General features: G+C 47.0%; 1 pseudogene; it reads right to left on the bottom strand.

Annotated features, from left to right (window-relative positions):
- Positions 1-23,176: 23,176 nt before the first annotated feature.
- LOC144790962 (endogenous retrovirus group PABLB member 1 Env polyprotein-like) lies at positions 23,177-31,491 on the bottom strand (annotated as a pseudogene).
- Between the last annotated feature and the right edge of the window lie 40,598 nt (positions 31,492-72,089).

Consider the following 72,089-nt stretch of genomic DNA (forward strand, 5'->3'; position numbering starts at 1 on the left):
ACACAACGAAAACGGACAGAAGGTATCGTTCTGAGGTGCTCTAACTGCATCCCTGAGGCCTGGCCTCTTATACACAAGTTTATCTCTTTATTACATGTAACACATTCTCGTTGATACTTTGATGTACGGAAAGACATCCTCAGAATCCCCCCTTCCCAGCCCGTTCCCATGCAAGGCTACAGTGGAAGTCCCCGCCCCGTTCACAACAGGTGATGATCATCGTGCAGCTGGGTATTCCGCCGATTCACGGAGTGTGCGGGTTTCGATCGGATCTCGTGGGATGGGGGGGGGCTTTGATCATCTCGGGGGTCCTTTGAGGAGGGAAGCTTCCTATTGTATGGGGAGGGGCAAGAGATTGGTATCGGCAGAGCTAGGTGTCGGCCTGGGAACGGGGAAGACAAACGGGCACACGGGGAAAAGGGGTTTGCATCAAAAGGGCCGGAGGTCATGACGGGGAAGCAGGGAGGTGTCGCGCTGGGAACAGGATGAGGGCCTGGGGCAGAGCAGCGTCGAAGAGGGGTTTATGACTCAAGGCAGGTGCAAGCAGGGGGGTTGCCAGCGAAGTTAGGAGAGAGAGAGACGCGCTGGCTCTCGGCGAGAGCAGGGAAGCCATGGTGTCCAAAATGGCGGCTGTTTTACGCGCACAAAAGGTTTAAGGAGAGCAAGAGGGCGCCGATAATGTTGACGGTTTTCAGCCTAACTTTTAACATCAATGCTTCATTTAACCTACAAATACTATTATTATTAGCACTTGCATTCCAGCAAATAACTTGCAATTGGAAAGACTCTACACAATTATCTCCTATAGCATGGTGGTACTCAGTTTGCCATAATTACCAATTGGATACTGCATATATGCACTCCTTATACCTTGTTTTAAAGCTAAAGGAACTTTGGACATCTATTACTCAATTTGTTCACTATTCTGCCATTGCGGCCTTCGCCCCTCCACCTCACACCCAGGACGTTCTGCAACCTCCTTGACTTCTTCCTAATCAGTTTTTTTAGAGAAAGAGAGGTGGTATAGTTGATAGGTTTCAAGGCACTAATGGGCAGTCCACTGATTGTTATTTGTGTAACTGGCACTAATTACTGACGGTGCTTTAAGGTAGAGGAGAACCACCTGCCTCCCTAAACCTCTGATTGGAAAACCAACAGAACACAGCACATTTCAGGTACCTTAGCACACGTAAAATTCAATACAATCTTATTCAGACAGAAGTAAAATACAAAACAAGTGATGGATCTTATTCCACCTCTGGTGTTTAGATGATCTAGGGAGTTTAAGGTTTCGGTCTTGCACTCTGGGATACAGAATTCCATCTATGTATGACTCACATGTGCTCTTCAGTACAGAAAGAATCACATATATTGCTAATGCTTAGACACATAACAGACATACTTCTCACGTGCACATGTTGGAGTTTCACTTTTGCAATTCAGTCAACCTGTAATATTGCACTATATGTACTTTCAATATGTCCAAATGACAATGCGAATTTTTAACTAATTAATTTGTTTATGAATGAACTGAAGGACAACACTGGGTGTTCTTTTGCCGCTGGGGCGCACATTTGTTAAAAATGACTTACATTTGTGTGCATTTCCAAAGAAATAGTTTATATCCTGACAATGTATCATATATGTTTTAACCTAGCCGTGAACAAGTCGCATGTTCTAATGTGTACAAGAAGCGACGAAACACGTGTTGGCTTGGCTTGGAAAACATGGATGTCTGATTAAACAAGAAGAAAAGAAAGAATAAGATCCATCACTTGTTTTGTATTTTACTTCTGTCTGAATAAGATTGTATTGAATTTTACGTGTGCTAAGGTAACTGAAATCTTCTTCCTAATCATATGGTATTATCTTTTTTTCTCTACTATTTATCCATTATTATTTATTCTGGTATGTAGATTTGGGAAATAACCGGACTGTAAATTGCATGCATTGTATGTCTCTTTCCTTGCTTTTTGTTCCTTTTGTTGCTTTTTCCTATTCTAATGTTTTGTTATTTCAAGCTCAATAAACTCCCTTTCAAACCTAAATGGATGGAATACATCTTAAACCAGCTTCCCACCCTTCTCTTAATGCTCCTAACTCACTGTAGGACTTTTCACTTTACTTAACACACATTAGGGCAGATTTACAAGTTTTTTCACGCAGCGCACTGCAGCAGCCACAAATGTTGTGCTGCGCTACATGAGAGATAGGAGAGCACCATATTTACTAAAATAAGGCACTCTCCTCCCCTCTCACTAGCGCCAGCCCTGAAATCAGCTGCTGTGCTCCACAGAGACACGTTTGCACCATTGTGCAAGAGTGTCTCCTGAGTTTAGCATAGGTTCTGTACTGGTAGGAACCCTCCCAGTACAAAATTCTATGCACAGACTCACTATAACAATTTTCCCTCTTTGTATATGCGCTGTATTGTGCAGCTCACATGCAACGTTGGAAAGGAAAGGAGAAATGAAAGCATTTCTCCTTCCTCGCGCCTACTTGAAAAGGGTGCAGTTTCCTCATGCTAAACCCAATCTACTTTATTTAGTAAATTGGGTTTAGCATGGGAAATCTTGCGTGGTTGCATGAGAACACCCAGGCACCACCCTTGGTATGCACCCATGGCACAAAGTAATGCAAAGCATCTCTATGCTCTGCTTAGCATTACTTTTCCATTATTTCCAGCGCTAAACAAGTTTAGCGCTGGAAATTAATTTGGAAAAAAAAGATTTTGCGCCAATTTGCAGTAAATCTCCTCCTTAGTATCCTTTCCTGGCCATCCCTAAGGATCTGTAGCATCCCTACAATCTGTGTAAATGTAATAAAAGTGCTTTGGAAGAGCTCTATTCAGGTACCGTGAGCTCAATTAAACACAACCTTATGTTGCAAGAATGGGATCTCTGTTCCATTAGCCACCACAATCAATAGTTGTAGTAATTTTGTTAAGGGCATGTTTTACTTTTGTGTGGTTGTTAGTGTAATAAAACATGAAGCACCCCTGATGCTCCAGGAAAAGGACTCCAACTGTAGTGTAAGAGACCGTCCTTGGCCTTCCAGACCGCCCTAAGGCAGAGGTAAACCGACTGCAGGAAGGGGGGCCATGGCCCCCCTTGGCTCCATCCAACCAGGAAGGCAGTTAACAGAGAAATGTGAGAGCAGGAAACCAACCAAGGAGGAATTTAGAGAAGGAATTGGAGAACAGAAATCCACACAAAGCTAAAGCAAATAAGTAAAAACATCTGAAACAAATGTTGTAAAAATGAAAAGTACCAGGTAATGGATGGAACAAAAAGTCCTTGCAGGGATATTTATTTAGACTCTATTAAATGGGAGGAAAGAAAGATACAGAGGACAGAAAGGGTGCTTCTAGGGTACTAACTTAGGATGGGTTACATGAGAGACACATTATAACAGACTGACACTCTGCAAGGGGCCACGTTAAAGTGACCTCATGAGCATCACTAACATTGAGGAGCATATCTACAAGGGGTTGTGCCACCAGAACAGTGCTTTGGGTGGCGTTCTGGTGGCGATATGCCTTTCTCAATAGTTACAAAGTGGCGCTAAGTCACTTTGAGTGGCTTAACTCCGCCTTTTCAATATGGTGCCTTTACACACTTCACTTAGCATGAAAGGGGCGTGCAGTGGGTGTTGCTGTGGGCGTTCCACCCCAGCACTCATTGCTTTTTGATGCTTCACCAGATTTATACGGATCTCTAAATCTGAGGCAGCCCCTAAAACTAACGCCAAGCAAGAGCAGGTGTTAGAATGTTGAAACAAGGAGAAATTCTAATAATTCTCCTCGTTTTTGCATTCTGCAGCATACTTAGAAAGAGCAAAACGCCATTAATGATTGTTTATGTGCCGGAAGGTGTCCCTTCCTGCACATAAACAATCATAAAATAATGACGATTTGCCGAATGCAGCACACATAGACGTAGCAAATAGCCATTATTGATTGTTCCCCTTCCTGCATGAATCACTGACAGAATATCGAGAGACGGAAAATCCACCTACAGACATATTGATGCAAAAATATCGAAGTCAAGAATATCGACATCCTATCTACATTATGGTAAGTACAGAAATATAAAAAAATGACATCAATGTCAAAAATATCATTGTTAAAAATATCGTTATTTTAAAAGTTACACAAAAAAATGTAAATAATACACCTAATTAAAATAAACATAGTTAAAAATATTTTAACATTTTTAACAATTATAACATATATAAAGTAAAATAAATTAAACATACATATAATATATAATATATGCTTACTTAATCATAATGTGTAATCATTATTTTAATAGCTTATAAATTGTTAAGAAATATCTTATACATTACAAATACATCTCTACACATAAAACAATAATATGAATACAAATGTAATCAATATATATAACAAAATTAAAAAACTACATTTTTTTTCAAATTAATTTATACTACATCAACAAAAAAAATACAAAAATATTAGAAAGCAGAGGGAATAAAATTACTATTCCAACTCCAAATAGTGCAACAGTAGCAAAAATGTTGGATAGCGTGGGGGTAAAAATTAGTATTCCCACTCCAGTGAGTGCAACAGTAGGTACAGTGTTGGATAGAGATGGGGTAAATAGTACTATTCCCACTCCAGTGAGTGCAACAGTAAAGAAAGTGTTGGATAGCGTAGAGGTTAAATTTACAATTCCCACTCCAGTGAGTTCAACAGTAGGGAAAGTGTTGGCTAGCGTAGATGTAAAAAAGAATATTCCCACTCCAGTGAGTGCAACAGTTTGGAAAGCGTTGGATAGCGTAGGGGTAAAAAATAGTATTCCCACTCCAGAGAGTGCAACAGTAGGGAAAACGTTGGATAGCGTAGAGGTAAAAATTACTATTCTCACTCCAGAGAGTGCAAAAGTAGGGAAAGCGTATGATAGCGTAGGGGTAAAAATTACTATTCCCCCTCAAGTGAGCGCAACAGTAGGGAAAGTGTTGGATAGCGTATAGGTTAAAATTACAATTCCCACTCAAAGTGTTGGCTAGAGCAGATGTAAAAAATACTATTCCCACTCCAGTGAGTGCAACAGTAGGGAAAGCGTTAGATAGCATAGGGGTAAAAATTACAATTCTCCCTCGAGTGAGCGCAACAGTAGGGAAAGCGTTGGATAGAGTAGAGGTTAAAATTATTATTCCCACTCCAGTGAGTGCAACATCAGGAAAAGAGTTGGATAGCGTAGGGGTAAAAATTAGTATTCCCACTCCAGTGAGTGCAAGTTAGAGAAAGTGTTGGACAGCGGAGGGGTAAAAATTACTATTCCCACTCCTGTGAGTGCAACAGTAGTGAAAAAGTTGGATAGCGGAGGGGAATAAAATACTATTCCCACTCCAGTGAGTGCAACAGTAGAGAAAGGGTTGGATAGCGTAGGGGTTAAAATTACTATTCCAACTCCAGTGAGTGTAACAGTGTGGAAAATGTAGGATAGCATGGGGGTTAAATTAAATACTTACTTAAATACATATAAAAATATTATTAAATATTTAACAAAAATATTAATAAGAAATGCAAATAAAATTAAATAAATATTTACTTAAATAACATTAAATTACTTCCCACCCTATCCCCCTATAAACACACAACCCGCTACACATGAAAAATAAAACAATTAATTAAATTAACAATTAATCAATTAAAAAACATTTATCACCAATTAATTAAATACAACAAATTAATAATCAGTACAAAGTAATAAAAACTAAAATGTATTTAATTATAATAAATTACTTCCCACCCTATTCCCCTATAAACCCACAACCTGCTACACATAAAAAAAACACAATTAATGTAATTATCAATTAACAACATAATAAAAATAATTACCAATAAATAAATAATTAAAAATAATTTAATAATCAATACCAATTAATAAAAATTAAAATGTACTTAATGATAATAAATTACTTCCCACCCTATTTCCCCATAAACCCACAACCTGCTAACATAAAAAAATAACACATTTATTTTAATGATCAATTAATCAATTAATAAAAATTAATTGCTAATTAATATTTAATTAAAAATAAATTATTTAACAATAGCAATAAATAAATACAAATAATACATTCATTCTAGCTAATATAATTATAAATTAATCAATTAATAAAAATTACCAATTAATTATATTTAACAATAAATTAATAATCAATCAAAATAAATAAAAAATATAAATTAATTAATTATAATTAAATTACTTCCCACCCTATTCCCCTATAAACCCACAACCCACTCTAATATTCAAATGCAAAATTTACTATTAAAAAATTACTAATTTCTAAACTTTTAACACAGATATATTTAAAAATAACAAAAAAAGTAGAAAAATGTTTAACACATACATATAAAATACATACTAAAATACATAACACTGATATAAATATTGATATTATTAACAACGATATTTTTGCTAACGATATTACTAACTTCAATATTACTTACTTTGATGTAAATAAAAATGATATTACTTACCTTTAGGTCGATATTCTGGTCACCGATATTCTTGACTTTGATATTCTGTCCCTACGATATTTAAAACTCGATATTAGTGTAGGTCGATAATAAAAAAATCGATATTATGAGTGCATACCTTCCTGCACATAAACAATCATTCCCTGCAACATAGGCACCCTTGCACTATGGTGAAAGGGTGTCTGTGTTGGCGCTAGACAGCTATTTTTAGAACCAGCACTAGGAAATACACAGGCGTGCACCGTATTGTTGTAAATATGGTACATCCCTGCATTTTAGTTGCAAAATTTGGCGTAGCTCCGCGCTAAGATATTTCCTTGTGCATATGACCACAGTGGTTTGACAATGTACTGTGTGCCTAACAAAGACATAATCAATAGAAGACATAGCATTGGAGTCTCCCTGCACCATCCTAGAACCAGTGCTGTACTATTCCTGCACTTTAACTGCCCTCTGCCATCACTTTTGCATCTTTATTTTATTCATTTGAAAATGGCTTTCAAACGTCTGGTGCCACCTCAGAGCGCCTCGTGGCACAGAGAAGCCGCTGCGGTGCTGAAGAAGTTCTTCAGAAAAAAAATGCAGGTCTCTCGGCTCCCGAAGCAATGGAACTCTGCAGCAGGAGCCAGGATGGGTCTGTGGGTTCAGCATTTCACATATGATACATTTGGCAGGTGATGGTTCTCCGAAGCTGCCTCCAGGTGGCAGCACTGAAAACTGAACTGACCCTCAGCAACTGCCTGCAGCTGTGCTTTCCAAGTGAAACCAAACTCTATGGCAATCCCAGTGCATTCTGGTCAATGTGGTCTATCTTTGCAAAGCTGCAGTTCTTCTAATAGAGCAAAGCTTGAAAAGGGTTAATGTCCTCAAAGTATTTAATTTTCCTTCAGCCCAGACGCGTCTTTCCTTCTTCGTGAGCTCTTAGGTGGAGCACGGCAGGTACTGAGCGCCATACCCCTTTGCAGCATATCATTCAAAGAGCAGAGCCTCCATCACTGCTGAACAATCAACATGCTGGTGGAGGGGTCACTCCCCTCTGGTGTGCCCATTAGCTCCAAGAGCCATTTTATCAAACTGGCTTCACAAAAGTACTGAAGCGCTCATATTAAGCACCAGAAGCAGAGGTGTGGCAGAAGGAACTCTCAAATGATGACACAACACACAATGGTAATTAACTAACCACAAGGGCAACCCTAGAACAAGAACCAGGGATAACAAACAATATTATCCAAACAAGGGGCCTCATTTATGAAGCCTTGCGTCACTTTTACGCCACCGGTGCGTCACTTTTTGTGACGCACCAGTGGCGTAAAAAATGCGCCTTGTTGCGCCATATTTACAAAGTGACGCATCTAGGTAGATGCGTCACTTTGTAAACCCCTGCGCCACATTATACCTGCGCCAGGTATAATTTATGCAAGGGGGGCGTATTGACGCAAGGAAGGGTCGTAGAAGTGACGCAGTGAAATCTATGTCATTTCACTACGTCACTTTTAGGACGCCGTTGCGTCAAAATCTTGCACCTGCCTCGCAGCAGGCGTAAGACTGACGCAGGCTCTTTCACATGGGGCATGCCCCATGTGAAAGGACGCATTGCTGGAGTTGCGTCACTTTTGTGACACACTCCAGCAATGCGTCACTTTTGCGCTTACACATACGTCAGAAATACTGACGTATCTGTAACTCCTTGCGACATGATGCGTCATACATTAAATATGACGCATCAGGAATGTCGCAAGGAGTGCGCACTGAGAAATGACGCATCGCTGCTTTCACGCAGCGATGCGTCATTTCTCATAAATGAGGCCCAAGGTTCTTGAGCTATATTATCATACTTAACTAAAAAAAGGAACAAACCCACCAAAGAAGGGTGAAGGGAAAAAACCCTCTGAGCGCTTCAGTACCTTGTTTACAACACACAATGGGGCAGATTTACAATAACGGTCACATGCGCAGGTTATTTTGTGTGAAGGAAAAATAGCCTTGCACCTCCACGGATGCGCCGCATTTACAATGTGGCGCACCATGGCGCACGTGTAGTGAGATGCGTGACGCATCTTTTATCAGAAATGCAGCGCATTGCTGGAGTCGTGTCGTAAGCACAAAGCAACTCCAGCAATGGTCAGGAATCTCTTCATGCTGCGTCACTCCTTACGCCTGCTATAAGCAGGCCAAGTTTTTGACGCAGTGGCGTCGTAAAAGTGACTCATGGAAATCTTGTAGATTTCACTGCATCACTTTTACAGGGCTTCCTTGCGACGGAACGCCCACCCTGCATACATTATACCTGACGCAGGAATATTGTAGCGCAGGGGTTTACAACGTGGCGTATCTCACCAGATGCGTCACGTTGTAAATCTGTTGCATAGTAGCGCATTGTTTACGACGCTGTTGCATCACACAAGTGACGCAATGGTGTCGTAAAGATTCCGCAAGGGGTTTGTAAATCTGCCCCAATATTTCTCAGCTGTTGATCACTGACTCGTGTGCCTCCAGTGCACGGGGCGGTTGCAGTTCACAATGTCTCTGCTGTCATTGCTAATACCTTTGGTCATTGTTACTTACATCCAGCGCCAAAGACATTGTGGCACATGTGCGGACTTACATGCTCACGTGCCTAGGCCCAGCCCCAGACTCCCCTCGGTTGGTGCTCTGACCAGTCAGGGCCCTTTCAGACCCGGCACCCCACCTCTCCTGCTCTCTCTACTCCTCTGTCCTCTTTCTCTCCAGGGCCTCTGCCCTCTCGATTTCTCCCTCTGTGACTTATCTCCTCCTTCGGGTCACTCTCACCCTCCTCGGTCCTGCTTTTTGTTCTTTTTCTGCCCCATTCGTAGCCTCCTCTGCCTTTTTAACTCTTTTTTAGGTTTCGCCTAAGTGAAAGCTGCGCACTGCGCAGCTTTTCACGCAGGCGAAAACCTAATGAGAATACTATGTGGCTTGGGAATCCGCCCTCTGTTCCATTGGCTAACAGAGATCTGTCCGTCATGGCCGGACCAGATTCGTGGGCGTTCCCGCAATTTTTTCCCTCTCCACCCTTTTCTGATCGTCATCGCGGCGGTGGGTGTGTGCTATTTTTTTTTTCCGTGTCGGCCTGTTTTGTTCTTTTTAGAAGTGTCTGTTGCTGGAGTTGGCTGCAAGATTTAAGTTCTCACTGGCCTCTGCTTCCTCCCCGGGGGCTCGCGCCCCACAGATTGAAGACCTCTGGTCTATCTTGATGACCTTTTGTAACTTACCTGGTTCTTTTGTAAAGCGCTCTGTCACCTTTGGGTAAACTGAATCAAATAAATAAATAAACAAATGGCAGCCGGAGGCAGAGCACACGGTGCGAGATGTGGCGCCGGGACACCCTTGCTGTGAGCAGGAGCATCCGCACCTCCAGCTGGTCACTGGTTTAACCAAGGCTGGCGCTGGAGACCGAGGTCCGGTGGGCGGGCGAGGGGCTGAGCTGAGGCCGCCCCGAGGAGTAGGTTATTTTCAGTTTATCGCTTCCATGCGGGCTGCATACGGGATCAGGTGACTCCTCGGTCTACGCAGCGCTCAGCCCCCGCGGGCACACGGGTTGGGAGGAAACAATAGGCAACGCGGGCACCCGGGGAGACTTCTGCCCTGTTGTCCTCAGTTGCCCTGGACGCGGGGAGACTTCTTCCCCGTTGTCCTCAGTTGCTTTGGGCTCGGCTGGGCGGGGAGGCACGGAGTGACCATGCGGGGCGGGGACGCCCGCGGAGGGAGGGGGCACGCATGCCTAGTCGTGCTACCGGTGCCCGGGCCCACTGCGCTGCCACCGGGAGGCAGTCCAGCCCAGACTGAGCACCGACCTGTGATCCGGAAGCTTTTCCTGCATCCTCTCTGTCGAGGTCGGAGCCGCAGAGGAGGAGGGTCCGGCGATGCTGCCCGGGGTGAGTACCGCGCCCACACATGCCAGGACCCTCTGCCCCGTGGACCGATGTGCGTGAGCGGGTCCCCGGCGCTGTCTGCTGCGCTGTATTTCATTGTATTGCAGCGTTTATAGAGCGCTCACTTATGTGGTGCACTTAAGCCACCAACATGTGTAGCACGCTATGCTAGGAAGTGTGTGTGGTTAGAAGGGTTAGGTGGGTGAGCTAACAAATTTACAGGGAGAGTAAAGTAACTAATATTTTTGAAGACTTTTAAAACCGAGCGAGTGTGTGCGTTTTTGTCTATGTGTATGGAAAAATGACTGGTGAAATACAACGGACGCGTCACCATAACCGACTGAAACCACCGGTACCCAACTATATAACGGAAAAGACATTTATTAGGCGTGTGTAACACCCCTCCTGAAGCTACACCCATGCCGAGCCCTAAAAATATTTATGCAAATAACGCAACAAACATCATGTAAAATATGATAAAGTCGCTTACAAGTAAAAAAAAAAGTGTATTTCATTTGTCAAAAGCAATACCAAAAGCTCAAACTTCAACAAAGGCGAAACCATTGCATTGTAAATGCTTGTTCACACTTTTGTGTGCTTTTTTCTCCCCTGTTTCTAGCCGCCTTGTGTCTCTTTTTATTCTGTAATTTTTTTGCCTCTTTGTGCCTTTTCTCCCCCGCTTCCAGGCTCTCTTGTGCCTCTTTTTTACTCCTTCGTCACACTTTTAGTGATTTTGTTTTGCCTTTTTCCCCTGCCCCGTTTTTAGCCTCCTGCCAGTCTCCTTCTACTCCTCTCCTGCTCTTTTTTGCCACTTCTGCTTTGTGCTTCGAACAGATGACAGCTTCATGCATCAGTGCCACAAACCAACTCCAGCAACCTCATCACAGGCTTTATCGTTCTCCTCACAATCTACTCCATGGAGTTTGTGCTACTCTACGGCCTCAACTTCCACCCTGAGGACACAACAGACACCTGCTCCACAGCCTCACAGCCCTCCTGGAACACAGAGGTTTGAAGCAAAAATGAGTGATCATGACTTTGAAACACAACTCCCCAGGACGATGGGAAGATTAAAGTGATGTAACTTACAATTAAAATCCTGGGATATCATGTTATTATCCATTGATTTTAGACTTATTAAAAGTTTGGGCTTTGGTCAAGGCTTTATACTTTTCTTCAGCTTTTTGTTGTCCAAATAGCAGGCTGGTCTGTGTTAGTAATTTGGAAACTTCAGGCCTATTAGCAAGAAATAGAGATATTTATCGCTAAACGTGGTTAGCAACTTTTTTTTATTGCTGCCTATCGCTGGATATTTTAGCGGAGTAAACATGCTATCAGCAACGTTTTTCTCCATTGTGCTAAAATATCCAGCGATAGCGGCGAAATGCTGATAATCCACCCCCCCATGACTATACAGGTAAGTCAACTTTTTAGCAGGCGTTAGTTTACAGCGATAATCCCACTTAGCGCAATTTTGTTTATTGCTTCGCCTGCCTCGCTAATAGGCGATAGCTGTGTTAGCGACTGTTTTCAGTCGCTAAAAGTTTGGGTACGCCCACTTTGCATGTCATTAGCGATAAATATCGCAGACATGCAAAGCGGGGCCCAAACCTGTAGCTATCGCCTAAAAGCTGTTGCTAACTGCTGTTAGCGACAGCTTGCTAATAGGGCGATAAAAATATCGCCGCTTTAGCGGGGAAAAAGTCCTGTTAAAGTGGAGATATTGCCCTTGCTAATATGCCCCTTCTTGTTTTACGGTGGTATCGATTTTATTTTCCGGCATTTTACACTATTTACCTCATGCAGCAAAACCTTCTGGTCTTCAGCTTTTGTAATAGAAGCCCAAACATTTAGAGATGTTCAAAAGACAAATACCCATGTGATAGCCGTAGCAAAATTCTTAAGCTGGATGTGGGTCATTCCAGCCAAGAAGTTGAGGACACATTAATCTTTCCAGGCATTCTGTATGTGGTTTTTGTCACTACGGTTTAATACTGTAGATTTAGTATGTGTTTACGCCTTGGCAACTTTTAACTGAGAAGAGACCCTTTTGCCGTTTCTCGTTGAAAATATGGGATTCATATAATTGTAAACAGGATAGGAAGTTCATGTTTGTTATACTGTCCCCGTTTTTTTAATGAATTTTATATATTCATATTATATTTTTTAAATGTTTTATTACCTTGTATTTTCACATTGTGATTCTTGTGTAACATTGTTTTTAAAATGTTATGTTTATATCTCTGTGGTTTTCAAAAGGAAAAATCCAGTCTATATGGCTGTGGTGGTATCAGAAAATCATTGAAACAAGTTTCTCCAAGCCATTTTAAGCTGTAGATACTTTTAGGGGTCGATTCCGATTTGGGAAAAACCGCTCTGAATAGCCGTTCGGAACGTTTTTCCCGTACGAATCGTACCCTGCAACGTCCCCCGTACGTACGACGAAGTACGATTCGTACCAGGAGCCGTACTCCGTACGAGTCGTACAAGACACCGTACGACTCTAATCTCCGTACGATTCTCCCTCGGAACCCGCTGTACGCGACATCTGTATGGTTCGCGGCTGGCTTTTACGACCCAGCAAGTACGATACGTGTCGGGTACGCACTGTACAACCCTTTTCCTACGGGAGCTGAAAACTGCCGTAAAAGCAGAGTTCGGGCCGAATCAGGTACGGAACGGCCCACCCGGGTACAGTGCGTACCCCCTATGATCGCAGGGGTACGCACAGTACCCCTGCGATCATGGGGTGTACGAGCCGAACCCCCATTGTACGATCGGTGTTCGAGCCGTACCCCCATTGTACGATCGGTGTACGAGCCGTACCCCCATTGTACGATCGGTGTACGAGCCGTACCCCATGTACGATGGGTGTACGAGCCGTACCCCCATAGTACGATGGGTGTACGAGCCGTACCCCATGTACGATGGGGGTACGGCTCGTACACCCATCATACAATGGGGGTACGGCTCGTACACCCCATGATCGCAGGGGTACGGTGCGTACCCCTGCGATCATGGGGGGTACGGACCGTACGGTGTGTATGTGTTTGTGTGCTTTTCAGTACGACTCGCCCTTACCTGACTTGGACCGTAAGAATTGCGTCCTCATACCCCGGTCCGGATCGTACTCGTCAAGTCGTACGGCATGTGTACGAGTCGTATGGTATGTGTACGAGTCGTACGGTTCACGGTTTCAGCCTTGCAATACGTACGAATCGCGACGATTTGGACGGATTCACGGAATACGGATCGTACTTCGCGACTCGGACGGACGGGTACGATTCGTACGGAGAGGGCTCCGGATACAAATCGTACGGACGTTTTTTTTCCCGAATCGGAATCGACCCCTTTGTCTTTCATGATTTTGATAATCGAAATTAAGACTTTCTTCTTGACTAGACTTGACAATAGCCAAATAAATCAGTTGATGGATGACATTTGGAGGCAGGAAAAAGCTAGATTTTAAAAAATAAACGGGGAGAAATTATTCTCCCTTTTGGCTTGCAATCAAGTGAAGACAACTTTAGGCAGAAGAATGGTAAAATAAAGCCATTTTTAGGTCTCGCGCCTAGCGTTGCAGTGCGCAGCACTGTCCGCGCATCGAGACTTCATGTAGGGGCTTCTGAAAGCTGACCACACACTTGTGAGTGTGGTTTTGTTAACGTTGCAGACTAATGGGCGTTGTGTGCGTCTGTCTAACAAAGACAGCACACAATTGGGCAAATGCGAGCGCATGTCCCGCATTTGCCACGCCCATGGCCTATTGGTGTCTGTTACCCGCACGGCCGTCATCTGTTTTGCATTATCGTGCCCAGACTTGTGCGCCATAAAGCAAAACAGATGACCTTCTCCCTCTAGCGGCTTGTTTATGACGTTGTTTCCCGCGTCATCAGGGCACGTGTGCAGACGACGGTTGCAATCCTGCACGCACTTTGAAAGGGCTCAGTTTGCGATGATTGCTCAATACTCGCCGTGATCGACAGCAATGTCCACGTTCTTAGAGGAGAAGCGAGTAGATATAGATAAAGCATGGTGACTGTCCTGTGTGTATGAAGACAAACCCGTGGACTTTTCTTTACAACGCGTAATGAGTTAAGACTAAGAAGTAACCAGCCAGTGAAATAAAAGTGATCGCTTGTGAGCGGAAAACAATGAGTCAGGTTTTGATTGCGTTGACTTTACCAAATTCAACCGGAAACACTCAAAGAGACTGGCGAAGGTGTAGCTGAAAGAGGACTGACTTTTGAGTCCTGGTTCAACTTCTTGCAACACACACTCTATCTCAGTGGCCAGTACCCCTGCTCTGAGTTCATAGTTTACAGAATGTGTGGCCACTCACCTCATGAAACGGTTGATTCTGCACTCGACAAGCCTTCGAGTGTGCATTGGCATTCAGCATCTTAAGTGAAAGTCATTTAAAGCGGAAAAGAACAGAAGAACATAATATGTTGTATACATTTTTTTTAAAACACCTATATAATGTAATACTTTGTATGCGATGTCTTCAGTTGACCACAGCGTGAGATTTCCCAACGGTCACAAGGTATTGATATCCTGTTTCCTGAAAACATTACACAAGGTTTCAGGTACTAAAGCTACAAGAGGGGCCATTAACCAGCTACACATTTTAGAAATGACACTGTGCAGCTGTTCGTAGCATCGGGCATGCTCCAGCTTCTAGTGCTTAACATGTACCGTAAGCATCAGCCATGTCTGTTTCAACACATACATTGCATCTAATGCTCTCACAGTAACATTATCAACGTTTCTTAGTATAGAATTATCCAGCGTGCACCAACTCATTACTGTCACTTAAGACAGTGATGCATTGAGTTAGTGCTCTCATTTTAAGGTAACAGCACTACCTTGCCCTGGTAGGGACTACGCCAGGGGCAGTACTCCGGGTAGCATAGCTTCACTCAGGTGATGTGTGTGGGGAATGATTATTTTTGCCGTCATTTCTTTCGAACATTAATGAAAACACGAGTGGTCAAATTGGTTTACCTGCCCCTTCCCTTTCCATGAGACGTTCAGACATATTTTTAAGGTGATGCCCTGTTTTGAAGTTCTTACTCTTTCTTTCCAATTTGTGTTTTTTTAACACTGATTTGATTCACTGTTTGATGTATTTTAGACTTGTGGCTTCTTCCTTGTCATTTGTCAGGTAACTCTTGCCTCGGTTGTCTGATTTGGGTACTGTTTTTGTAGCATATTTGTACACATGTTTGAAGTGCCTTTGAATGCATGGAGGGTTGTGCACTACCCTCCATGTAACGTTCCTTTATCCTGCATAGATGTGTGGAGACTTGTGCAGGCATCAGAAGGACACTGCTCTAGATGTAACACGCCTTTATCCTGCAAAAAATGTGTGGAGGTTTGTGGAGACACCAGCAGGGTAGTGCCCTCCATGAAACGCTGCTTTATCCTGCATTCGTGTGCGGCGACTTGTGTAAACGTCAGCAGGACAGAGCTCCGTGCTTATTGTTGTGGTTGCCACAAGGCTTGCAATCTAATATTCTTATCTGAGTGTCTGTGTGTTTGTTTCCAGCTGATATGTACAGAATTTTATTTATTTATTTATTTTTTACATTTGTATGGCGCGCAGCTACCCAACAAGGGTTTCCCGGCGCCGATGACAGGACAGAAGCGAATTAGGTTGCGTGGGATTTGTGGCTAATGGATTATTTCTGGAAAAGCCAGGTCTTTAAATGTTTCCTGAAAGAGACATAACTGGTTTCTTTGCGAAATCGTTATGTCATTCACACAGCCACACAGCTAGATTACAAAGCGTTTCACCAGCTTCCTTCGCAACCTGCGAGTGTCGTCAGGTAGACCCGGACCCGGAATACGGATCACTGCCCAGGTAACCACCGACCTGTCCATTTTCAGAGAGCGCAACGGAGAGCACTCCGGTGCAAGTTGGGTTAGTTCCTTGGGGTGTACTCCCGGACTCGCTGCTGCAGCTATAACAATCTGGCGTATTTTCAGTAGACTTTATCAGTAAGGTGTTAATTCTAACTTAATAATCTTAGTTTTGGCACTTGAAGCATTTTGTAAGAGGCCCTTACCCCACATGATGGGGTCTCTTCGCTTTTCGGAGACCGACCCTTGCAATGGGCTCTCACCTAAGGACACCTCCACACTGCACCTCCAGTGATATTTCTATCTGAACATTGAACAATTCAGTACCTTGACTGTTCAGTCATTTGTGTGCTTTGCTTCTCTCTTCCTTATGCTCTACCACACACACTTTCACCCTCTTACATTGCCTTCTATTCAGCAGTACGTCTCTAATCTTTCCTGCCTCCTTGAGTGGAAATCTTTAGTTTCATTCACTAACTTGCATGGGCAGATAAACTTTAATATTTAAGAAAATGCTCATTTTCTTTGACTTGTCACAGATCCGCTAGGTGGGGGGAGATGGTGTTTAAAAAGTGCTAAGATTCCTCCCCTGTTTGTGTGTGAGGGGTGTTTTCATGGCCCTCTTCTCTTAACTTGCATCACCTCTTGCCCTCCAAGTCCCTCCACATTTAATGGTCATTTAGCTTCATGTCATTTGTTTTGTTTAATTATTTTAGTGGTCTAACGAAACAAGGAATGTCAATAAAATACGTCATAACAGTGCAAAACAAGCATCTGCAATGCAATAGGTCTCGCATTTACGCGAGTTTAAGCTATACGCATTGTAAATGACAATGCCTCTTATTTATCTGTTTTTAAAATTAACACATAGATAAAATGTTTGTCATTTACAATGCCAGTAGCTCAAAGTTTCACAAATGCGAGACCTATTGCATTGTAAATGCTTGTTTGCTTTACTCCCACCTGAGTCAGGCATGCTGACTAGTTCCGATTTCTGCATGAAGAATGAAGGAGAGCGAGGACCTTGTTCCTCGTCACTCAAGCACCCCGCCTGCAGCGTCCCAACAGTGTCTAAGGGGGGGTTCAGATGATGTCCACCGAAGCTTTCATACCTGCAGCATGCAAGAGGGTGAGTCCAGCAACTTCGTTCTGTTTCCACTGCATGCTTTAGACAGAGTCCGTCATCACTTTTCATAGTGGGAGAAGGACTGACTGTAAATGACTCAATGGAACAAGTGAGGAAGCGTGAGGACAACGCCCTGCCATGGGGTGAGAGGGCGGGTGCATGCCCTCGGCAAGGGGGGGCTTAATATTCTGCATTATCTTCTATAGTCCAATGGCAACATGTTTAATAGATCTGGAGTTGTCTGCTTAGGGTCCGATTCCGATCTGGGTCGGAGAGCACTCTGACCGAGCCAGATCCGGGGTGTTTTCCGACTGACTAGGACTCCTGCAGTCCGACCAAGCGAGTCTGAAGCGGCTGTATGCTGTCGGACTCGGTTCGGTCGGATCCCCATAGAAGTCAATAGGAGCCGTTCATATGACACGTACATGGACTCCCATTGACTGAATGGGTACGTCGCGTACAAGTTTACCCCCTACAGTGGGCACGCGTAGGTGCCATCCGCACCGTGCATGCCTGTGTTGGGGAGACCTCCCCATGTGTCCGAGTCGTAAGGCTGCGGATAACAGGGGGTCCGACACGGACCCCCGAAGTCCAACTCCGGGAGCTAATGCGAGCCGTACGCTCTGACTCGATCCGGCTGTCCGAATCGAGCATTGTACTAGCTCGGTCTTGAAACGTCTCCATTGCGCACCAAGGTTTGCTGGTGACCGAGTCGTACGGAGCGGTTTGGACCCGGAAACGTTTGGGACGGAGATTTTGCGCTTGTTCGCATCATTCTTCGACATCCGGACCCGTGTTCGACTCGGACGGAAATCCAGCCTCCGATTGGTATCCGCTAATGCCCTGGCCGATTCAGTGCCGTTCCGCTTGGAATCGGCCCCATAATGTTAGGAGTGCGGCAAGAAAGAGGGGAGATGCAGTAACCTGGGCAAAGCCGTGGTTGTAAATATGACAGAAGCCCATTCAGGGCCATTTATCAGACGGGTGCGTCATGTTTCCATCACGAAACGTGGTACAAGTGTGATGCAATTCTCTAGTCTGATTTTTGTAGCCACTTTGTGTGGCTCTGAGTGGCTTAAAAAATCTGGGGTAACGCAGCACAGCACAGATCGCTGTGTTACTCTGCCCTTGGAAGGCGTTCCATGGGCGTGTCAGTGGGTGCTCCCACGCAACTCCTGTGGATTTTGATGCATTCATGGATTTACAAGAATCTGGAGATACGCCAAAAGTGTACATCTGCCGGGGTTGGAGCAACACGTTGAAATATCTTTATTTCTCTTTGTTTATTCCTCCTTCTCCATTGTGAGTGAAGCTGCCACAAACATTTCAGGGGGGTGGAATGACCCCCGCAGGGGTGGCAGAGATGCTTTGCGCTCACACACTTCCAAAACACCCCTGCCCACCTTATGGTCCGGCCGGGCAGAGTGGGCAGATGTCAGGACTGCACCAACTCCCCATCTAACCGCGGGGTGATGGGAGCTACCACTACACCCCCCAGGCCCACAGATGAAGTATATTGACCTGCTGTACTCCCTTCACAAGGCTCCTGGGGCCCCATAGCGTCATCTCAGCATGCACCGGAAGCGGTTAGATCAGTTTATGCTAATTAGCATCTCCTGGGCCAGGCATCTGCTGTTGAATGTGTGATGCACCGACCGCCACACCTGGACATTCCCCCCGCATCTGGAATCAACAGGTCTGCTAAGAAAGCACCGGAAGTCAAATGAACCGGGACGTTCGTGCGCAGTCACTGCCCAGTAAACCCGAGACAAGTTAATGAGACTTTGACATTCGCAGCAGACAGCGAGTAAATTGCAGGAAAACGAGATGAACGTGTAATTGACTGTGTGGAAAGTGTTACTTAATTCAATCAAAGGGGACAGGGATATGTAAAGCGGTGAATTAAAATGCTAATGGCGTCCCTCGCTTCCAGGCAGACTCGGGGGTCTCTGGCAGGGACGGGGGCGTCGGGTCACTGGGCTGATGTAACGAGAACTGAAATGACGACGGTGAACACCCCCAAGGGTGGGCGGAGGGCCCCGGAATCCACAATCATAGAAACATACCCCCTGTTCATACATTCATAATGGGCTCCGCTGTGCACCGGAAACAGAGAGCAGCGGCAAAGGAACCTTTGGCAATGAAAGAGTCCCACCAGGAAAGCTTTGGGTTGGAAGTGCAGAACACCGGGATATAAACGTGTCAATAACCTTCAGGGGGGTCCTGGCCTTCAAGGGCATCTCGTGCTAGATATAGGGGCTGTGGAGCATCCCATTGATACTCAGGCTAGAAATGCCAGAGGGTACAAACACATATAGGGGCATATTTACAAGCCCCTTGCGCTGCCAGTGCGTCACTGTTATGACGTACCCGCTGCGCGGTGTGCCGGCACATGCTTACAAGGACATGTAAACTCATCCTGCGTGACTTTTCTTGGCCTTGTAAATTTGGTACCTTTTCACTCAGCACAATGCGTGAAAGGGGCGTTCCATGGGTGTTGCGGTGGCTGCTCTCACACAACACCCATGGATCCCGCTGCATTCCTAGATTTACAACATTTCCTAAAACTGGGAATGCGTCAGAATCCTACACCTCTCCAGGGGAGGCATAATGTAGAGAAATACTTATATGTATCCTGTTATTTTGCTCTTTCTATGCATGCTGTATTCTGCAGCACACATAGAACATGTAAATCACCTCTTGTGATTGTTTTTGTGCAGGAAGGTGCCCCTTAGTTCACATAAAAGATGTCCCCTAAACAGATACCCTTGCACCATGGCGCAAGGGTGCTTGCGTTTGCGCATTGCGGCCAATTGCGCGCCAGCTCCGTGTAGAGCTAGGGGATACGTTATATTGATGTAAATATGATGCATCCCTGTGCTTCGAAGGTGACGCAGCACAGTCAAATGGCTTGCGGTGACGCGCTGCATCACTTTCTTGTAAATAAGGTCCTTAGTGTGGGACTAGTGGCTGGGGACGACGGGGGGAGGTGAGGAGGAAGGAGGGAAAACTTACAACAAATAAACATTAAAAAAAAGACAAATATGTTACCCTCCGCCGCCCGACGCTCTTTTCCGTATCCTCTCGCAGACTCTGGATACTGTCTCCTTCTTCCTCTTGGCGCTGACTCCGGCAGAAAGGGAAGGATAAATATTCGGATGGGTTTCTCGTGATGCGGTATGCGTTGGCGCCTACCCAAGTATACGTAGTGTATGTAGAAAGTGACAGTGTAAAACGGTGCCACGTTCAGGGGGATAACCTAAACCCCCAAGGTTGGCACAAGGCCTCAGAACAACAGATGCAGGTTGCCTGTGCACACGTGAAAAATAAAGGCAGAACAAATACTGCAAATCCAGCATACAACAATAACAGTAGTCCAATGACTTCCGGTTTTACACCTCGAGGTCCGAGGTTCGGTCGGCGTACTCGCTGCTCCCCTTCTGATGTAAAACCGGTGCATTGAATGGTACATACCTACACACTGTTGGATACTCTGCTCTTTAGAGTTACTCACCCCTACCAGCCGGGACGGAAGTACAACCGGTGGAGAGATATGGGCCCACATGCATCAAGCATTTTTGTAGTCGCAAACGGTGCGATTCCTTAAAATCAGCCGTTTGCGAATGCAAAAGTGCTTTTTGGGATGCATGAAGCAATTTTAGAATTCGTAACATTTTTGCGAGTTCTAAAATTGCGGGTGCTTTTAAGAAGTCGGAGATGTGCGATTTCTTAAAAGCAATGCATCATTACTTTTAGAAGTGCAAATTCGCAATTAGGGTGCCAAATTTACCGAGTGGTTGAACCACTCGGTAAATTTGGAAAAAGTGTTTAAAATGTTGAAAATGTTTTTTTTTCAACATTCATGTTTCACACACACATGTGTGTGAAACATGATGCGAAAAATACATTTCAGGGGTGCATGGGGGGGGTCCTGTGGACCCCCCCCCCTGCACCCATGAAATTTTCAAAGTGCCACTCGCAATTTGCTGATGCCTTCCCATTCACTCCTATGGGCCTTTTGGCCCATAGGAATCAATGGGAATTGTGAAAATTAACTTAAGAATTCGGTATTCATTTGGGATTCGGTAAAAATTGCGATTTTTACCGAATCACAAATGAATACGGAAAATAATGATGCATAGCATTTTGCACTTCTTAATTTGCGATTCCTTATTTTTCTCAAATTAGGAAGTGCAAAATGTAACAATGATGCATGTGGGCCATGATCCCCTCCCTGCCTTTCAGCCCTCTTAGCCCTGAAGAAGTCATGTGTCCATTACCCTGATGAAACACGTGTTGGCTGGGCATTGTATTGGCATTAAACAAAGAACAAAACACATCATTGGACTACCGTTATTGTTGTATGCTGGATTTGCAGTATTTGTTCTGCCTTTATTTTTCACGTGTGCACAGGCAACCTGTATCAGAAAGGGAAGGACGTCCGCATTTGTACAATGTGAAACCAACCACCGCTGCTCCAGGATTGGTTTGAGTAGGCTAACCCAGCGCTCATTTTGATACTGGGCGCCTGCAATCCCTTGGCTGTTTCTCATCCTTGGGATTGCAGACTCTGAAGTGCGCATGTCAGCTTGGTCGGCTGTAGGCAGCCGGCCAATCTGACCTGCACACTGGTGGGTGGCTGCATTATTAGAGCAATTGCAATAATTAGCCCCACCCCCTGCCATCGTGCTGTAACAGCGCAAGCCTGGGATAAATAAATAAAATGTTATTAATGTGTGCGGGACGACGCTCCTCTGCCAAACCGGCCACTGTCCAAGTGACCAGGTTTGACCCCACCCTCTACATGTGATTGGTCCATGGAGATATGTGTCAGTCTCAGCCTGAATCTGGGTAGGTGGGTTCACCTAATTGGGTATTAGTGCACTGAAGTACTGGGTTTTTCGGAACCCAGTGGTGCCAGGGTACACCTAAGACTTCGGGTCCTTCCTGCTTAGACTACAGAAACATAGAGTCTTCTAGGTGAAGTCAAAGATCGAGTTTATTGACTGCAGTCAGTAACAGGCATCCTAGAAGTACAACACGGTGTATATTCTCAGAAGACTGCTCAATCTTACAAAGCCAGCCTTCTCTTTTTATACAAAATATTATGCTTTAGGCAAACATTCCTTATCTTACAGTTGACCATTCACATGTTTTCACTACAAAGAAAAAGCAGAGTCATGATGACAAGCCCATATTTCAGTTCGTCCAGCCCACAATAAATTATCCGGCAAGACCCAGTACTTTCATCAGATATCGACGGACCCCCAATAAAAACGGGCACCTCCTCCTCGTAAAGCAAGTCATAAAGAAAGAAACAGGGACAGGTGTGTGTAAGATTAGGCAAGGTTTGTGTGAGATGAAAAAGGTTTATGGTAGGCTGTGCCTTGATGCTATCTCGATCGGCCACTGGGAAAGGAACTGGCCGGGCAGGTTTTGGCTTCGGGCAGTGGAGTCAGCTTGCCCAGGTCGCAGAGAAGTCAGCGAAGGTGTACGTGTCCTTCAGAAGCGTGTTTGGCCGTAGTTATCGGCCTATGTGAGGGCAACCCACAAAATGGCTGCCGTTCACAAAATGGAACCCGAGGGTTCCGGACGCAAACTACGGTTTCAGGGTGATTTTGTCACTCGAAAATGACGTAAATGCTCGTATATGGTATATTTGTCATTCTCGGTCTTCTGATACCAAAATCATCATGATACGACGATGTTTATAACACGGGTCCAGAATTTTCAGTACCACAGCCCTCCTTTTGCCCTTACATAGGCAATTAACCTATCCTCATGCTAATCTGAGTCCAGGTCTATATTCATAAAGTCATTGAGATGTTGCTGTAGCATCATTCTATTACTTAGCTCGTCTCTTGATACAGGTTTCCTTACACATGATGTAGCACAGAGGCCACATATTGCAGGAGCACACTGCACGCATAGACAGAACAGGAAGAGGATTGCTAAGATCACCCCAACGACCATAAAATTTTTCCAACCCCAGGCGGATATCAGTTCCCAGAACCATCTCATCAACGACCAATCTCCTTTATCCACATGAATAGATTCGGAAATCGTATGCAGTTTGGAAATGGCCTGGTACACTGTTGGAGCGTTATCTGGAATGAAAACACAGCAACTCGATTGGATCACTCTACATACCCCACCTCGGTCTGCAAGTATGACGTCTAACGCGACCCTGTTCTGGAGGGTCATAAGACGATCCGACTGGAGCTCAGCAGTCAAGTTACTAAGGGCACCAGCAGTTTCGACTACGGTGGACTCAACCACCCTCGTCAATTGCCGTATGTTCCTGCTGTTAACCATGGGTCCCCAAAACGGCAGAAAACCCTTCACAAAGTCTCCAAATTCTTGTCCTGCATTGTCTTCTTTACTGAAGACCCCTCTAACTATCCTTGTCTTATGGTAATCTGCCGCAGAGGTGTAGGTGGGAGGCAACAGGAACGAAACAAAACATGTGCCCGAAAAGTCGGGGGGCAACCACGTATAGGCTCTATCATGGCAGATGAAATAGGTACCCTTAGCTGCTAGGAACGAAGGGGAAGTCTGAGACGCTAAAACATACGTTTCAGTACAGATACTCTTCCCTAACTGAGCTCTGGGATTCTTGCCATTACCTCGCAGACATAGGTGACCCTGATGGGGTACAATCCAAATCGGGGTAGATCTCTTAGCTTGCTGTTTCTCACTCAGAGTAACTCCATATCCGGTTACGTTCCATCCTATATATACTAGTGTCTCATCTCTCGGGATAGTCTCGTAGGAAATATCTTCCCTAATCATGTCTACTATACCCTTAACTAGAGCACTATTCTTAGGATTATCTTTTACAGAACGTAAGGGGTAGACTTCATGTGCGTAGATGAACATTGTTCTGTATGCCCACACAGAACCATTATGGCTGAAAGGCAGGACCAGGTAAGGGATACCTTTATCAGTAGTATGGGGCATAAGACCGCACACCCAACAGTTAGTCGTGTTCATTACTAGTTGGTGTTGGTGCAAAAGCTGAACGAAGGAGTTATTGATAAATTCTAATCTCCGAGCGGATTCATGTTCAGGAAGAAGTTGGAAAGAAGGCGAGGAAACAGTAGGAGGAGGTATGGGTGTTGTAGTGGGTGCAAATGTCACTTGTAATGAGAATAAAACATATCCTGTTAAAAACCTCATTACGCTGAATAACATGAAAATGCATAACATAAAAAAAGTTTCGGGGCGTGGCTACAGCGCCGACCGGGATGGCTGCGTGAGCGAGTTGCTCCGCGCCATGCCCCGTCTTTTCTCCTGATTGTCCGTTGCCCCGCGCTGCCTGGCGGCAGAATTCGTAGTCTGGAGGGCTGGTGAGCATTCGAGGAGCGTTCGGCTCCGTCGGGACCCTGGCCGGTGGCAGCGGGCGGACCTGGAGCCCGGCGCGACTATCGAGCGGACGAAGCCAAGATGGCGGCGCCGCCTCCCTGAGGGCTCAGAGAGCGGTGTGTTGTGGCGTACTGGAGCGGCCACAGGCTCGGGCGGAGCATTTCGGCAGCGGTGTGCGGAGCGGGGGCTCATCGGAGCGGACCCTGAGCAGCGGGGGGGCCCGGCGGTGCTTTGCCGGTGAGTGAGGCGTGTGAGGCGCCCCTCCCCCACCTACTGCTGAGAAGGCAGCGGAGCGGAGCCTGCCCCTGTGCTGGGCCACCGAGGGCGCTGTGGGCTTGGGAGGCCATCCTCACACCGGCCACCACACCGTGGGGCCAACAGGTCGCAGGAGTGAACTACCGGCCGGCGGAGAGCTGGGGAGGGCGGCCGCCCGCGGCGCTTGGACATCCCGGGGCCTGGCGGTTCGGAGGTGGCAGTCCGCCCGACCAGAGGTGGGGGCCCCGCCCGCTGGGCGGTGAAGACGCGCCGAGCTGGAGGTGTAGTGTTGGGCCCTACAGCAAGTGGTGTAGCGGAGGGGCCGGTGTAGCTGGGGCCTCGCCGGATTCGCGGCCCGCCCCTCTCGCGGACTCTGTTCCCACTGACCCGGGTGGGCTGCGGGTGTTCCCTGAGAGGCTGCGGGACACTGTGGAGCGCACTGCCGCCCGGGAGCTGATCCAGGAGCTGTGCGTGGGGTGCAGTTGGCACCGCGGACACTCGCTTATCCTGAGGATTGATGCGTTGGGCTCGGCTGGGTGCCTCTGGTGGGCCTCGCCTTTGATTGAAGGGGCTGCTCGTGCGGCCGAGTACTTGCATCCAAGATGGCTGCACAGGGGCTTGGCGGCGCCGAGCCTGCTGGACTGGGGAGCCAGAGGCAGGAAGATCTGGCTGGCGGCTCCCAGACGGAGTCCTCGCCGCAAGAACAGAGGCTCAACCTCCGCCTAGACGCAATTTTGGCCGCGATAACCGCCACGAAAGAGGAACTGCGCCAGGATATTGCGCAGGTGGCGTCGGGGCTCGGCCTGTTGCGGGCGGACCACACCAAACTTTCGGACCGGGTGAAATCCAATGAACTACTGCTCCAGGAACTGAAACCGGCGGTGGTCACGGCGGAACATAAACTTGATGACGTTGCCCGTCGACTGGCGACCTTGGAGCGTAGGGTGGAGGACGCGGAAGGCCGCAACCGCCGGAACAACGTGAGGGTGGTAGGGCTTCCGGAGAAGATTGAGAAGGATGATGCAGTGGCCTATTTGGAGGACTGGTTCCGCACTGTGGTGGCGCCTGAGGGCCTTTCCCCCTTCTTCTCCCTGGAAAGAGCGCATAGGGTGCCCGCAAAACCTCCCTTGGAGGGCCGACCGCCTCGGCCGATGGTGGTCCGACTGCTGCACTATAAGGATCGGGATCTGCTGATCCAGAAGGCGAGGGATCGTGGCCCCTTCCAGGTGGACAACAGTAAGGTGACCATCTTTCCGGACTACACGCAAGAGGTGCAGCGGAACAGGGCTTCTTTCCTGTCTGTGAAAAAGGAGCTGAGAGAGGAGGGGATTCAATATTCCTTGCTTTTTCCGGCCAAACTGCGGATTGTCGTTGATGGCAAGACTCACTTTTTTCACGCGCCCGATGAAGCTTGGTCCTGGCTGGAACTGTATCGAGCAGGGACGGATCGGGCACACAGGCCAACCAGGGATCGGGAACAGCCGGTCAGGGTCCGGAAATCGCAGCGCATCCGCTCCCGGAATCGACGCCAACGGGCCGAGCGAGAGGCGCAAATGCTGGCCGATAGACGGAGTGCGTTGGAGGCCACAGCGAATATAACGGGGTCGCAGCAAGAGGACGCCTCCAGGGGTTCGGCATCGGAGAGTGAAGGTTTGAAGACTGGTGATGAGGACTCGGAGGTGGGGGGAGCGCTGGGGCCGGAGGTTACTCCACAGACATCCGATGGTATCTTTAATGGATGAGGCCTTTGGTGGATGGACTTTGGCATGGCCTGAACGCTCCTGATTTTTCATGGACTGCCAGGTATGGGGCTGCAATGGCAGCGAGGGGCTGTGGGCGCGGGGTGGTTGCTCTGTCGTCCTGGTTCGGGGCTCCATAGTCCCCATCGGACCCCTAAGGTCCTCTGTGGTGCCGACCACAGTTTAGTATGATGTGTGGGGTGTTTGAGGTTTGGAACGGGGCTGAAGCTGGGTTACTAGGCCCTGTCCTGGGGAATGGGAGGGTGGGTGTTGTAGGGGATGTTTTGAGGGGGTTGTACAATTGCTGCGATGCGGGTCACATTTCTTGGCATGTGCTACTGTTGGGTTTGATGCTCTATGGGGACGTTACCTAATCTGAAATGTGTCACATGGAATGTCCGGGGTCTCCGCACTATGGTCAAGCGCCACAAGGTGCATGCCTACTTGGTGAGGCGGGGCGTCCAGATAGCGATGCTTCAGGAGACTCACTTGACACAGCAGGAATGCGGGGCTTTGCAGAGGAGGTGGCGGGGCCAGGTGTTTGGCACGACTTACTCAGCGTTTGCCAGAGGAGTGTTGATATGGGTCAGGGCTGGCACGCCATTCCAGGTCACGAGTCAGAAGATAGATCCGGAGGGTCGTTATGTAGTGGTGGAGGGACGGCTGTATGGAAGGGAAGTAGTGCTATGTACCATTTATGCCCCCAACGCTGAGCAAGCCCACTTTTTCGAGAGCTTGTCGCGCTCACTGGCGAGCTACTTGGCAGGCCCTATCCTCCTGGCAGGTGACTTTAACTCTATTACGGATGTGCAGTTGGACAGGTCTCACCCGCCTTTGGTGGATTCCCCGGTGCGCAGACTTGCGACTCGTAGGCGGGAATGGCAGGACAGGTGGGGTTTGGTGGATGTATGGAGAGCGCAGCACCCCGACACCCGGGATTACTCCTATTTCTCGGCGCTGCATGATCTGCATGTTCGTTTGGATTCGGTGCTATGTTGTGAGTCTTTGGCGAGGGTTGTGCAGCACACTGAGTACTTGGCTAGAACCGTCTCGGACCATAACCCGCTGCTGATTTCGGTGCAGTGGCAGTTGGCGAGATCGGCGGTCCCCACGTGGCGACTCCGTCCAGAGACGTTGGAGGACCCAGCGTTCTGCGATACGGTCCGTCAAGGCGTTGACGACTATTTCGCGGTCAATGCTGGGTCGACGGCGACCAGAGCGAATGAATGGGATGCGATGAAAGTGGTGGTGAGAGGGGTATGTATGGGCCGGTTTCTGCCTGTGAGGGGTGCCGTGCTGGCTGATCTCGCGAAAGCGGAGTCGGTGCTGAGAGAAGTGGAACTGCGGCGTCCGGAGAGGCCTGAGCTGCAGGACGACCTGTTGCGTGCTAAGGAGGCAGTGGCGACTGAGACTGAGAGACTGCGGTGCTATGACTATAAGTTGTATGCGGTGAAAGTGCACGAGGAACGTGATAAGGTGGGCACGCTCCTTGCGAAGTTGGCTGATCCGACCCCTAGGGGTTGTTCGGTGCTGAGTATACGAAGGGGAGACGGGGTGGTGGTTTGCTCGCAGACCGCGGTCCTGGAGCGCTTTCAATCCTACTACACGGGCCTCTATACCAGCCACCTTGAGGTGGAGGCCACGGCCATTGGCGATTACTTAGATCCGATTCCTCTACCGGTGTTGGATGAGGAGGACGCCCAGGATATAGGAGGCCCTGTCACCCTGGCCGAAATTAGAGGGGCGATTGGCCACATGGCGCGGAATAAGACCCCGGGGTGGATGGGCTGCCGATCGAGTTCTATGCCAAATTTATCGATGTACTAGCGCCCAGGCTGCAGGCTGTATATGTGGAGGCGAAGGAGCTGGGGCGATTGCCTGAGTCCATGACGGAGGCGCTGGTGGTGCCCCTGCTAAAACCGGGCAGGGATGCTTTGGATGTCGCCTCTTTCCGTCCGTTGTCTATGTTGACGGTGGATTATAAGATTCTGAGTCGTATCCTGGCCACCCGTCTCTTGCCATTGATGACCTCTTTGGTACATAGGGATCAGGCGGGATTCATCCCCTCCAGGAGTACCTCGATGAATATCCGTCGGCTGATCGGGGTTATTGATAGTGCTGCCTTGTCCGATCCGGGCCCGGTGGTGCTGGCGGTCGATATTGAGAAAGCGTTTGATAGTTTGGAGTGGGACTTTTTAGATGGTGTGCTGGCGAAGTTCGGGATCGGGGACGGGTTCCGAGGCTGGACAAGAGTGCTCTATTCCTCGGCCAAAGCACGGGTGCGGTTGGGGACACTGGTCTCCTCGGTTTACCCGGTGTGTAGGGGTACGAGGCAGGGCTGCTCGCTATCTCCTTTGCTCTTTGCTCTGGCGATGGAACCCCTAGCTGCACAGGCGAGGCTGGGAGTTGCTTACGACGGGATCATGCAGGGCCTTGACTCACATTATATATCGCTGTACGCTGACGATCTGTTGCTGTACCTCGCGGACGCTGGAAAGGCTCTGGAAGGCGCGGTGGATATGTTGAGCAGGTTTGGGGAGCTGTCAGGCCTCAGGGTGAACTGGACTAAAACTTGTGTGTTTCCGCTGCGGAAGGCCACGCGCTGCCCACAGCTCGTGGGGTCTGTGAAGTGGGAACCATCTTGCTTTCTGTACCTGGGGGTACGCATCTACCATGCTACAGCGGACCTCCTTGACGGGAATGTGGGACGCTGCATTAGAGCGTTGAGAGGTAGTATGGACTTCTGGGCCTCCCTCCCGCTGTCTGTATTGGGCCGAGTGGCGCTGTTGAAAATGGTGGCACTCCCGAGACTGCTCTACTATTTTAGAACGTTGCCGGTGTGGATCCCGCAGGGCATATTCAGGGAGCTGAGGGCGATGGTGACTGTTTTTCTTTGGGGCCATGGTCGCAGACGGGTAGCATTGACCACCCTGCTGAGACCCAAATGTGAGGGTGGGATGGCCGTCCCCGATTACGAGTTATACTATTTGGCGGCGCAGCTCCAGGTCCTGACGCAGAATGTGGCTAGAGAATTCAGGGGGCCCGAGGTTGGTCGAGGGGTAGGCGTTCAGCGACAGGTCTTGTCGTCCATTGTGATGCAGCAGAGGCTGGCCAGTAGGGAAGTCACGATGGAAGAGTGGACCCTCAGACTGTGTTGGAATAGATATATGAAAAGGGCGGGGAAGCGCCGGCCGTATGCCCCGGAGATCCCGATAGGTATGCTCACTATTTTGCCGCACGGGGGTGATTGGTCCAGATTGTTGGAGTGGGAGGACCTGGGCTTGCTGATGGTAGGTGACCTGTATGTGGATGGGGCGTTGGCCCCGTTCCAGACGTTGCAGGAGCAGTTCGGCCTGCCGAATGGTTCCTTCTTGCTGCATGCGGCGGTGGTCGCGGCTCTGCGACGGCACTGGGGGGGCGGATTGGCTGAACCAGAGGTGTCGGGGGTGTGCCAATATGTGGTGATGGCTGCGGGCACCGTCAAGGCGGTGACTTGCCTTCACAATAGGATGCTGAACGAGGGTCTAGCTCCGTTGACTGAGTTGAAGTTGCGTTGGGAAGCCAGCATCGGTAGGCCCCTTCCGGACTCTGTTTGGGGTCAGGTGCTACACAGGGCCTGGAAAGAGACGAGGAATGCGAGATTCCAACAGGTGCATTATTTTGTGCTCCATAGGGCGTATTTGACCCCGGAGAGATTACGTCGCCACTTCCAGGTGCATGATGCCATGTGCCCGAGATGTTTGGCGCCCGGAGCGGATTTTGACCACATGCTGTGGGGCTGCCCGAGGTTGGGTGACTACTGGGCCGAGGTGGGGGAACTCTTGAATGCTGTCACGGATCGGGAGGTGGACTTTGACATGGCCACGTGTCTGCTTCTGTGGTTCCCGCATACCAAAAAGACAAAGGTGACGAGTAAATTCATTGGGTTAGGTCTGATATTGGCGCAGCGAGAACTCACTTGGCATTGGAAGTCTAAAGAGGGGCCGTCTGTACGGAGGTGGAGGAACGAGTTGGTGAAGTGGTCGGGCTGTGAGAGTGTGTTACGGATGCGCCAAGCGACTAGAACGGGTAATGAGAGGAGCTTGGATCTGGCACGGTCGTGGGAGATGGTGGTGCAGGCGTTGAGGGACCACTTAACTGACAGTGATGAGACCGATCAGTTATGAGTCAGGATTCCATGTGACCACTTGTTCGTTACAACTTCCTGATGGTTGTCACCCTAGAGCAGGAGGGGCCTGGAGATACCCGCGTTAGCAGCAGTTGGGGGTGGGCTTAGAGTAGGAGTTGTGGGGTGGGGTGGGTTGCCAGCGACTTCCCGGAACCGGTTGACCCAGGAACATAGTCGGGCTGATTTTGTGATATGACATTGCAGTGACCGGGGATTGGGTGGGGAGAAGATGGTTGGTTGTTTGGGGATAAAAGCAGGAACGAAGTGCTGTACTTGACCCGTGTCCGGCATTGGGCATGTACCAGGGTGCCTCCAGCGAATTGTTTTATTGACGCGCCGCCCAGCCTCCGGGATGTGGGCTAATCGGCTGTGTATTGCATTGCTGGACTGCTGTCTGATGGGACCCGTTGGTACTTGGGTTGGTTTGTTGGCTATGTTTATTCCTGATTCTGCAATAAAAATACATTTAAAAAAAAAAAAAAACATAAAAAAAGTTTCTTGGTCATCATTCTTCATATTCTGGCTTTAAAGTTCGTTGTTTTGGCAGGTCTCTCCATCTCGAAAAACTCCATCCTCTCTAAAATGCTGCTCGCGGTGGTAGGGTGTCTATGCTAAGGAATACTTCTGTCAGTCGAGGGCAACTCCCTTAGACCAACCAGAACTGTCGACCTAACGTCTTCAGCTGCACCCCAAAGACTTGGGCAACCGCGACCCTACAGCGGAACCCGGATGGTGGTTCGAAAAACAAAAATAAAAAAGTTTCTCAGATGAGAGAGCTGAACTTTCAAAAATAGCAAAGAAAAGGAAAATGTTATTTATTCGTCCATAGTTCTTGGCCTTAAATTATAGCGTTTCTTCCCATGTACTGTCTGGTCTTGAAACAGGAGTTCAGGCTCTGTAGTGTCCAATCGAATTGAAGGCGGCACAGTTTGTTGCAAAATATTGTCACTCTCTTTTTCGGAAATTGTTCCTTTTATACGTGCATCACTGAAAGGCAGAAAACGAGGCACAGTTTCAGTCTCTGAGTCAGCGATACCCTCCTGGACCCACCGGTCGTACGGCAGAGGTAAAGGGATCCTCTTGCAGTGAATCCCGTGGATCCAATTTTTCTTTCCTTCCACTCGAACAGCTGATCTTGTTGAGAGAAGGGCTAGATGAGGGCCGGTCCAGCGGGGCTGGTCATTCTTTGTTCGCTGGAAATTCTTGACCAGCACCCAGGATCCAGGATCGATAGGATGTCCTGGAGCTTCAGAGACCTGAGGCAGAGTATCGTGAACCTGTTGGTGTAAAACACGCAATTTAGCCGTCAATTCGTACAAGTAATCAAGCAAAACAGGGTGTTCGATTTCACTGAATTTTGTCGGCCTTGGCACTCCCCATATGTTGGCCGGACGGCCGAATACTATTTCATAGGGACTAAGTCCCACTCGCGAATGCACAGTCATTTTTGTTGATAGGAGTGCTAAAGGCAGAGCGTCAGGCCATTTAAGACCGGAGCTTGCTTGAATCTTGGCCAGTTTAAGCTTTAGCGTGCCATTATAACGTTCTACTAGTCCAGCTGATTGGGTGTGATTTGCAGCGTGGAATTTCTGTTGGATGCCTAGCCCTTCACATACTTTCTTCATCACTCGACCCACAAATTCACTCCCATTGTCGCTCCAGACCATTCTAGGCATTCCAAATCTAGGGAAGAATTCTTTAACAAGGGCTTTAGCTGTGGATAAGGCAGTGTTGTCTTTCAGGGGATATGCTTCTACCCATCTTGAAAAGGCACAAACAACAACGAGTACGTATTTCAAATTGTTGAACCTTTCCATGTGGATGAAATCTAGCTGCAAAACCTCGAACGGATACGTAGGAGGCACAAAATGACCAGCTGGAGTTGGGGTTCCCCTACCAGGATTGTATTTCAGACACACCATGCAATTCTTGACAACATTCTCTGCACACTTGGGAATTCCAGCATTTTGCCATACTGGAGCCAACAACTTACAAATCCCTTTCACACTAATATGAGCCATTCCATGGGCCATCGTAACCACTGCAAGCACATACGCATTGGGTAACAACCATCTCTGATGCTCTGACAATTCAATCCAACAACCGTTTGCATCCATTTTACCCGTACTTTCTCTCCACACACTCAATTCTTTCTCTGTAGCTTCAGCTTGAATAGACTTCACACTCTCTATCGTATCTTCACACATTCCAACGTCACCAACCCATCTTGCAGGGCCTGCAACATACATTCGAGTCATCACATCCCTTGCTGTTTCTTTCGCAACTTCGTCAGCAAATGCATTTCCGCGACCAACATCATCAGTAACCTTCTTGTGTGCACTGCATTTCACAATCGCAACTTGTAGCGGCAAGGTCAGTGACTCAAGAAGCTCATTCACCAACTGACCATGCTGTATCTTAGCTCCATGCGAAGTCAGAAACCCACGTTCTTTCCACAATCGTCCAAAACTGTGAGCCACACCAAATGCATACTGGCTGTCGGTATATATGGTCACTTTCATTCCTTTCGACAACACACATGCTCTCATAAGTGCAATCAACTCTGCTGCTTGAGCTGAATTATGTGGAATACGTGCAGTTTCAACAATCGTATGCAAAGTCGTAACAGCATATGCTGCAGTCGTATCACCATTCGGAAGCTTGAAGCATGAACCATCCACCCATAAAGTACCATCACACTTCGCAAGAGGAGTGTCCTGAAGATCTACTCTCCCTTTTGTTTCTTCTTCTGTTCTGAGAAAACAATCATGCTGTTCAGAAGCATCTAACTCTGCTACAATCGGCAACAACGTAGCTGGATTCAACGTATTGCATCTCTTTATGTGCACATGACTCGCTAACAGTGTCAACTCGTAACCTGACAATCGAGCACTAGTTAAGTGCTGTGTCTTGGTCCTGTTTAACAACATGTCAGCTGCATGTGGAACCATCACAATCAATGTATTATTCATCACTAAACCAGCAGACTGTCGGATAGAAACAGCCGCTGCCACTCTGGCCCTCAGGCAACTCGGCAACGCTTTAGCTACCGGGTCCAAAGTCGACGAAAAATACGCGCATGGACGCTGCTTGTCTCCGAACAACTGTGTCAACACTGACAATGCACAACCTTCTTTCTCATGGACATCCAATGTAAAGGGCCTACTGTAGTCGGGGGTACCCAACACCGGAGCCGAACACAATGCATTGCGCAATTCGGAAAAATTTTCTGACAATCTTCAGACCACGGAATGGGATTCGGTGTATCTTTACAGGTTAATGCTACCAAAGGTTTGGCCAGCAAAGAAAAATTTGGTATCCATTGTCTGCAATATGATGTAATACCTAAAAAAGCACGCACTTCTCTCTGTGTCCTTGGCACACTCAATTTTGCTATTGCCTGAATTCTTTCTGCGGTCAGTTTCCTTCCCTCCTTCGATAAAAGATGACCTAAGTAGGTCACTTCTTGTCGACAATATTGCAATTTCGAGAGAGACACTTTGTGATGCAAATCATACAAATGACGCAACAATGACAACGTGGCTTCTTTACAAATCTCCTCAGTATCTGCAGCGACAAGCAAATCGTCAACGTACTGAACACGGGTAGTGCCATCAGGCAAAACAATCGTATCAAGCTGTGTCTTTAGAGCTTGACTATATATCGATGGACTTTCACAGTAGCCCTGGGGAGCGCGTTTGAAGCGGAATTTCGACCTCCTAAACTGAAGCCGAAATTATCTCTACTCTCCTCGGCTATCGGGATGCTGAAGAAAGCATTCTTCAAATCAATCACCGAAAACCAGGTGGCAGAAGCTGGAATCATAGTCAATAGGGCAGTGATATCAGGAACAACTGGAAACTGTGGCACACCAATCTTATTCACCTCTCTAAGGTCAATCACAAACCTGTAAACAGGTGACTGAGAAGGATCAGTACGCTTCAAAACAGGCAGACGTTACCTCTTGTCTCTTCAATTACATCTTTGTCAATTAAATCATAAATGATCGCTAGCAACGCTTTTTCACCTTCACTAGAGATCTTATACTGGGGAATTCATGGCATTTTAACATTGGCTTTCAATGTCACAACATATGGTGGTATTTCCAAAAGACCCACATCATTAGGACCAGTAGCCCAAAGAATATCAGGAAGAAATGACAACTCGGTCGGGAGTTTGTCCTTCGATAAATACATTGGAGAGATCACTTTCTTACCCAGTGTAAGTTGTACTCCCGAAGGAGAACAATATAATGTCGCATACAATCCATTCAACAGATCCAATCCCAACAAGTTTTCACCACAACCTGTCGTTAGAATAAGGGGTGCTTCGAATTCACAAGGTCCAACAGAAACAGACATAGGACTAGAAATCGTGTTCCTAAACGGGGCGCCAGAAAAACCTACGGAAACATTCATTTCGCCAGACAAAGGTGCGACAGGGAGTTTTGAGTGCATAATAGAACTCTTCGTAGCACCAGTATCCAACAGAAAAGGCTCTGACACACCTGATGTAATCACCTCAACGTAAGGTCCACTCTGATCTACTGGAACTGAAACAACTCCCTCTCTTTGTCTATGGCTGTCCTAGCAACCATTACCTTCCATATTCTCATCTTCTGCATAGTAATCATCAGCATAGTACTGAGCCGTCCTAACAGACGCGTTATTCTGCTGATCAAAACTATTCATTGAATTCTGAGGCGGAAGGGAACGTGCGTTCTGGGGGAAATGTCCACGTCCTCTACCTCTAGGAGCTTGTTGAACACCTCGACCTCTCGTGCCAGAAACACCATTCGCGCGCTGTATCAAAATAGGGCAATTGTACTTGAAATGACCTTCTTCCTTACAGTATGAACACTGATTGGGGACTACAGGAACACGTGGTTGAGGATACTGGACTCTTTGCGAGTTCCTCTGAAACTGTTGAGGTTGCTGATAGTTATTATGGCCACCACGTGGCGGATACGCTTGCTGTAAAAGAACCTTTGTCTTTAACTCCTTAGTTTTCTTGTCTACTCTATCTTTCTCGTCTTTATCTCGATTTTCATAATATTGTGCAGTAGCCAATATCCGTGCTGAAGAGGAAACGACCCAAGAACTCTCTGAATCCTTTAACTTCTTACACAACTCGGGAAGTAAATTATGCACAAACTTATCGACGAACAACCGTTGACCACCTTCTGTACTCATATCTTGACCACTGTGGTCGACAAACGTCTCTTCAAACCTTGTGAAGAAATCAGACACCGTCTCATCCTTCTTTTGCTTACACGCAGACAATTTATCCCAATTCACACGCATCGCGGGCATTAAAGGCTTCATGTAATTAATTATCCTACCAGGGAGAACTGCTACTAAAGGCTCAGGTTTAGCACCACCAACTTGTCGGCCATCTGCAGCAGTAATATTAGTCCATGAGTCACCTAACTCTTGATCATGATCTGCATGACAAATCTTTCTCCATAAAGGCTGTGGAACAACATTCCCAAACAACATGTCTATATCAGCTAAACTCATGATGCATGAGCCTGCAGTCTGTGATAATTCCTTGTAATACCCTGCAGGATTTTTACGGGGATCAGGTAAAGTCTATTTAAGGGCCAGGACTTCAGCTCGCTTCCATGGAACATGTACCCAAACACGCTGAAAATGTGCCGGTATAGCTGTGGGAACATTATTCGGACCAGCGGCTACTTTTTCCTTCCATACTGGAGGGACTTCTCTCATTGGGTACTATCTCACCTTCTTCTTAACAGAGGAATCAGACTCAAACAATGACTGAGAAACACCCTCACTCCTAAACGACAACAATGTCGCAACTGCTTTCCCAACATCGGAACCCACAATCATGCCTTTTGAAAATTCGAACCGTACCCGGCTCAACTCGGGCGGATTAGGCTCCAAATCATTTTCCTCTAAATCCTCACATAGAAAAGCAGACATTTTCTAAAAGACATATCTCTGCTTCGGTGCTTCCCACTGATGGAAGACATCCATAACGGACTCTAGCTTGTATCTTGTGGGGTCAGTGATTCATTTATGTGCCAAATAATTCAACGTTTCCTTCTCCCTAGAATCAGGCAGTTGGCTACGTAACTGTTTACGCTCTGAGATAGGGGTCGTACTTGTCGCCCCAAAGAAAGGATATAGGAGACTAGTAACAGTACTAGCCACTCTTTGTCGAACAGAGGGAGAAGTCGATGAGAGGACAGGTGGAAAAGCAGAGTGAGGCAAGGCAGACGCAGAGGCAGTGTCAAGAGGAATACCAGGAGTGGTAGTCGATATAGTGGTCAAAGTTGTAGGAAGTAAAGGCAGAGCAGATGTCAAAGCCGGTGGCCCGTGAGGAGGCTGCACCAGAGGAATAGGAACCAACTGAAGAGCAGCTGGTGGTTGTGGAGGAGCAGGAGTCAACACAACCAGAGGTTGCGCAACTAAAGGTTGCGGAGGTGCCGTAGGACTCTGCGCATAAGGGGGTGGCGAACTCAACAAATGCGACATTAATGGATTCTTTTCAAGTTCTTTTGCTGCATCTTGCTGAAGAGGCGGCAAAACTGGATAGCATTTATCGATTACCTGTGCAACTGCTCACTCATCTGTTCTTCTTCGTTATCTTTATACTGCATGGCAGCTTGAATTATCGAGATACCTCTTTCTCTCTTATTTTTCTTCGCTAATTTAATTTCTTTCTGCTTGGCTTCCTTACGCCATAGGCGGAAAGAGTAAAAACATCACCGGCCGGGCTTTCTTCTTAAAAAGTTTAACCTCCCGATTATCCAGTATTTCCGTGTCAAAGCTACCGTATTGGGGCCATTTTAAAACACCATCCTTTCTGGTGTAATTGATCCATATTTCATTATATGTGATAGGGCCTACGCCATGTTTCACATACAGTTCATACGTTGGAGTTCCAATCGGAGGAACCGGACACGAGTCCTCCAATCGGGAATCCCTATTATTAGAACCAAGACAAAACACATTTCCAAGTCTGCTAAGACCAGGCATCTTCGCTCTCTAGTCTAGCTTCAAACTTCAAAGGATTATCGAATACGATAGTCTCGTGAATACACGAGTCCCTCGGCTTTGATACTTGCAAGTTCCAAATCAAAGATCCCAAGGGGATACCCAAACTAAAAACCACACTAAGGACTGGGAGACGCTCCACTTATACTTAACTGAGGTATCGATGACGTCACCAGAAGACTCGTCTATCATTTCGCTCTATCAATCATCAAGGGTCCAACGCAAGGCGATAGCCAGGGCAGCAGTCCTTCGTAGCCGTCAGGAAGCGGGGAACCTCGCAGCAAAGACTTTTGGATCACGTCGACATGCAGGGGTCGATGAAGTGGCGGCCTTCCTCCAGAATTTTCACACAAAGCTCCTCACGAACCTCTGGCTTTGACCGGTACCGTTGGAATGGCCCCACGTTGGGCGCCAACTGAAGTACTGGGTTTTTCGTAACCCAGCGGTGCCAGGGTACACCCTAAGACTTCAGGTCCTTCCTGCTTAGACTACAGAAACACAGAGTCTTCTAGGTGAAGTCAAAGATCGAGTTTATTGACTGCAGCCAGTAACAGGCGTCCTAGAAGTACAACACGGTGTATATTCTCAGGAGACTGCTCAATCTTACAAAGCCAGCCTTCTCTCTATATAGAAAATATTATGCTTTAGGCAAACATTCCTTATTTTACAGTTGACCATTCACATGTTTTCACTACAAAGAAAAAGCAGAGTCATGATGACAAGCCCATATTTCAGTTTGTCCAGCCCACAATAAATTATCCGGCAAGGCCCAGTACTTTCATCAGATATCGACAGACCCCCAATAAAAACGGGCACCTCCTCCTCGTAAAGCAAGTCATAAAGAAAGAAACAGGGACAGGTGTGTGTAAGATTAGGCAAGGTTTGTGTGAGATGAAAAAGGTTTATGGTAGGCTGTGCCTTGATGCTATCTCGATCGGCCACTGGGAAAGGAACTGGCCGGGCAGGTTTTGGCTTCAGGCAGTGGAGTCAGCTTGCCCAGGTCGCAGAGAAGTCAGCGAAGGTGTACGTGTCCTTCAGAAGCGTGTTTGGCCGTAGTTATCGGCCTATGTGAGGGCAACCCACAAAATGGCTGCCGTTCACAAAATGGAACTCGATGGTTCAGGACGCAAACTACGGTTTCAGGGTGATTTCGTCACTCGAAAATGACGTAAATGCTCGTACATGGTATATTTGTCATTCTCGGTCTTCTGATACCAAAATCGTCATGATACGACGATGTTTATAACACGGGTCCAGAATTTTAAGTACCACAGCACGATGTAACAAAACCTCCTCACCGATAGGTAGGTTGGCTTCACATGGTTGGGCATTAGTACATGACATCATAATACCTCTTGACCGCTTTGGCACATTCAGACAATTGATTGTGCATCGGATGAGGGTCTACCCTAAATTAGCAGCGCCAATGGAGTTTCTTTGTGACTCTCTCAAATCATTGCATTTCTCATTATTCAGAGCAGGGAAGTGGTGGCTGGAAGAGGTGGTAAAAGTATGGGGGAGGGGCAGTTGGTATTGCCTCAGGTTTGTGTAGGACTAAGCACTGCCAGTGCTTGTCCAGAGGCTCCCTTGAACAGAGCGCCCATTTATAGTGTCTACCTGTTTAAGACTGTAAACGTCATTGGGTCAGGGTTGCCACCTTTCCCAGAGAAAATACCAGCCATTCGTTCACGTGTTAATATTCTACAGGGGCCACACTTGATTCTTAGGTAGAACTTTATATGACTTCTTCTGTGTTGATTATTACTGTGGCTTTTCTGCCTTTCTTTACTTTAATTATCATCAAAATGGTCACCATGGCAGCATAGAACACAGTTGAAGCATTTTCATTTAACATTAATTGTTTGAAGAATGTTCTGATAAGCTGAAAGAATACTGGCTTTAGGAGGTGGTTCAAAATGTTCTACCCGTGTGGGCACTAAATACTGGTGATGCTGGTTTAAAACTGTCCAGGTGGCAACTCTAGCATGGGAATCCTTCCTAAGCTTGCACCAGCTAACTACTGTAACTAGGTTTCCTCAATCCATTGTGGCAGTCTCACTTCCTGTTCCTATTTTGTAATTTCCTGTTCCTGCTGGACTTCGTTTGTCCTTCTTCTAATCCCACCTTGGATCCTTGCCTTGACTCCTGGAGCTTTTCATGCTTTGAAGCTTGTTCCTTGCATTTCTTTCTGCAGGCCCCAGCTCTTAACACATATACTTGATGTGTGGTGCAAAGTGGTTCCACCTTGGCCAAGCCCGGTAAGGGTCAAAAGCTCATGTTCCGCGTCCAGCCATTCACACATGGCCTGTTCGGCCATCCTAAAGCCCAATCTCTTTCAGGACTACTTATTTACAAGCCCTTATGTTGCTGGTACGTCACTTTGTGTGGCTTTTCATGGCCTAGTAGATATGGTGTAATGCCGTCGTAGCACAGATCACTCAGTTGCCTTACTCCGTGTCAGGGGGCATTCCATGGGTGCTGCGGTGGGTGTTCCCAAACAACACCCATCGGTTTTGACGCGTTACCAGATTGAGTAGGCACTGTAATACTGGGAAGGCGCCAAAACTGTAAGCCTCTTAGGGCAGGTGACACAAGGAGAAATGTGTTTATTGCTCCTTGTTTTTCCTCTTTCTACGTGTGCTGCATTCTGCAGCAAACATAGAGAAATGAGAACATCTTTATGCATTGTTTGTGTGCAAAAACAATCCTACCAACAACATAGACACCCCTTGCACCATCTGCAAGGGTGCCTGCATTGGCGCTACGCACCGGATAAAAGGGCAGGGATTCACGGTATCTCGTAAATACGGTGCATTCTTGCCCTTTCATTTTGGAACAGGGCAGCAAAGCAAAACGGCTTGCGGCATTGCCCTACACCATATCCTTGTAAATGAGGTCCTAAGGAACTTATTTAACCAAATGCGCGCGGCGGGTTTTTCCCGCTGCGCGCTGAAGTTTTTAAAACCCCGCTGTTCATGACGAGCTCAGCTTGTCATGAGTGCACGACAGGTAAACCTCATGACGAGCTGAGCTCGTCATCAGCGCAGAAGGGGTTAATCGCTCATTGCACCAAGGGTGCATCACTTTATTTGACGCTCCAGTGGTGCAGAGTGCAGACACATATCTACGAGTCAATGCAAAGCCACATTGCATTGCTTTTCATGGCCTCGTACTTGTGGTGTTACGCAACGCAGCAAAAGTAGCTGCGTTGGCTTACACTGTGCCAGGGGGGCTTTCCATGGCTGTTGCGGTGGGTTATCCCAGATTTGCGAGGATCTGTAATCCTGGGAATGCATCAGAACTGTACAGCTCCCCAGGGCAGGCGTAACGAAGATACATATCTTTATTTCTCCTTGTTTTTTCCTCTTTCTATGTGTGCTGCAGCAGAGGAACCAGCCTCTATTGCGTTTTTTGTGTGCAGGAAGGTGCCCATTCCTGCACAAAAACAGTCCTGCCAACAACGCAGACACTCTTGCACCATAGTGCAAGGGTGCCTGTGCTGGTGCGAGGCATCAAATTGTGCGCCTGCTGAAAGGACAGGAATGTACAGTATCTCGTAAATACGGAGCAAAAGACTTGCAGAGCTGCCCTACACCAAATCTTTCTGAATGCAGCCCTAACATTTTATGTTGTGCACATTACAAGGATAGTTGGAAATGCCTGTAAAGTTGAATTTATGAAGCAAACAAGTGTTTTATTTATATACATATCTGACAGATTTTATCACGCTTTGGGTAACAAACTTAGAATATTTGGCAAGAGTTTCTCAGAAGATCTTGCTTGGTAGTTAGCATTTATTCTCCGAAAACACCGCAAAGCTGCTGGATTAAAAAGACCTCAATAGCTTGTTTGTGGTTTTTCATTTCAAACTTGAACTCTTTCAATGTTATCTGGTGGTTCTAGAGCACCTCCTACACCCCTAGTTCCAATGGCACTGGAGGGTTACAAAGGGCCTGGACAAAAGTGGAAAGTAACATATTATGGGCACAGAGAAGCAGTTGAGTCTTGCTAGGAAAGGTGTAAAGCTCTTTTGCCTGAACACACCACTCCTGAAGTGCACATGGGCCCTGTCTGTCACGAAGGTGAAGCTGCTGATGGACAAGGAACAGATCACACTGGTGAGGGTGAGGAGCCGGGATTGACACCTCTCTGCGCATAGGTTTATCAATGACATTTGCTGATGGTGAGACTTCAGGGGCTGCTTAAATACTCTGCATGCATCCTTGACAAATAACAAACCTTTGCTGCGCTGTTGGTGTAACGCTGTGCGAAATTCACGCAATTTGCTTTTATGTCATTACATGGAATCATGCACAGGTAACCTGGCACAGACGGCAATCTGTAGGATTGAATATTCACCTCGGGTAGGCCTCATAATGTTAATGTACATTCATATGGAAAGTCAGTGTGGCTTACTGTCTTGTCTGCAGTGACACTCCATTACACACCTATGGGGAAGACTGTCCTAAAGTGCAGATTCACTTCCGCTTGGCCTACAGAGACCAGTGATATATCAATATGGGGTGGAACGTGTATGACAAACCCAAATCTCAGAGCTCAAAGACAACAACTATACAACTTATGGGTCATCCATCATTGTCAAATTTCACTGGGTCTGCTTAGGGTCAGAGCCCATGCCTTTTATCACCCTGCTATGCCAAGTTAATTGCCTTTCTCTCAAGCAAGAGGAACAGAGGCGGCCCCCCACAAAGGGAACAATTAACAGTGCTTCACGCAGCTCCTGAGGAGGAAAGAGGTGGGGATGAAGGATTTGCATCAATTAATCAGCTGTCACATTGAACCAATGGTCCTGCCCTAGCCCACTGAACAAAGGAGGGAACTCAGACCTCTGGAGCCAACACATGAGAGGGCTCCCCTATGAATATTTGATGGGAAAGCCCCTGGCAGTGATGTCAGCAAGGCATGTAGTTGGCGCCCTTGGAGGAGATGTGACCAGGTACTCCTGGGTGTAATTGCCCCAGCATGCTGTGCAGGAGGGTGATGTGGCACCCCAGGATAGGCCAGAGGTGACCCACTTCTATAACCTTTCGTCCCCTCTTAAAATGTTTTTTTGCACAAGGGGGAAAGCTCTTCCTTGGTTGTGCTTTTCGCTGAACACTGGGACTGGAGGTGGCAGACATGGACATTTGGAAGGAGGATATCCATCCGGACTAAGGACTCTGACTGAGATTCTGTGAATTCTGAACCCGTGGGTTCCATTTTGTGTATGGCAGCCATTTTGTGGTTGCCCTCACATAGGCCGATGATTGTGGCTGAACTAGTCTTTTAAGGACATGTACACCTTAGCTTGAGTTCGTGCTGACTCCTGTTTGACCTGAGTGAACTGACCCTGTTGCCTGAAGCTGACCTTGTTAAACCAGTTCCTGCCCTTTAGCTGATCAAGATTAAGGATCAGAGCACAGGACATCATAAAGTTTTACTGCACACAAACATGCCTTATCCTACTTCTATCTGTTTCTGTTTCTTCTTTTATGGTCTATTTACGATATGGGTTGTGGTCCATTTTATTATGGGTTTGTCCGGTTTGTCTAAAGAAGAATGTTGGGTTTGTTCAATAATTGATTATGGGCCGGACAACTGTAAAATGGGTTTGTCGTCATGCGATACCTTGCGTAATAATACCTATGATTGGACAATTGTAAATAGTGGGTGTTTGTCCTATTTGGCTAATGTTTGGCAGACCTTGCATGTCCATGTTAGGTATTTTGCATGCTTGCAAAAGCTAGGACTGCCCCTTACTTGTATGCTGAAGTTTGTAACCCTAAGCATATAAAAGACCTCTGTTCTCTGTACTCTTCAGACTACCTCATTCAGTTGCTACGGCTTCTGTGTGACGTGGCCTCACTTATTAAATTTAATAAAGATGTCTTTTCATATTTTCAGCTTCTGTGCAAAGTTCTTTTTTTTATTAGTAAGTATTCTCTGAGAATGAAGATTTCATTTCTTCATGACTACAGTTGCCCCCGGGACAGGTGGGGCTTCCTCCAGGAATCCTAAGGGCTAGCTGGGGGGAGGAACTGAACTTCGGCGCAACGGATGAGGGAAACACCAGAGGACAAAGAGCAGAAGGCTGATGCATGAAGCCAGAGGAAGCAGCTCTCTGCAAACTTCACCACCTTGGAGGCCAGGAGGACTGACAAGTGTGCTCCATGTGGCTAGGGCTTGCTACCAGGAACAAAAAGAGCCCAAAGGCATTTACAATGGATGAATAGAGCCCCAGAGTGATCAGAGAATGAATGTAGCTCCGTCCACTGCCCGGCTGCTAAAACCCGCCATAGGTGGGTCAGGGAATGGGGATCGACACGAGGAGTAGGTAGTATTTTTTTCCAAGGAGAGGGCATGTGTGGGGTGCCCTCACCAGAACTCAGAAGGAAGGCTGGAGGGGTTCTCAAACCCTGGCCAGATCTCATCGCTCGGGCCTGTGATCCCCGACTCCAGGCCCCCCACCACCAGGAGAAAGGAAGGCGGGTCATCGCACGCCTGCAAAATTAAGAAGCATTCCAGGATCACAACTGAGGGCCCCGATCTCTTCCAGGACCGGGTACCCATGCCATGGTCCCCGTAGAAGAGTACCAGGAGGAGGTGGAGTGCCACAGCACTCCTCCACATTTATGGTAGGTCTGCCCTGCTCCCCATGTCTGTGGGGAGCAGGTGCAAGCGGGAGTGCTGGCCACCCGAGGAGCCAGCGAGGCAGCCAGGGGTGGGATCTCTTGGCTGCCCCTAATGTACGTAGGCAAATGGGGACACCCGTGTGGGACTGAGCACCCCCAGAGAAAAAAGAGAAGAAAAAAAATGAAAACCAAAGCGCTCGACACGAGTCCACAGAGCACTTCAAAATAAAGTGTCTGGGGACTCAAATGAAGTATGCACACTCCAGAGAGAGTGCCCCAAGATGCCCTCCAAGGCTTAGAAATTGATGAAGTAATTTCTGCTGCTCGTGGCCACCCCAGGAGGGCGGGGAAATCAACAAGGGAAAGAGAGTGCAGGACAGTTGCAGGAGCATCACAGCTCCTCCCAAGAGGGCCCAAGGAAATGTTCCTTAAAGGTGATCCTGTGTTAAGAGGGACAATGAGAAGAAGACCACCATAAGCTTTGCTTATGTTTGTAAGCACTTCCCAGGATGGGGCTGGAGCTCTACAGCTGGGAGTGCAGCGTCCTCTAGGGGCTACATTTACGGCTACAAATTGTAGCTTAAAGATGGTTAAGAAAAGACACAGACACATGGTACATGTTTAATTTGAAATGCTTTATTGAAAGGTGATCTGCATGAGAGTTTGCCACTGCTTTCTTTCAAAGTATTGATGCGAAATGGCTTTATTTACAGGATTTTTGCAAAGAGCAGCACAGCAAGTAACCTGGCTGTGCTGTACTACACCAAAATTAAAAGGGCAGGAAAGCTCAGTATTTATGCAATATGGTTCATTCCTGTCCTTTCTCCCTGTACTGGTGCCATTTTGGCACCATGGTGCATGGGTGCCTCCACTACAGGCAGGATTGTGTGTGTGCAGGATGAGGCACCTTCCTGCACAACAACCGTCCCCTGAGGCATTTTTCTCTTTCTATGTCTGCTGCAGAATGCATCAGACATAAAAAGTTAATCAAAATGAAGAGAAATAAGCATATTTCTCCTCACTACGCCTCAGAAGGTATAAGGATTTTGCGCATCCCCAGGCTTACATGATTTTGTAAATCCAGACAGCATCAAAATCCATGGGAGTTGCGTGTAAACACCCACTGCAACGACCAATGAATGCCTCCCGAGTGCACAGTGATTTGCGCTGCCCTGCCTCCCTCAAGATTTAGGAGGCCACTCAAAGCCACACAGGGTGGCTTTCCTTGGCTTCATTAATCCGACTCAGCGCCCTGTGTCACGCATGCACCACTTTACCTGGTGCAAAAGTGAGACCGGGCTCTCGTAAATCTGCCCCCTGGAGTCTAAGCAATGCTTTATTCAAAGAGGTCAAACATGTTTTAGATAGAGGGTTGTAACGCTGACAGTAATTCACAATCCTAAGAGGCTGAAATGTTTTATGAATGATGATGTCAGCACCTTATTGCAATGCCTGATCACTCATAAGAAGTGTCGAAGGGATGTCAATGCTTTTTGATTGATAATGCCGGGATCTCATGCTTTATTACCGACAATGATTTCAATGCAGACTATTCTTAATAAATGCAGGTGATTATAGTTGCTGAAGTCAGTGATCCAATGAAGTATTACGATTCAAATTTTGAAATTGGAAAACATTGACCTAATGTACCTAACACCCCCATATAGGTTTATGAGCTGTATTGTGCATGAAGGGGTTCTACTCTGAATTCTGGGGTCATGACCCCTTAGGGGTCAAATGTAATGTTGCCAAATGTATTTCCAAAAGTCTTATGTATATTTGTAAATTACTGTGTAGTATTGAGTAGTGTGTGTGTAATAAATGTACTTTCACTATTCTAAAGGATGCTACAGAGTGCACAATTATTAATTGAGTGGTATTATTGCGTACCAGCAAACAGTAATTACTAGCCCACACCACCACCCTTGAGTAGGACTTGGGCTGCTATGCTTTGCTATCCCGAGAGAGTCAAGATCTACAATGGGGAGTTTGGTTCCTGGTTGAGGGTGAATTTGGACCCATTCCTTGTGCGTGGCTCACAACTAATGGGCAGTTTCCTCACAAGAGCAAGGGCACTAATTTACCAATTCACAGGAGAAGACTTTTCGTGGCTCATCTACACATATAGGGGCATATTACCAAGGCGCGCTATATGTGATTATTCCGCTTTAGCGGCCGTTTTCGTCCGCTAAGCGTCGATAATTCTATCGCCCTATTAGCAAGCTGTCGCTAACAGCAGTTAGCCACAGCTTGTAGGCGATAGCGAGCGGTTTGAGGCCCGCTTTGCTTGTCAGCGATATTAATCGCTAATGACATGCAAAGTGGGCGTACCCAACCTGTTAGCAACTGAAAGCAGACGCTAACGTCGCTATCGCCTATTGGCAAGGCAGGCGTAGCGCTGGAAATATTCGCGCTAAGCACAAATATCCCCAAAAACTAACGCCTGCTCAGACCAGTTCTTAGCCATTATATCCAATGGGAGTTGGATATTATGGCTAAGTCCTCATTAGCGATAATGCGTGAATATCTCTGGATTACCAGCGATATTCACGCATTTCGCCGCTAACGCCGGATATTTTATAGCTTTAGTGATAAACGTTGTTAATAGCAAGTTATCTCTGCAATAATATCCGGCAATGCTTGGCGTTAAAAAAATACTCGCTAAGCCCATTTAGCGATAAATATTGCTAGTTGTTGGTAATATGCCCCTCAATGTTCTCTGAATAAATGAGTCTGCAGTTCCTCTCTGAGTTGCAGGAGAGTTGGGACAGTTCTGATATATCCTTCCAAGTTGCACAAGGTCTTGGGTGTGCAGACAAGAAGACGGGTCATCTTGTTTCTCTTCTTTTGCATTTTTCTGTTTCGAGTCTGGAGATGTCCTGCCTTCTTGTGTGGCAGTGTCCAGTTGAGATGATTAATTTCTCGACTAGGTGAATCTGTGTGCCCTTCTTGACGGCTTTGAAGATGATGTGGCATGGTGGTGGGGGCGAGGTTATCTCTGTATCAGGGTGATGTGACTGAATTTCATCAGCCCCTCACAAGGGCAAGCTGCAGCACACAGCTTGCCTATCAGCGGGCCAGTGTGGTGTGAGGGAGGTCATTGAGCAGAGGGTCTCCTCCATCTGTGCACAAAAAGACTAAGGTTTAACTGCTCTTCTGAAGTCAGTTTCCAGGAAGAAAGGTTTCATTTTCTTGAAGTGGGGGAGCTGACAGCAGGCTATCTTGGGTTGTTGACAATGGGTTCTCTGAAGGGAGGAATCCAAGTGATCAGGCGTGGGGCGTCAGTTGGAGGGAAAGACGTCTCGGTTAATTTCTGAGAGGCAGGAGCAAGTTTGTGGTATTGGTGTTTTTAAACAGGTAAATGTTGATTTGGTCAGATTGTGTTTTAAGTTTGTGGTGGACATCCAACATAGAGTGACGCTGAGATGACTTTGACGTTGCTGCATGCAGTGGGTAGTGGAGATTGTCAGGTAAGGTTGAGTGTCGTCCTTGTGATGAGGGATCCTGATGCTTTTGTTGAGTGTTGTGAACCGCAGACTTCCATTCAGGGATGCATGGTGGTCTAGGACAGAGTGAAGCCCTAGAGGACTCCAGAGGAGATGGACAGTTTCTTTGTTCTTATGGTTTTTCTTCTGGATGAACTCGTGGTGGTTGGTGAGACAGGAGGTTAGCCACGACAGGACCGTTACACGTGACCTTCACTACATGGATCAGTGTTTGGTGGTTGACTCTGTCAAGGGCTGTGGAGAGATCGAGTTGGACATGAACCCATAGGTCCTTCTAGTCAGTGATCAGGAGATCATTGTTAGTTGCTCGAAGGCTAGTGATCTCTCTGTTGCAGTGTCATCTAAAGCAGGAATAGTAGTCCTGGAGGAGGTTATTGCTTCCTGTTCTGGTTGGAGTTGAAAAAGGGCAATAACAGCAAGTTTGCTTGCGTTCAACATAAGATTTTTCAAAATGAGGACAATCTGTCCTGTTTTGAGGTGATGTCAGAAGGTTCCTTGCTTGAGGGAGGCATTGACAACAGGAGGTGCATCAAGACAGTGTCCCAAAGGCATTTCATGATTGAAAACAGTAGAGTGTTGTCCTCATAGAAAGCACTAAGGGTCACATGTAGGTAGCTTAATACCGGTCGGTAACGGCCGAAAATCTGAAAATTTGCCACTACCGACCAGTATTTAGATTTTTCCAATGTAGGTGGCTGGATTTAAGAATTCGGTAATTTACCGATTCAGGGCTAGATGTAGGTAAATCTTTTTTTTACCAATTCTAAAATACCAAATTTTACCGATTCGGTATTTTAGAATCGGTAAATTAGATGTAGGTAATAATTCGGTATTTTTTACCGAATCGGTAAGATTTGGTAATTAACGAATCGGTATTTACCGATTCGGTATTTGCCATTCATTCCTATGGGCCTGGAGGCCCATAGGAATGAATGTCAATTACCGAATCGGTAAATACGGATTCGGTAAAATTGTGAAATGGTCAAGGGTGGCAGGGTGGCACTTTGACACCCTGTTGCACCCCTGCTTAGTGCTTGTGTGCCATGTGGCACACATGCATGCCCTAAGGGCATGTATGTCTGTCACATGGCACAGGTGTACATGCACAGGTTTGCATATACACAGGTATTTGTTATTTACCACCAACTAATAGTTGGTGGTAAATAATGAATCCTTAAAGCCCTGTGGCACTGTTTACAGTGCCACCTACATCTCAAAATACAGATTTGGTAATTTTACAGACTCTATAAATTTACCGTTTCGGTAAAATTACCGAATCTGTATTTTGAGATGCCCTACATCTCAGTGTCCAAATACTGGTCGGTAACCGCCGAAAATCGGTATTTTCGGCCGTTACCGACCGGTATTTGGATACCTACATCTGGCCCTCAGTAATTTAAGGAATCAGTAAATTACCGAATCCTTAAAATACCGAATCGGTAAATTACCGAATTCCTAAATCCTATGTAGAGCACTCAAGTGAGTGCATTTTTGATTTAAGGATTTTTTATTTACCACCAACTTCAAGTTGGTGGTAAATTTCGAAAACCTTTAAAAAAACAATTTTGTGTTTTTTTAAAAGTGCCATGTGGCAGAAAATGTGTGCCACATGTGCACACATGCACGATTCAGGGGTGCACCAGGGTGTCAATGTGCCACCCTGCCACCCTTGAATATGTTTCCCCTATTACCAATTCGGAATTGACCGAATCAGTAATAGTGAATGGCTTCCAATTGATTCCTATGGGCCTCCAGGCCCATAGGAATGAATGGGAATTACTGAATCGGTAAATACCAACTCAGTAATACCGAATATTACCGAATCGGTAACATTTATTGAATTTTTACCTGCATACTATTTACTGAATCGGTAAAATTCGGTATTTAAGAATAGGCAAATAGAGATTACCTACATATGGCCCTAGTTCTCTTAGATCCCTCTACAGCCATCGACACGGTGTGCCACTCCATTCTCCTAGACCTTCTCTCCTACGTCCTCCTCTCTGAATCAAATACTCTGCCCTCTCCTAGCTATCTTCCTTCTCACAGCTAGATCTCAGGCAGCCAGTATACTTCCTTCTGCATTCAAGGCCAGAGGTTGTGGTGTCCTTCAGGGCTCAGCCATGGTCCCCACATCCTTCAACATCTATGCAACACTCTTGGCGCCTTTCACTGATTCCATCTAAGTACCTTTTTATGCCAAACCTGGTAATACACAGCTCATCCTGCATCTTGAAAGACCTTAGCAGTTTTTCCAAACAGAGCTCAAAGGCTTTCCAAAAGCATTGGTCCACTGGATGAAGCTCAACACCCTCTGTCTCGACACTGACAAAACCACCTTGCTAGTCCTCAGTAACACTTCTGCTTGGTCACCTGTATGGTGGCCAGACTCGCTAGGACCCCTCCATAACATCGGACTCATCCTTCCAACTCCTAATTATCTTTTTCATTTCACATCAACAAACATTCTGGCATTTGCTTCTTCCTTTTAACAACTATTCATAAGCTCCTAACCTTTACCCTAAGACCTTTGTCCAATCCTTCATTATCTCTTGACTAGGTAACTGCAACTCACTTGTCCTTGCACTGCTGGCCTCTCCTCCTGCAGAGCTTCAACCTATCCAGAACAAGGCAGCCAGACTCATCCAAGCCTTCACCACAGAGGGAGCATCTCACATCATCTTTGGACATTACACTGGCTGCCAGGCAATGAAAGATTCATGTCCAAGGCATTCTGCTTATGTCGTGAAGCAAATTATACATGGCCTCCTACATATATGACCTCCCACTTCATCAGATGCACCCATCCAGGACTGTAAGATCTAACACAGCCAATCTGATACAAGCCACAGGATTCAAGTAACCCGGAAATGGAGGAGGAAGATCCCCTGTTTGCACTGTTAAAGCTTGGAACAGCAGCATGATCCTCTCTGCACCATGGAGGGCCTCACCACATTCCAGGAACCTGCTCACTGACCAGCTGTTTTAAGAGCTATCGAATGAATATCTTTCTACTCCATCTACATAGAGCCTGGACTTGCTATTCCTTGGTACCCGCGTGCCTAGTAAACACAAAGCACAATAGAAAACAAAAGCTCAAAATGGAATGTAAGTGTGTGTGATGGGGCAGGGGCTGCCCATCTAGAGTGACCCAGTGCTCCATCAGGCGCTAGGGGTGCATAGACCTTAGCACAGGTGTACGAGTCACCGGAGTGTTAAACCTAGATCCGCAGACACTTAGAGCAGGTTTGTGAGTTGTGCGCACGTTACAGCAAGGGCTACAGAGGCATGGTGCCGGTGCTCAAGAGTTAAGGTTAGGGCTGCAGGAGAGAATATTTAGAGAAGGTCTGCAGATGTTTAGTGCAGGTGCCCAAGTGTTAAGTCTAGCGTTACAAATGTTTAGAGCAGGCATCCAAATGTTCAGGTTAGGGCTGAAGATATTTCGTGCAGGTGTTTGAGTGTCAGGGTTTGGGCTGCCGAGGATTAGTGTGGGTGTAGTTAAGGCTAAAGATGTTTAGTGCAGGTGCCCAAGTGTTAAGTCTAGGGTTACAAATGTTTATAGCAGGCATCCAAGTGTTCAGGTTAGGGCTGCAGATATTTTGTGCAGGTGTTTGAGTGTCAGGGTTTGGGCTGCAGAGCATTAGTATGGGTGTAGCTAAGGCTACAGATGTTTAGTGCAGGTTCTGAAGGGTTAAGTCTAGCGTTACAGATGTTTAGTGCAGGTTCTGAAGGGTTACGTTTAGCGTTTCAGATGTTTAGTGCAGGTGTTCAAGTGTTCATGTTCAGGCTGCAGAGGATTCGTGTGGGTGTAGCTAGGGCTACAGTGTTAAGTTTATCGTTGCAGAATTTTAGAGCAGGTGCTCAAGAGTTGAGTCCAAGGCTGCAGATGTTAAAGTAGTAAACCTAGAACTGCACATGTTTAGTGCAGGTGTTTATCTGTTAGGGTTCGGACTGCAGCTGATTAGTGTGAGTGTAACTAGAGCTACAGATGTTTAGTGCAGATGTTTAAGTGTTAAGTTTAGCGTTGCAGATGTTTAGCGCAAGTGCTCAAGTGTTGAGTCCAAGGCTGCAGATGTTAAAGTAGTAAGGCAAGGACTGCAGATGTTTAGTGCAGGTGCGGAAGGGTTAAGTCTAGCATTGCAGATGTTTAGTGCAGGTGCTGAAGGGTAAGGTCTAACATTGCAGATGTTTAGTGCAGGTGCTGAAGGGTTAGGTCTAGTGTTGCAGATGTTTAGTGCAGGTGCTGAAGGGTTCGGTCTAGCATTGCAGATGTTTAGTGCAGGTGCTGAAAGGTTAAGTCTAGCATTGCATATGTTTAGTGCAAGTGCTGAAGGGTTAGGTCTAGCATTGCAGATGTTTAGTGCAGGTCTGAAGGGTTAGGGCTAGTGTTGCAGATGTTTAGTGCAGGTGCTTAAGGGTTAGGTCTTGTTAGATATTAGATTATGATGTGAACATTACCGGCGCCATCTTGTCCCGCTTAGGACTTTGCGAGCGCCTAAGCTGCAGCCATTTTAGACACTATGGCCAGTTCGTAACGTTGCCGATCACCTGCACGTCTCCCCGACCTCGCAATCATCCCCCACGCGCTGGCAGCCCCCAAGCACACATGCTAGAGTCATAAAGCATCCTCAGCGCGACCCTGCCCCGGAGCCACTTCCCGTGCCGAGCCCACATACCCTTTCATCCCTTGCGCACGAACAGGCCCTTGGACAATCTCCTCCCCTGCACCTGGCTGCTCGATCCGATCCCAGGCCATAACCAACCCCTGCGGATACAGGTTATTGCCCCATACAGTAGGATTCCGCCTCTCATCAAAGGAGCCAGAATTAATCAATGCCACAACCCATGAGATCCGACCGATTGCACGTATTTCAGCTCCTGCCGGAATGCCCAGCTGCGCGATAGCAATCACCTACTGAGACCGGGGGTGGGGGTACAGTACTGTTGATATGTGTGGGAACGGGCCTGAAGCGGGGATACCAAAGATGGTTTATAATGCATCAAAGAAACGTCAGGAATGTGTTACACTGTAATAAAGAAATAAACCCATGTATAAAAGGCCAGGCCACAGAGATGCAGTTGGAGTACCTCGAGCCGACACCCTGCTTGTCTGATCTGACGCGCTTTCCTTCGAAGAATAAATCCGTTTCCTGCTTTCCAATTACCAGCGCCCGCCTCTTTATTTGATAATTACGATTGAATTAGAGGCGACTAATGCCAAAGCAGTGCTTGAGGATATCTGGGGAAAATCTGGTTTGTTCAACAATTAGCGTCCCAACGCGGGGCCCATCAGCGACACGTGGGTCCAGTGAGAGAGGTCCTAACGACGGAGTGAACACCTGCAACGATCGGGAAAGAGCTCTTGCCCGATAGACCCTCGTCTGGCAGCCAATCATTCAACCTTCACTGGTTCTGAACGGACCTCTCTCGAGTGATCTACGGTCCTGACTGGGATCCCACAGTAGTGCCATGGCAACAACGGAGAATAGAGGACGATCGGGCTCTGGAAGTGGAAGACGAGAAACAGTCCATACGGTCCGGGTAAGGTCGTGCAGCACTACTGTTTTGATTGATTGATTGATTGATTGTTTGGAAAATACTAGTATTACTTATATTTATTGGTTCGTTTAGCCTTCGTTGCTACTCGGCGCATTTGAATATTTATTGATTCGTTTAGCCCTCGTTGCTACTCGACATATTGGTTCTCTTTGAGATATTCTCTGTTTGCAAACAATGAAGAATAGAAATATTCTGTCTAGTCTTTGCAGGTAGTGAAGGATAGGTAGTGCGGACTTTTGTCCAACATTATTTGAGATCTTCACTTGTCCGATATACGTCATGCCTATATTCTCCCCACTGATTGGAAATTGGTTCAACCCGGACCGTTTATTAGAGGTAGATAATCCAGCTCCACTGGAAGGCACCCCTAATAAGGATATGTAGGTTAGATATGGACTAGTCGCCGTAGCTTACAGTAAACTATGGCATAACAATACCAAGAAAGATCGAGAAAGTCAGTGGCCACTGATAGTATCTTTTGACCTCGACAAAATAGAAGCGCTAGAAATAGCCCTTCGCAAAAATAGAACCCCGCCAACCATGCTTGACAGTCTCGGCATGTGGCACAAAGAAGCAACGCAACGTAAAAAGAGAGACGAAGCAAAGAGTGATAAAGAACTACGAAAGGCAGCTCACTTAGCTGGTAAAAAGTTGAAAGAGGAAGTGAAAGAAAATGAAAACACTAGAAAGGAACGAGAATCAGAAACCTCAGGCCAATGCCCTCTTAGAACACCCTCAACGCTTTACCCTGAGCTACCATCAAAGCAAAGGTCGGACGATGATTTACTCTTAGGTCCCCCAATCATCTACATGCCTCTCCTTATGCCCCTCCCCATCCCTTACTATGTTATGTTATTTTATGTTAAAAGTTTGTGTAAGCGCGACAGCTGCCCCAGCAAAGGGGCGTCCCGGCGCTGGTAGATCAAGTGCAGTACCAAAGAGGCAGGCAAGCCGGTAGAGCAACCCTAAGGGGGAGGAAACAGAAGGGTTTTGACAGCTTTCCGGAAGGTAGATAGGTTCTCCATGCCCCGGATGCCCAGCGGCAAGGAGTTACAAAGCTTGGCTCCTAGAACCCGGAAGGAGCGCCCACCCATACGGCATAGTTTAGTACGCGGTACAGTCACTTGGTGTTGTCCCAGTGAGCGCAGATTCCGCTGGGGCACATATGGAGTTAAAAGCGGACACAAGAGGTCTGGGCACCTGGATTTAAGGATCTTGAACGCCAGGCAGAGAGCTTTGAACTGGATTCGGGATTTAATTGGAAGCCAGTGCAGCTTTCTGATAGTGGCTCTGGCAGAACATCTACGGGGAAGACCTACCAAGGTCCTTGCTGCCAGATTTTGAGCTCTCTGCAGACGTGCTATCTCAGCTTTGTTTGCACCCAAGAGCAGCACACTGGCGTAGTCCAGACGTGAGAGAATGGTAGCCTGGACAATAAGCTGCCGTACTTTCGAGTCGAAGAAATTCAGTATCGGGTTAAGGCTCCTTAGCAGTCCCACACAGGTGGCTGCCACTCTCTTGGTGTGGGTCTGAAAACTGAGCTAGGAATCCATCCAGATTCCCAAGTTTTTACCTAATGACTTGGGTGCTGGCATGGTACCCAGAGAGGATGGCCACCAATACTGATTCCAATGGGTGGTGTTCTTCCCTGCAAGCAGCACCTCCGTTTTGCCTGCATTAAGCTGCAGGCAGTTGTCAGTCATCCGTTGGGCAACTGCAGCCATCCCGTCCCTAAATCTCGTGGTCAAAGCAGATGGTCCTTCAGTAAGGGTGATAACCAGCTGGGTATCATCTGCGTATGATACCAGCATAAGGCCCCACTCCTTTGCTACTGCCGCAAGCGGTTGTACATAGAGAATAAAAAGGGACGGGCTGAGTGCAGAGCCCTGAGGGACTCCCTGACCGATGTGATGGTACAGCCCCAAGGACCCCAGAACTTAACTGAAGGTAGTGCCAGAGCCTCGGTGCTCACGGCCTCCGCGCCGACCGAGCCTCTCGTACTACACACCCCGACAAAAGACACCTCAGAAAGGATTGAAACACAAGAAAAGGAACCGGCGAGAATTCCCCGTTTGAGCACAACTGAGCGGGCCGGCATCGACAGAGTAGTTAAGACCTTAGTCGATAGGAAGGAAACCGAAGAGCATATCACAGACACGTGTAGCTCATACGCTGGCAATTACAAACGACATTTCGTCGTGCGTTTTTGTTATCACACCCTCACAGCGTATGAAGAGAAATATAAGGAAACAGGGCCTGACCGACTCATGGCTCTATGTAGGAAGGTGGACACAGGGGACGAGAGTGAATGTAATGTAACCAAACTCTTCTCCTACACTTTAGAAGTCTTCCGCCACCTCATAGAACAGGGACGAATAGTTAAGAACGTCACGCCTGTGATAACTTAACCCCCGATAGAAAGATTCGACAACATGATGCCCATAAAAGAAGCTGCCCCTATTGGGTTCCCCCTAGAGGACAAGGTACTCATGATGACATAAATCACCAGGACGCAAAAGGAAGAGTAGTATACAACTGGGTATATCAGTCTTGGGATAGACAAGACATCCTGACGTTCCGCAAATCCTTGCCGGATTTGCGAAAGAATCCCACCACGTTCTATACAGAATTAGGTACCGCCTTGGGATCAACGATCATGACCCTTGCCGACATTGACTTGTTCTTTGGGCTATGTCTGCCAGCTGACGTGTGGAAGCAAATCCGGAAAGTCAACCACACCGATCTGTTCGGGCATACCTGGGAACAACTTGACAGTCTAGATAAACAACGAAACCCTGGACAGAAACCCCTAAAAGCAATATTAGACCTTCCAGATAAAATCGTTCAACAGGTAAAGACTCCAATCCCCGAGAAGAAGGTAGACTGGTCTATAGTGACAGCTTGCCGCCAAAAACCCCATGAAGATGTTTCCGAATACTTCTCCCGGTTCCAAACGGTGTTTTCAGATAACAGTGGACAGGACATGACCACTGCAACCGGACATCACTTGCTCAGGCCGAATTATGTTAAAGGTTTGTTACCGGACGTTTCGCAGAAATTGCAAACTAGTGAAAGCAGTTGGGCTGCCTCAAAGCCTGCGGCCATCCTCCAGATGACTCAGTATTACGAGCAGCAGAAGAACGAAAGCGATAGGGCTTCCGAAAGGAAAAAGAAAGATTTAAAAGAACGGGTTATGATAGCCCAATTACAAGGTGTGAGTATAGGGAAAGAACAGTATAAGGGAGGTTATCAACAGAATACCCCTAGAACTCCACCGCCCCGAAGCAATGCACTCGCACCCTATGCTGGACGTAGAGACTTAGGCGAGAACCAATGTGCTTTTTGTAAAGAGTACAGGCATTGGAAGTCTCAATGTCCGGTCCTGTTAGAAATGAATAGGAACAAAGAGAAAAGAGAGCTAGCGAATGGATTGAGAAATAGAGGACGTGGACGAGGGTACACAAACGACACTAGTGACGAAAGACCAGGTAGAATGAATACATTTGACCGTCCCCGACAAAACCAGTACCAGCAGTCTGACTACGACAACGCATACGACTATGCATAGGACTGCCAAGGGCAAGGGAGGGATCCAGTCGAGCTCTATATTGACCAGCAAGGCCCTTATGTTACAGCAAAGGTCCTAGTTACATAGTCTCCATTTCTGGTAGACACGGGAGCAACACGTAGTGCATTATCCAAATGACTGATTCCAAGGGCACCCTTGTCTGGCTCACACGTGACATCAATAGGATTTGATGGTACGCCCTCCACCAACCCCTTGTCCAAACCGATCCCTTTTGATCTTGAAGACAATATCATTGACACGACATTTCTCCTCTCCTCCAATACCCCAGACGCCATTATGGGTCTTGACTTGCTGAAGTATTTTCGAGCAACTATTAGATGCTCGCCCGACGGAGTCCGAGTCTTCCTATATGACAACCCTGGCCCACTCAGATCTTGCCCTCCACGACACATGTACCCCATTGCTGACACAGACGTATCCCTACTCGATACCTTGCCATCACACTTATGGGCGAAAGCTGACTCAGACGTAGGACGAATGATGATAGACCCAATGCATGTGACTGTACGACAGGACGCAACCCTACCGAAAGTACCCCTGTACAAGATATCATTAGAAGGCGAGAAAGCACTAATTGAAATAATACAGTCACTAGTAGACGCAGGAGTAGTAGAAGAAGTAGTAAGCAACATCTGCAACAGCCCAATTCTACCAATCATCAAAAGACAAGGAGAGGGAGATGAGAAAGCGTACAGCTTCATTATCGACCTACGAGAGGTCAACAAGATAGTGTGCCACAGTACCCTCTAGTCTCTGACATCACCACCATCCTGACCCTGATCCAGTCCACTGCCACCACCTTCACTGTCACCGACCTCAAAAATGCCTTCTTCTCCATACCCATTCACCCAGACAGCCGCTACCTCTTCGGATTTACCCTCAGATCCAGCTCGTATAGATTCTGTCAAGCACCCCAGGGGTACACCGAAAGCCCGAGTATCTATAGCCAGGCACTCAAGAGACAGTTAGACGCAGTTCAGTTACCGGACGGAGTGGTGTGAATACAGTATGTCGATGATATCCTTTTAGCAGCCGACACCACTCCACTTGCAGTCACAGCCACCATCCAGCTCCTGCACTTCCTTGCAGAGAATGGTCACAAAGTTTCCCGAAAGAAGTTGCAGTTTTGTAAATCCCAAGTAACATACCTAGGACACCTCTTATCAAAGGAAGGAAGGAAACTCACACCTGACAGAATCCAGACTATCCTAGATACTCCCGTCCCTAAGAGCCAGAAGCAAGTCCGCTCCCTGGTAGGCCTCACCTCATTCTGCCGACAGTGGTTGCCGAACTTCAGTCTCGTTGTTAAGCCCCTACTTTCCCTTCTAGCGAAAGATGTTCCCTTTCCCCTCCCTTGGACCCCCGAATGCCAGACCGCGTTCAAAGAATTATGGAACGCCCTTTGTTCGGCACCCGTTCTAGGAACCCCAGACTACTCCAAACCATTCTCCCTTTTCACACACGAAAGAGAGGGATGTGCATTATCTGTCATGACCCAATCGATTGGCCCCAAACAGCGCCCTTGCGCCTATTTCTCAGCCACTCTTGACCCCGTAGCCAGAGCATTACCAGCTTGCCTACGAGCTGTTGCAGCCGCAGCAGTCTCGATACGACAGAGTGAAGGAATTGTGCTTTCCAACCCCCTTACAGTGTTAGTACCCCATGCTGTTGACACCCTCCTGAACCAAACCAAGACCCAGCACCTGACTAGTGCACGATTGACTGGATACAAGTTGCCCCTATTAGCACCACACATTACTCTGAAACGATGCACCACTCTGAACCCAGCTACATTGTTACCACTGCCTGAAAACAACCCTAATGTAACTCCCCTACATGACTGTGTGACCCTCACCGACGAACAGACAAAGAGTAGAGTAGACCTCTGAGACACTGCTTTCCCAGAACCTGACGGAGAATTATGGGTAGATGGTTCATGCATCAAACTCCCCGATGGCACCACCTCCGCCGCAAATGCCGTCACCACAGCCCGAACCATTATTGAAACAGCCCGAATTGCCCAGCGATCCGCACAGGCAGCAGAACTGATTGCCCTCACACGAGCATGTATCTTAGCAGCAGGGACAACAGTAAACATTTACACGGACAGCCAGTATCCCTTTGGGGTAGTTCATCACTTCGGACTTCTTTGGAAGGAAAGAGGATTCCTGACCTCACACGGCACACCGATCTTACATGGAGATCTAGTCTCCGCCTTGACCGAAGCAGTCCTCCTCCCCAAGCAGCTAGCAGTAATCAAATGCCAAGCACATAAGAAAGGAACGGACATTATAGGACAGGGAAACGCACTAGCTGACGTTACTGCCCGAGCCACAGCTGAAAACAGAACGACGACACGAATGTATGTAACCAGGTCACAAGCAGAGAAATGGACAGATGCTAGGACCACTATTAGGGATATCCAACTGACGAGTACACCACACGAACTGACTGAATGGGCTCGGGTGGGACTAAAAGACGATGAAGGGTGTTGGAGGATGAAGGACAAAGACAAATGGCTGTTACCCAATGCATATTTGATCCCCATATTGACCATGGCACACTTACTGGCCCACATAGGTTCTGCCCCCATGACCGAACTAATCACTAGAGTATGGCATAATGACAGGATAGCAGATTCAGCGAAAAGCCTAGTTCAGCAATGCATGGTATGCCTACAACACAATCCAGGGAAAGGGACAGTAGTACCACGGGGAGGATTTGGAGTCCCCGACCATCCGTTTGAAGTCCTCCAAATGGATTACATACAGTTAGAAAGGTGCCATGGTCTGAAATACGCCCTAGTTATTGTATATGCATTCAGCAAATGGGTAGAAGCTTACCCCACCCGCGACAACACCGCCACCACTACTGCAAAGGTGTTGTTAAAAGAGTTTTTCCCACGCTACGGCCTTTGCCGAATTTTATGGAGCGACAATGGCCACCACTTCGTAGCCGAGGATATCCAACTCATATTGAAAGGGTTGGGAGTAAAACAAAGGTTCCACGCAGTTTTCCACCCCCAATCTGCAGGCCTGGTAGAAAGGCACAACGCCACACTAAAGCTAAAACTAGCAAAGATAGTTGCCACCACAGGACTGAAATGGCCTGACGCCCTCCCACTGGCATTGCTATCAATGCGCTCCACCCCAACCAGACACCACTTGACTCCGTACGAGGTTGTCTTTGGCCGGCCAATGAACATTTGGGCCGCGCCAAAGCCGACTTCCATCCACGATGTTCCAGACATCCTAATGTCTGATAATTTGCATAACCTTACCAAAGAACTAACTGTTATCCACCAACAGGTGCAGCAAGCCATACCAGACGCATCCAGGGGCCCCGGACACGACATCAAACCTGGCGAGTTCATCCTGATCAAGAACTTTCGGAGATCGAAGAGTTTGGAACCCAGGTGGACGGGCCCCTGGCAAGTCTTGATCACCACCCGAACTGCACTTCAAGTGGAAGGGAAGAAGAATTGGCTGCATGCACATCACTGCAAGATAATACCCCCAACACAGGCAACGAATGAAGACGTGGACACCCAAGAAGAACTCCTGAACAAAGACAGACCATCCCTGAGTTGTTACCCAGAATCGGAGACACTCGAATTGGCAGAATTTCCCGATCCCACTGTGCCATCCAGGAAAGGGTACAACTTGCGACGAAAGGAGAGTGCCTCGACAAAGCAGACCACTAACTAAGTCAAAAATCTCAGAGCGGTAGCTAACACTACAAAGGCTACCAGGAGAGACACCAGACAAAGTATGTGGTCCTGCCAGTCACCGAGCCTCTTGAAGGTGATGGAAGATCCCGGACGACCGAAGACCCACCGTAAAGACCCCAAGACTGCCAAACTGCATAGCACAAAGACAATTGTACTTTTCATCGTATCCCTCCTTTGCCTCTTGCTGATGGCCACAGTCTGGATCATAGAAGAGAGCACTCCTGCTCACCAGACAATTTCACCTACTATGCAGCCCACCACCAAGAAAGAACATTATCTTGTCTCACTATCGCCCCATCTCCGAGAACGACACAAAGAATTTTGGAACAACTCCTTTGTACAACTGCTGCATCAACACAACCTTGCTGCTAATACCACAAACTGTTGGATCTGTGGGCTGCTACCACATGCAACCGAACACTCCATTCCCTTTATCCCTTCACCCTTCTCTGTTCATGGGTTCTGCCTTGCCTGGCTATTGCTCCTGCAAGAGAGCTACAAAGACAATGCCACATCCGACAGAACAATGACACAGTTCTACAACGAGTTCTGGCTGAACAAAACTGGAAAAACCCCTGCTCCCTTTTGCCCTCTGAGCTCAAACGCTACCTTTCAAATGAACATTCCGGAAAAAGAACGAATCGAAATGCAAGTGTTCAACAACCCAGCCCGACCCACCTTCTCATATCTACGAAAGCGGACTGCAGCAACTCTGACTGTGGCCCTATCTGTGGTGAACGTCTCAGGCCTTGTTTGCATTGAGGGCCATAGGACAAAAATCGTAGGCCACAGCTCCTGCCCCATAAAAAGGACTGTGAACACTATCGACCCTCCTTCATTTGTGGCATCACCAAATATGTACTTTGTCTGCGGTACAAAGGCTTACACCTGGCTCCCAAAAAGCTGGGGGGGCACATGCTACATCGCTTGTGTCCTTCCTCCAACGTACGTGGCACCATCAGCCTATCACAGACAGAAACGCTCGAAAGACATAGAGCAAGCAGACTCCACCGCATCGCAGTTCCTCGATGCAGCAAAAGGACTCATCCCTCTGTGGGGTCCGATGGCAAACAGTCGAGACATCCGACATCTGACCCAAGCAGTCGAAACAGCTCTGAACATCACGGCTGGCATCCTCACCAACAACACAGCTGAACTGCAGGCGGTCCGCCTTCTGGCTTTGCAGAACCGCCTTGTGCTTGATGTGGTACTGGCAGATCGTGGAGGAGCATGCCGCATCATCGGTGCCAGCTGTTGCACCTTCGTCCCAGACTACTCACCTTCCGTCTACAAGGCAATCGAACACCTTCATAGACTGGCATCAGAGATCCATCGGGAACAAGAAGATTGAACACTTGGAAGCTGGTTTTGGAGCATTTTGAAAGACTGGGGCTGGAAACTGTTGATAATAATATTGGTGCCAGTTTTTGTAATATGTGGTTGCTGCTTAGGAATACAATGCATACCGCCCTTATGCTCTCTTTTTATGAACTCGATATGCCCTAAGACTTTGGACACAAAATTTGAAAACATGAAAGCATTGTATGACAAAGAGATACAGAATATGATGAACATTGACATAGATTGACAAGATGACTAGGCATGTTCAAAGGAAGGACTGTTAGATATTAGATTACGATGTGAACATTACCGGCGCCATCTTGTCCCGCTTAGGCCTTTGCGAGCTCGTAAGCGGCAGCCATTTTAGACACTATGGCCAGTGCGTAACATTGCCGATCGCCTGCACGTCTCCCCGACCTCGCAATCATCCCCCACGCGCTGGCAGCCCCCAAGCACACATGCTAGAGTCATAAAGCATCCTCAGCGCGACCCTGCCCCGGAGCCACTTCCCGTGCCAAGCCCACATACCCATCCATCCCTTGCGCACGAACAGGCCCTTCGACAATCTCCTCCCCTGCACCTGGCTGCTCGATCTGATCCCAGGCCATAACCAACCCCTGCGGATACAGTTTATTGCCCCATACAGTAGGATTCCGCCTCTCATCAAAGGAGCCGGAATTAATCAATGCCACAACCCCATGAGATCCGACCGATTGCGCGTATTTCAGCTCCTGCCGGAATGCCCAGCTGCGCGATAGCAATCACCTACTGAGACCGGGGGTGGGGGTACAGTACTGTTGATATGTGTGGGAACGGGCCTGAAGCGGGGATTCCAAAGATGGTTTATAATGCATCAAATAAACGTCAGGAATGTGTTACACTGTAATAAAGAAATAAACCCATGTATAAAAGTCCAGGCCACAGAGATGCAGTTGGAGCACCTCGAGACGACACCCTGCTTGTCTGATCTGACGCGCTCTCCTTCGAAGAATAAATCAGTTTCCTGCTTTCCAATTTCCCAGCGCCCGCCTCTTTATTTGATAATTACGATTGAATTAGAAGCGACTAACGCCAAAGCAGTGCTTGAGGATATATGGGGAAAATCTGCTTTGTTCAACAGTCTAGTGTTGCAGATGTTTAGTGCAGGTGCTGAAGGGGTAAGTCTAGCATTACAGATGTTTAGTGCAGGTGCTGAAGGGTTAGGTCTAGCATTGCAGATGTTTAGTGCAGGTGCTGAAGGGTTAGGTCTAGTGTTGCAGATGTTTAGTGCAGGTGCTGAAGAGTTAGGTCTAGCGTTGCAGATGTTTAGTGCAGGTGCTGAAGGGTTAGGTCTAGTGTTGCAGATGTTTAGTGCAGGTGTTGAAGGGTTAAGTCTAGCATTGCAGATGTTTAGTACAGGTGTGGAGGAAGAGTGTGCTGTAGGCATCAGGCAGAAGGAGTAGTGATCCAAGTGGAACTACTGTTGATGTCCCAAACCACAGCAGGAAAACCGCTGCTGGCAGGAAGAAAGGAACCTGTCTCGCAATTGGGTGAAAAGTCCAGGGTGGATTATAAGAAGGGATGTGATTGCATGGTATGCAGATGAAAGTACTGATGTGTTTTTAATGGGTTTTATTGAATGTACCGGAATGGACATATTCCAAAGAACACAGCAATATCTTGCAGGTGGTTCATGGTCGCAGGTTGGTTGGAGAGTTCTCTTATTCCATTGTTTAGAGGGTATAGAATATGGATTCCCTGAAAACACCTGTGAGTTGGCCTGCACGAAATTAAAATGACACCTGATTAATCTATGCAATTTAGTGAAATTTGCATTTTGCTTGGTATGTGAAATTTCTGAAATAATGCCACTTCACGTAATTATGCTCCATTCGCAGTCATGATTGACAGAGAAATGTGACATTCACAGTAAAAATGTACCTCGAACCCACGAAAACAGCAGACAGCAAGTGGCTGCTGTTTGTTGTGCTTTATTTAAATGCATTGTTCCATAACAAATTAACCCAAGGACGCGTTCCACGCTGAAATATAGTGCAAAATGAAAGATGTGCATTTTTCAAAATCATGCAAACATTTCACGTGGTTAAGTGAAAGGAAAGTAGGCGGCAAATATTGCATTCCCCTACCTGGGAGATGGGGCAGGAACAATGTGCAAATGTAGAATTTGAGTTGATTTTCACTTCGTGTAAGTAGAGACAATGGAGCAACAAGAGTACAAACAAGGAAAATGGGCTCCCCCACATCACCGGGGTCTGGTACCACTGCACCTGCTGCACTAACCGAAGCTGTTCCCCGGCTGATTGGTCTAGGAAGTCCTCCTCTCACTTGTCACCCCTCTGTTCCTCATCTCCACACATTTCTTTTCTCATTTCTTTCTTCCCTTTCTTACCTTTCCTTCTCCCCTCTTTTCTTCTTTTCTCTCCTCACTTCTCTCAAATCCTCTCTCCTTTCGCTTAGTTAGATGTCATATCTACCCCTTAACGTACACTTCATTTCTGTCCTCTCCATCCCATTCTTCCCTTTCTCTTTCACATCCCCATCTTGTCTTCACTTCTCTGCCACATCTCCCTCCTCACTTTTTCTCGCTAAATTATTTTTCCACCCTCAATTGATCTTCTCCTTGTCCCTTTTTGTTTGTTATTATCACCTGACTCCCATCCTCATCTCTTTTCCCCTTGTATCTCACTTTTTCCTCCTCTTCTTATCTTTCACCCTCTCGTTTTCTCCGTTTCACATCTTCTCCATTTCTCCCTTATTTTCCCACTCCAGGGGGCATATTAGCAAGCGGCAGCGATAATTATCGCTGACCGCTGCTAGGGTGAGGAAATCTATCGTATCGCGGGCGATAATCTCCATGGTGGCGTTGTATTAACAACGCTTAACGCCATGGAGATAAAAATCCCAGCGATAGCGGGGATTATCGCCATTTTCAATGGAATATCGCTGGTTTTCCAGCGATATTCCATTGAAAATGGCGAGAACCTTGCTGATAGGGCAGGACAATCTTAGCCATGTAATCCACCTTCCATTGGATTACATGGCTAAGAACAGGTCACAAGCAGGCGTTAGGAAAGGAGCGTTAACTGTGGTTAGCGCTACTTTTCCTAACCCTCTGCTTGTGAGCATGCAGCTTGTTAATAGGAGAAATGTCGCTTAGCGACATTTCTCCTATTATTTTGCCCTGGAACGCCCACTTTGCATCTCATTAGAGATGCAAAGCTGGGCATTATTGACAAGGGCGCAAAATCAGCAAAACACGCGAAAGTGTGTCTTTGCTGATAGAGCGAAGAAATTATCGCCACTTTTCACCGAAGACGGCCGCAAAAACAGCGATAATTTCAAATCGCCAGCCTTGTTAATATGCCCCCATGTTTTCTCCCCCTTCACTTTCGTAACTTATTCTCTTTCTGTCTTCCTCTGTATTTCTGCCCTCTGGTTCTCTCCTCACTGTCTCCCCGCTCTCCTACCTATATCGTTCAAACCTCTACCTTCCCATCTCTGTCCATTATTTCAGTGATTACTTTTCTCAATTCCTTTCTCTGTCTTTCCATTTTGGGTCCTGATGTTCTTTGTTCTTTGCACTCCTTCTTATTAATTCATCCTATATTTCCCATTTCCTTTGTTAGTTTTTCTCTGCCAGTCTGTGCCCTTCCTTAATGTCCTCTTCTTCATATTTCCTTTGCCCTTTGTCCCACCTTCCTTACCGCCTCCTTCAGTCTTTCCTCTGTACTTTTGATCAAGCCTCTCTTCTCTTTCACTACCCCAGCTGCCATCTTTTTCTTGCCACCTGAGCACCTTCCTTTAGCCCGCCTAACATGTCTCTCCTCTCAATGCCCTTTTCTACATTTTAATTTATTCTTACCCTTTCTGTCTTTACTCACCCTACTCACTCTCCTTCTGTTTTCTTCCTCTTCATTTCTCTGTCTACACTCATCTTCCTCATGAGGGGCCCCAGATCAGCTAGTGTCAGCCTGGGTTCATGCTGACTGTCAGTGACAATAAATCCATTCCACCCGAGGAAGGTCAGCAAAGAGAGGTATATTTACAAGTGCATAGCGCCACCAGGACATCACTTTTAGTGACGTTCTGGTGGCGCCATGCCCTTCCCCATATTTACAAAGCGACGACTTAGTGTGAAAGGGGTGTCCAATAGGTGTTGCTGTGAGTGTTCTGCCACAACACCCCTTTCTTTTTTACGCTGCCCCACATTTACGAGGACCTGTAAATTTTAGGCGGCACCAAAAACTAACACGACGCAAAAGAAGGCATTAGAATGGCGAAACAAGGAGAAATATTTGTATTTCTTCACGTTTTTGCTTTTTCTATGTGTGCCGCATAGAGCAAAACGCCATTAATGATTGATTATGTGCAGGAAGGTGTCCCTTCCTGCACGTAAACAATCATTAAAAAAATGATGATATTCAACTTCTATTTTTGCTGAATAAACCAATACACATAGAAGTAACAAATCACCATTAGAGAATGTTTATGTGCAGGAAGGGGCACCTTCCTGCACATAAACAAGCATTCCCTCGATGCAGGCACCATTGCACAATGGTGCAACATTGCCTCTGTTGGTACTAGGCAGCTATTTTTGTGTCAGTACTCGGTTAAACACAGGGGTACACTGTATTGTTGTAAATAAGGCACATCCCTGTGTTGTGGAAATGTCGGAGCGCAGCGTTGTCAAATTCGGTGCAGCTCTGCACTCAGACATTTTGCTGTATATATGCCCCAAAGTCCCTTGTATAAACAAAATGGCAGTAATTGACGAACATTCTGTGGCCTTTCTCACATCTGGACCCCAGTGCCAATCAACAGGCTACACCACCTATAGCTAGTGTGTATTGCTTCAAGGGGATTACTTGGAGTTTGATGCTCTCCAAATAAATGCCTTTTTGGCTTGCTAGTTTGGTCTGGAGAACCTGAGTTGAGTTTGCTGTGTCTGTTGATTTTGTCGACCTCCTTTCTCAAACAGGTGGTTGTTTTAACCTGTTTGTTTTTTGGATTCGGAAGTAAGCGATTTAAAGTTATTGACTTTCAAAGAGAGTAGTAATTCTGCACTCCTTGAAGCACTGCTCTGTAAGGGTGTTGATTCACTATTTTTCAGAATTCACAAACGTTTAGCAGTAGTATGCTTAGAATGTAGCGCCAGTCTCAGGTTTTCCAGGCACACTGCTGGCCCACGCTACACAACGAAGAGATGCCGGCGGAACCGAGATAACGACCAAGTCCGAGTAAGAGCTATTACCGAAAAACTCAATATAGATGCGGACAAAATACAGAAGGGAGACACGTAAACAAAATAGGCGCAAGAAAAGGCCCTTCCCCTTGAAGATACAAGTGCGTTAAAAAGAAAACCTTGCTTTGCCGAAGGAAAAAGAAAAAACTCAAGACATACTTTGATGTCGATAACTCATTGAGAAATAGTTGGTTTTAGTGCGTGGATCGTTTAAAGAACTTTACATCCTTATGTCATGATTGGGTGACCGAACCAGGTTTCTCCCCAAGAAAGTTTTTTGTGGATATCATACCGTGCAGTGGTTATTGTTGGTTTATGAATACCTGTCTATTCTGCCAGAAGGTCCTGAGGAAGGTGGTTTCATACCACCGAAACGCGTCGACCTCGCGTAGTTATATCGCGTCTCAATCTGCGATCCCTCAGACGCAGAATAAGGAGCGAATGGAGTATGAATGAGAGAGCTTGGGTGTTGTGAAACTGATTAAATTGTTTATTCTTATATGTTTTTCTGCACGGAGTGACAAAATATTTTTTATTGTCTTAAATAAATCACTATGTGTCTTACCAAATGAATTACTGAAAATGTATATGTTATAAATGAAAAAATGACGAATGCGATTTTGTACTTAAAAAATAAAAAATAAAAAACACAAATGAAAATAAGTTGTTGCCATACTGTGTGAAATAACAATTGTAAAAATATAGAAGTAGCTATCACTTCTAGTATAGAGGTTGTGAGGGAATTTTGTTTATATTTTGCTTTTGCTGTTCCTCTCTTTCCCTGACCGATAAAGTAGACATAGAGGGGGTCCCAAACATATGTTAATACACTACTGGTAACGCCATGTGACATTTTGTTTGTGTGACATCTTTAGGTTGAACTTCAGTGCGCACGCGCTGTCTGCAGGACCTGCTGTAATCAGAAAAACAACGGGGCATATTACCAAGGGTGGTGATAGGCAATTATCGCCGGTTTAGCGGCCGTTTTCGTCAGCTAAGGGGCGATAATTCTATCGCTCTATTAGCAAGCTGTTGTTAACTGATGTTAGCGACAGGTTTTAGGCGATAGCGAGCGGTTTGGGGCCCGCTTTGCATGTCAGCGATATTTATCGCTAATGACATGCAAAGTGGGCGTACCCAACCTGTTAGCGACTGAAAGCAGTCACTAACGTCGCTATCGCCTATTAGCAAGGCAGGCGTAGCGATGGAAATATTCCCGCTATCGCCAAAAACCAACGCCTGCCCAGACCAGTTCTTAGCCATGTTATCCAATGGGAGGTGGATAACATGGCTAAGAGCATTTCGTCGCTAATGCATGAATATCGCTGTATTCTCAGCGATATTCAGGCATTTCGCCGCTATCGCTGGATATTTTAGCACAATGGAGAAAAACGTTGCTAACAGCATGTTTTCTCCGCTAACATATCCAGCGTTAGGCAGCGATAAAAAAAAACGGCGCTAAGCCTATTTAGCGATAATCATCGCTACTTGGTGGTAATATGCCACAACATTTTTCCCACCTGCTACTTCTCAAAGGCAGACTGCAGTGTCCCTGAGCTTTGCTGCTTCCTAACTGGATCGGGCAGGCGATAGGTCAGTTCCATAGCAGGCTGAAGAGCACCGGCCAAGTACAATATCCTTTTACTTTATGGGCTTATTGGTCATTCGGAAGAACTTTTTTTCTTCTGCTACTCTTCCTTGCACTACAAGCCCAGCTCCCTATCAGCGTGCACTCCAAGAACACCCTCCCGCCCCCATATCTTCACCGGCAACCCCTTCTGTGTAACCTCTCCAAGCCGTCTGTCACTATCCTGCCCTCCTGCCCTCCTAAAGGTTGCTCTATATAAAAGTGAAAGAACGAATCTCTTTGGAGGTACATAAAAAGCAGTGAAAGGTGGGACTTCCGAAGATGTCACCCCCAAGGTTGAGAGCAAAAATAGAGAGCCCGATAGGGACGCGTCTCAATAGCTGCTTTTTAGAACCGCTGGTGCTGAACACCGGCAGGACCCGGCCCACTTAAAGCCCTGCCTATCTCTCTGCGCCCTTTATCTTCCATCTTTATTTCCTCTGTACAAGCTTTCCCTCTGCCTGTAACATCTGCCCCTCTTTCTTCTGTCTCCTTAAGCCTTTCCGTTTCTTCATGTTCTTATCTGTCGCCTCACGCCGTCTCATACTTGGCTGTTTTCTCTCCCAGTACATCTCCCCAGTACCGTCTCCTTCCCTGATCTTTACTTAATTACCTGTCTCCACATATCATTCATTCGTTTCCTGTCTCTCCATCTTATCTTTCTTCTTTAAGATGTATTGTGTATCAGAGACCCGGATACAAGCGACACCCCGACCCCGTTTCCTAGTTCTCACATCTCAGCAATGTTTGCATTCCTTCCTTTCATGGCCCCATTACAGGCAGGATTGTTATGTGCAGGAAGGAACACATACCTGCACAAAAACAACCCTGAGAGATGTGTTCCTCTATGTGTAATGCAGGATGCAACACACATGGAAAGAGGAAAAAACAAGGAGAAATAAAGATATTTTTCCTCGTCACACCTCTCCTCGGGAAGTGTATCTTTGTGGCGCGCTCCTAGGTTTACATGATCTTGTAAATCTGGAAATGCATCAGAAACCATGGAAGTTCAATGGGATCACCCACTGCAACGCCCATGGAATGCCTCCCTGGCACTGAGCAAGGCAACGCAGTGATTTATTCTGCATCACTCCAGAATTTTTAACCAATTCAAAGCCAAACAAAGTGGCTTTGCGTGGCTACAAATATACGACTTAAGGTTCGTGTTGTTCTTGCTCCCCTATGCGTGGTGCAACAGAGATGCAAACCGGGTCATAAATATGGCCCTGAGTTCGTCCTGCAGTGCCGAGGATTTCCTTTTAACCTGATGCTCATTGACAAGCAGCCCCGGCCAGTAGTGGGAGTACCTACCGGGCGTTGACGTGGGGAGGGGGAGGGGCAGGGTGGGGGGTAGTAATGTATGGATTATGGAGCTTTACAGGGAAGTAAACATATAAATAAATCAAACGAATTTCGTTGTGTGCACTACATCACCAAATGCGATGCAGTGCGCACAACAACATTTGTTTGATTTATTTATATGTTGACTTACCTTTAAAGCTCCATAATCCATACATTACTACCCCCCACCCTGCCCCTACCCCTCCCCACGTCACCGCCCGCAGGTACTCCCACTACCGGCCGCGGCTGTTGACAAGGCGAGTGATGATATAGCTGCCCTAGGATCTGATGCAAGGGTGAGGCGAGAAGAGACCGTCCAGGTTTATTATAAAGGGCCAGGTCTAGATGAGAGACGACTCTGTTTTAGTTGGGTTGAGCTTCAGGCCAATAGCAGACATACATGTTTTTGTGGCGTCCCTCTGGGCTCTGATGCTTAGACCGCAGCGCGTTTTTGTGTTTTAATAGAGTACTGGTGTAGACAAAAGTCTCACCGGAAGAGCAGGACTTCGAAGGGGTTCATATATGGAGGGACAGCCGGTAATATGGAGTTCTGGAGAACACTGCAGAGGAAAGAAGAGGGGAAAGGAGATTGGGGGTCTGGACAGGTGGCTTTTGACGCATCAAAGCTCTTCAGAATGAAAGACACAAACCAGCCCAGACAACAGTGGGAGAGACCACCTGGAAGAAGAGGGTCACTCTTGTGGTGTGGAGGTTTCCTCCGTCCAGTGCAGTCGGCAGGTTCCGGATCACTAGATAACGGGGGTCTCGATTGTCATTGACACCTAGCCAGTGGTTGACAGTGTGTATTGTTGCATTTTTGGTACCGCCATGAGGCACGATGCGCAGACCAATAGAATAAAAGTAGCTTGTCGTGGTTTCAGTGATTTCCTTTGATCATAAGGTCAGGGGTGGGCCAGCAACTAAAGTATGCCTCTGTCTGAGTCTATGCACGGTTGCCTAAGGACAACGGTGGCTGCTCCCAATGTGACTGAGTTGGGCAGCAATGAGGGGGGGCATAAATACGCAAAAAAAAATATATAAGTATTTAAAAAAAACTTATGACTTACCTGACACTGCGTCTGCTCCATCTTCCTCCTCTCCCAATGCTTGACTGGTGCACAATGGGTAGGCTGGCAGGTGCCAATCGCAGCACTGCTATCACGCTGGGAATGACATTCTCAGCATGAGAGCAGCGCTTGGATTGGTGTGTGCGGCCTGCTTTGCCGCTCAGACGGTGCCTGGGATCCTATGGCTTTTCTCCACCAAGTTGAACAACACAGCCAGGTGGAGAAATGCAAAGTGCACATGACGGTTTGGCCAGCCGAAGATGGCCGACCAAAACGTCATGCGCATTTAGTAGTGCCCACAACAGCGCCTCCTGAAGCTCAGGAGGACCACCCCACCCGCAACTTGGCAAGCCAGCATAGGCAACGGGGACATAGAAAATCATAATAAACTTATTTTATTATCATTTTGTTTTTCACTGTTGCCTCTGCTGAGTAGCAGCAGTGGGGCGATGCTCCCCCGCCATAGCAGAGGGGCCGCCACTGCCTAAGGGGCCTGCCAAGGCTAAAGTGCCTG

Source organism: Lissotriton helveticus, chromosome 11 (genome assembly GCF_964261635.1).
Source record: "Lissotriton helveticus chromosome 11, aLisHel1.1, whole genome shotgun sequence".
Classification (NCBI taxonomy): domain Eukaryota; kingdom Metazoa; phylum Chordata; class Amphibia; order Caudata; family Salamandridae; genus Lissotriton; species Lissotriton helveticus.